The following is a 72,089-nucleotide window of genomic DNA, read 5'->3' on the forward strand; positions in this document are numbered from 1 at the left end:
CGTGTTTGCCAACACTGCCACTGGATCGAGGCCCACAGGCCCGACCACTAAGTCCCACGGTCCTCTGGGACTTCCTCACCACACGACTGTGTCCTTGGTCACTACCCCAGAGGACTGCTCCTCTTCCTTTCCACAGTCTAGGCCTTTGGGACGACATTTCGGAACACCGTGGCCTTACGCGAGCCACCTAGGTACTCTCCCCACCTATCGCCTTTAGGTGCTCTAGCCATGGGCTTAGAGCAAGGTTCCGTTGAGCCACGCCTGGTATCCAAGTAGGTAGTGCCGCCCACACTTGGACTGGGAGCATCGGCCAGTCGATCTCCCGGGGGAACTAGAGCCGGCTCTTGAACACTTCACCAAGCTACCCCGCTTGTCGGTCCGTATTCACTCTAGTCTTGGACTTCCCAGTGGTCAGTTCATCACCCAACACTGGGTCTGGCCTTCCTGGGCCAAACTGGCCTTTCCTGGCCAAACTGGCTCCACTGCAGTCCTCCCCCTTACTATACTTTTGGAGCTCACCAAACCCCCCAGGGTCTGGGAGACGAACGCTTTGGGCTTTCACCCTCTCAGGCTTCGGACTCGGACTCGGACTCAGACTCGGACTCGGACTCGGACTCGGATTCGGACTCGGACTCGGACTCGGGCTCGGGCTCGGTCTCGGCCTCGGCCTCGGTCTCGGTCTCGGTCCCGATCTCAGTCTCGGTCTCGGTCTCGGTCCCGGTCTCGGTCCCGGTCTCGGTCTCGACTTCGGACTCCATCTCGGACTCCATCTCGGGTCCATCTCGGGTCCATCTCGGACTCCATCTCAGACTCCATCTCGGGTCCATCTCGGACTCCACTTCGGACTCCAACTCGGGTCCATCTCGGGTCCACCTCGGACTCCATCTCGGACTCCATCTCGGACTCCATCTCGGGTCCATCTCGGACTCCACTTCGGACTCCAACTCGGGTCCATCTCGGGTCCACCTCGGACTCCATCTCGGACTCCATCTCGGGTCCATCTCGGACTCCACTTCGGACTCCAACTCGGACTCCATCTCGCTTCGGCCACTACCATGTGGCGCCCTTCCGGCTCCACTTTGGGGCCTAGGGATTTTGTGTCTCACAACTCCACCACCCATAGACGAAGTTCGATGTCCTCATCGAACGGTAAACCCTTTCATAAGGTAACACCCACACGTGTTACCATTTCCATCCTTGGCACCTAGCCAATCTTTGTCTATGGTTTGACATCAAAGGCTCACCATGCCTTGTCCATCCTTTAAGGAGCGTAGTCTCTCCAACTTAGAGACTGATTGGACCACATGTAATGGTTCTCCCCTTTTATTGGTTTAGTTCTTACTAAACCTCTTAGAGACCCTTCTCTATGTCAATCCCACTACTCCTTCTCGAGTAGTCTCAATTTCCATCTATATAATGTTTGCACCTTGGAACTTTTACTCTTTTGACTTTTTGGGAGTCAATTTCCTAGGTGTCTCCAACACCTTGCATTGCACAGATTGTGCAACTCCACTTCCCTATCCTAGGAAGTTCATTACTTGAGGGCACCATCATCCTCTCTTCTATTTCGTGCCACCTTGGGCACTAAGTTCCATTTATCATACTTTGTGCTAGGGCTGTCCATGGCCCTATCATTTGGCTACCTTACCGCTCCCTCACTTGGAGCCTTTACTTCGCCAAATTGGAGCACTTAGGAATCCGTCCTTGAAAGTCCGCTTCCTTTCCCACAAGCTGTTAGCATCGAACACATTAGTGTTCCTTGGGTAACTTTGCTATTTGGATCCCCTCCATTAAATTCCATGGCCCAAACTTTGGCCACTAGTCCTTTGCTCCTATCCGTTGATTGTTGCACCAAGCAACATCGAATCTCTACCTCCCTCCTTGAGGTATTGTTTTGGTTCCATAGCAAAGACTCTTCTTTGCCAAGTCAGGAGGACGTTCACCCCTAGTACGTCTCTTTAGCATCTTCTGCTATGGGCTCTATCCACGGCTCAACTTCGTGACCCTCCCATGGGTCTTTTATAGAGACTACTTTCCTCGAACTCACTATGCCATCGCACGGACATAGTTTATTTCCCTTAGGTGCTCTTCCCACTTGGTTATCACGACCAAGCCACACCACCTTAAACAGTTCAATTTCAACATTTTGAACCAGGAACTTCATTCCTTAGCCAACCAAGGACCTTGTCCTTATCTGGCCATAAGATCACCTAGTGATCTCACCTTGGCACCTTAACAGAGTTGCCAAGAGGTACTTGGTTTTCTAGACCTCCAAGTTGTTGACTATAACCCCGGGGGCATCCCCCACACTTGGCGGTGCACCCAAGCTAGCCCTTACGGCCAAGGGTTCATAGCAACTGAGATTAGGTGTCCCCATCTCACTCACCACGACCTTGGTGCCACTTGCACCAAAGTGTTCAAGTTAGATATGCTAAGCTTTCACACTAAGCAATCTAACCGTGCATCACGACTCCGAGGCATCCCTCGCTTGGCGGTGTGCCCAAACCAGTCTCCCCACTGAGAGTCCATGACCACCGAAATATGAGTGTCCTCATATTCCAAACCATCACCACGCCCTAGTGATTTGGGACTCGAACCCAAGCACTAGAGGGTCGGGACTCGAACCCAACCTCCGTATATGCATCTACGGACGGCATCACACTAGATGCCTGGCGTGACTCCCCACGCCGGTGCACCAACCTATTTTTAAAGCGCGCTACAGATCACAGCTTAGGAACCTAGTTCCTCCACACTGCCAAGTCCTCTCACTTGACATGTCTGTGATCATGCATGGACTCCTCCATGCTCGGCCCCATGGCCCACCCTTTTTGAAGTTATCACCTTCAACTAGGGTATTTGTTCCCCCGACGTGCCAATCTCGCTTGGCAAGTCCTCCGCCCATTGTAACATGGTTCCTGCATAAGCGTGAAAGTCCTTGACCATCGACTTTCGTTCAAAGCCCTCTCTTTAAACACTCGGGAACTACTTCCCTAACCTTGATAACCTTGCCTCATGGCAAGCTTCAAGACCACGCTTCTGCTGCGCCACTCTGATTTCGCGCGTTCCATGAACCATTTACACTTGGCCCTTTTAGGTACTACGCTACCTAGAATCGTCTTTGGGAACCTTGAAGGAACTCTGTCCCTCAGCTTGCTAAGGCCTCCCCTTTCGCAAGCTTTATAGTTGCCATATAGTCTAACATGGACAATTCCATATTTTAGACTCTCCATGGCATCACGGTTGCTAGCAACAACATCCTCGAGCACCCTCTTGATTCTCCACTCCCAACTTTCATAACCACTGTTGGATATGCCCTTTGATTTCTATGGTTCAGTTCCATCCCAACACTACTTGCCTTTGGCTTCACACCTTTCCTTCGGTCATTCTCCTCCAGACCAGGAGGATAGCTTTGCACTTTCTATCATGCCTTAGCAAGTATTCTTAGGGATGAACCTACCCAATAGCCCAGGGAGTGGTTCCTCAATCCGGGTATGCTCAGCTTATAATCCCACACACTGGGGTTACATTGTTGCTTATGGGCCTTTACATGCCCATCACTAGCCTTGCCAAAATTCCATTTTTGGCTTTGTCCAACTCGGGTAGACAGTCCTCTCCTGTCTCCGCAACCTTGGACATTTGGATAGCACCTTCTATCCATCATTCGCTAGGGACTTAGTCCCTTGGGCTTTCTCCATTGCCCTCGCGACATCAAACACCACCTTCTGGTGTTCTAGAGTGTTCAGGTGTCCCAATGATGGCTTTCTTGACAATGAGTATTTCCTTTTATGACATTGACTTACTATATCGCAACATAAGCAACTTATCCCCCGTAAGGGTATATCCGACTTCCCTATACTAGAAGTCTTGGGTAGCTACCTTCTACCCATTTAACCAGTTATTTTGCACCTCTTGCTTAGTTGCCTCATAGTTGTCAAGTCCTACAACTCATTGCTTGGTGCTTTCACACCTCCATCACTATCTGGGTCACCACACTCCAACTGCATGCTCTGCAGCTTAGGCTATGCCATTCCCATTTCCATTGGGATTCCTTTGGCAAAGGGTTCTCATGAACCCACCAACATAGCCTCAAGGTATCACACCTTGGCACATTTGGTGTCTCCACACCATCGGCTCCACGAGCCTACCTCTATGACATTTCCCTTTGTGTCTAAGTCTTTGCCAAGACCAACACCGCTCTTTCTCATGCCAACCATCTGTTAGCACTGCCCCATAGAGGTCACACACAACTTTATGTCAAAGTTGTTTTCTTTTGGGAACACCTTTCCCATAACTTTAGCATGGCACATTTTGCCATTGATGAGATACTCTCTGTTCTCATCCTTGGATCCTATGATCCCCCCCCATCCTTTGTGGGGTACAACGCACCTCAGTCCAAATGCTTCATTCAGTCCTTTTTAGGACCATCCCTTGACTCTACTTGAGTCGTCTAGCAGTTTTGGACTTGGTTAATCCACCGACCCGTAAGGTCCTACTTGTGAGGCACTAGCTCACTGGAATACACATCTTGCATTCCGGTCCTACTCAAAAGGACTATTTTCACAAGTGTTACTCCGATACTTGATTTTGTTCTCTAGGGGCCAACTTTGCCCCTTAGGACTACTTGTCCATGTGATGAGAATACCAACTCATCCACTTAATACACCCCCAACTCCTTGGGTTGTTCCAGCATTTATTAGAGGTAGCCCCGGCTACCATTTCAAGGACTTGAGTCCTCTTCCGTATTTGACCTTCCACGGTCATTACCTTTGGTCTCACATTCATGAGCACCAACCTCAACTATATGAGGAAAATCTTGTGACTCCTTTATTGCTTTGGAGTCTTTATCTTTCCCGTGATCCCAACTGTAGTTGTTTACCGCAACTACATTAGCCAGTTTGCTAAGTGAAACGCTCATCTGGATCACATCCTCAACTCTTTGAGGAAAACCATATACTGTTCCCAAGATCCCAAAGTCGTTCCATTATTGGCCCTTTTCTATCCACCACCTCGTCTACAAGTTCACACATGAACTGTAATGGAGAGCCATGTCTTCCCGACTTGCTACTCCTCAAGGATAGGCCCACTCCTCGGACCTTCCGATGCCAACACTAGTGGTGATATACTTGAGCACCAATAAAAGTCGGACTAAGGAACAGCTTCGATACCAAGTTGTAAGCGACTAATTTTTCCATTCTACTTTAGTCACTTAACCACACCTCCGACCACTTGGAGGAGTCTCATTCACAACCTCCATTAGTCCAATTCAGGACTTGGGACTTGCTAGCCCCAAGAATGGCATCCATGCCACTCAACACTTGCACCTGGTCCAAGTGCTCCACGTGTCCGGTCCTGAGACCGACACTCAAAGGTACCACTGACATCTCGGCCCGTTACGCTAAGGCCATGTCCATTCACCTTTGCTGCACTAGTGGTTCAACACCACTTGCATCACCACCTCGTCTCTCCAAGACTTGGCCATGTGTCCACGAGTGGTCATCCTAGATCCACTCCTTAGCATCCTTAGGATGCCCACAGACCTAGGGAATTGCCTTCCCCAAAGTCCCTTTGTCAGTTCCTACCAAGTCCCTTTCTGCCCCTGGCCGTGTTTGCCAACACTGCCACTGGATCGAGGCCCACAGGCCCGACCACTAAGTCCCACGGTCCTCTGGGACTTCCTCACCACACGACTGTGTCCTTGGTCACTACCCCAGAGGACTGCTCCTCTTCCTTTCCACAGTCTGGGCCTTTGGGACGACATTTCGGAACACCGTGGCCTTACGCGAGCCACCTGGGTACTCTCCCCACCTATCGCCTTTAGGTGCTCTAGCCATGGGCTTAGAGCAAGGTTCCGTTGAGCCACGCCTGGTATCCAAGTAGGTAGTGCCGCCCACACTTGGACTGGGAGCATCGGCCAGTCGATCTCCCGGGGGAACTAGAGCCGGCTCTTGAACACTTCACCAAGCTACCCCGCTTGTCGGTCCGTATTCACTCTAGTCTTGGACTTCCCAGTGGTCAGTTCATCACCCAACACTGGGTCTGGCCTTCCTAGGCCAAACTGGCCTTTCCTGGCCAAACTGGCTCCACTGCAGTCCTCCCCCTTACTATACTTTTGGAGCTCACCAAACCCCCCAGGGTCTGGGAGACGAACGCTTTGGGCTTTCACCCTCTCAGGCTCCGGACTCGGACTCGGACTCGGACTCAGATTCGGACTCGGACTCGGACTCGGGCTCGGGCTCGGTCTCGGCCTCGGCCTCGGTCTCGGTCTCGGTCCCGATCTCAGTCTTGGTCTCGGTCTCGGTCCCGGTCTCGGTCCCGGTCTCGGTCTTGACTTCGGACTCCATCTCGGACTCCATCTCGGGTCCATCTCGGGTCCATCTCGGACTCCATCTCAGACTCCATCTCGGGTCCATCTCGGACTCCACTTCGGACTCCAACTCGGGTCCATCTCGGGTCCACCTCGGACTCCATCTCGGACTCCATCTCGGACTCCATCTCGGGTCCATCTCGGACTCCACTTCGGACTCCAACTCGGGTCCATCTTGGGTCCACCTCGGACTCCATCTCGGACTCCATCTCGGACTCCATCTCGGGTCCATCTCGGACTCCACTTCGGACTCCAACTCGGACTCCATCTCGCTTCGGCCACTACCATGTGGCGCCCTTCCGGCTCCACTTTGGGGCCTAGGGATTTTGTGTCTCACACCGTATTCACTCTAGTCTTGGACTTCCCAGTGGTCAGTTCATCACCCAACACTGGGTCTGGCCTTCCTGGGCCAAACTGGCCTTTCCTGGCCAAACTGGCTCCACTGCAGTCCTCCCCCTACTATACTTTTGGAGCTCACCAAACCCCCCAGGGTCTGGGAGACGAACGCTTTGGGCTTTCACCCTCTCAGGCTCCGGACTCGGACTCGGACTCGGACTCGGATTCGGATTCGGACTCGGACTCGGGCTCGGGCTCGGTCTTGGCCTCGGCCTCGGTCTCGGTCTCGGTCCCGATCTCGGTCTCGGTCTCGGTCCCGGTCTCGGTTCCGGTCTCGGTCTCGACTTCGGACTCCATCTCGGACTCCATCTCGGACTCCATCTCGGACTCCATCTCGGGTCCATCTCGGGTCCATCTCGGACTCCATCTCGGACTCCATCTCGGGTCCATCTCGGACTCCATTTCGGACTCCATCTCGGACTCCATCTCGGGTCCATCTCGGACTCCATCTCGGACTCCATCTCGAGTCCATCTCGGACACTCCCACGTGTCATGTGTTGGTCCTTTTGGGTCTCTTTTTGGAGCCTTGCCTTTTGCTCGCTTCGTGCTCGTTCCTCGAGCACTTCGTTAGGAGTTCCACTCCCGCTCTTGACTTTTCAAGTCGGAGCTTTTGGTCCAAACGTGTTACGCTCGTTTGGCTCTCGCTTCGGCCACTACCATGTGGCGCCCTTCCGGCTCCAATTTGGGGCCTAGGGATTTTGTGTCTCACATAAGCGTCCTTGGGTTTGAATAGTACTGGGATAGATGACCTTCTAGAAAGTCTATATTCAAAAGCTTACATTTAGTATTAGAATGGTTTCAAGTTCGACTCTATTAGTTGGCTTAAGGAAATCGCACCACTTGTTAATTGACATCTGGCTGGGCTCGACCCGAGGGGTCGATAGGGTGTCACCTTCTAAAAAGTCTATATTCAAAAGCTTACATTTAATATTGGAGTGGTCTCAAGTTCGACTCTGTTAGTTGGCTTAAGGGAATCGCACCACTTGTTAATTGACATCTGGCTGGGCTCGACCCGAGGGGTCGATAGGGTGTCAAGAGAAGAGAGCTGGGCTCTCAGGAGAGCTATAGCTCTTAACTTCCATTCACGAGGGTGTGAACTTGCAGGGAAGCAAACTAAAACTTGCATGGTGGATTGTAAGCAATCAAAGAGAACAACTTGAGAGACGGTCCATGGGGTTCAATATAAAGGGAAAGGGCCCATCGGTTAAGGGATACTTGGGGTTAAGCATCTTTAAGTTTAAATAGTACTGGGCTAGGTGACCTCCCAAAAAGTTTAAATTCATAAGCTTACAGTCATATAGAAAATGAAGAATAGAATAATTTTTAAGTGTATAACCCAAAGAGTAAAAGGACAAAATGATAAAATGACATAGTCTTAAAGCATCCAACATCCTAATGCCAAGACCAACATGCAAAATAGAGTTAAATAAAATTTAATACTATTTTAACATAGCAATGGTGTGATGTGAGGATATGGGTACTCCAAACTAGCATGGTATGAAGCTTAAGGTTAAACCTAAACTGAATAGATAAGCATATAACTAGGGAACTAAACTATGCCTCAGGTTAATCAAGAGTTACTCATAGTATTGCTCAATTGATGATTAAATCATAGTGATATTTAATCATATCCATATAACTGTAAGCATTGTATTTGGATCACAAAGGATTCTTTGCTGGATTCTAGAATTCTTGGCAGCAAACCCTCGATTTTGGATTTTATAAAGTTGCTTGATCAAATGATAAACCCCAAAATTATTGATAGTGAAGCTATTGTATTTACATGTAGTAACATTATAGTAACTTTGATTGAATTTTCAAGAATGATCTATTATGCTAATTTTGGTTCCGTGAGGGTTTGCTTATTAAGGTTTAGGGAAAATTTATAACATTTGTTTGCTATAGCTTATCGGTTACGATTAGCATTTGGAGTAAATTGTTAGATGGCAAAGGTATGTAATTGAGGCATTGATATTACTAACATTTGTTAATGAAAGTGGCATTGTTATGTCAAGTGATGAGAAGTTTTCCTTATAGCTTAAATTTTGATATTATTTTTTCTTTTAGTGTTTCATATTAGATCTTGAAAGTGATTGAAAAAAAATGTAAGTGTAGTACAGATATCCAAAGATATGGTCTCTATTATTTAGTTTTGGGTATTCGTTAGCATTTGTGGATGCTATGCCAAAATATATGGGCATATTGTTAAATGCTTAGGCATATTTTTAGGTCATAAGAATTTGTGTTTATGTGAACTTGTAGATAGAAGGAAATTGATTGAGTCTTAAGTTTTTTTGTTTTTGAATAGAGAGTTATTCTTTCTTTAAAATGGAAAACTTTTCTTAAACTTTTCCAATATCTAATTTATTAATATTTTTGCCTAAAAACCATTCTACTTTCATAAGCCATTGAAAGGGTTAAAGTTGACTTTAATTAATTTAGATCTTATTATATAATACAGCTTCAAAAAGATACAAACTTCTAGGGTTAAAGCAATTGAGTTGGATAGAGTTTGGAACTGATGTGGAAAAGTAGCTAATGCACTTTTCTAGAAAATGACTCTTATACCTTTCTTTTATAGCATTAGGTTTAGTGGTAGATGGCACTTTATATTTTATTTGACTCTATAAGAGTTATAAGCTCTTATTAATCTTGATTTTGTTTTGGTGGCTTAACACCTTGGCTGAAGAAGGTGTCTAGTTTAGTTGTTTGAGGTTTAGGTATTAGTATCTAAATGATAACTTTTCTTGTTAGTAGGTTGTGTACAAAATGAGTCCATCTCATAGATATATATATTAGTGAGCTTATCAAGGTTAGATTGCATTTAAGTAGTTATTTTGTTCATACTTGTCCATGTTCCTATGTGTTGTACTTGGCATGTTACTCTATTGTTGGACAAATATATAACTTAATGATATGAGTTTCGTACTTAGGTCTTATGAAGATGAGTTGTAAAGTGATTGATAGTTCTTTTGCAACTAATGATTGCTTGTAAAATTTATTGAGGATTAATAACACTTGTTTTTCTATGATATTTAATAGTGATAGGTTTCTTTATTAAATTGTATTGTGAAGGATTGTATCATTAACCTTGTATAGTTTTTCTATGGTAGCATTTTGATCTATCTCTGTCGATATTGTCTTGTTGTGTTTAGTATGTAGTGTTGGATTACATTGATCCAACACTAATATACTAAATTAATATCAAACTCTATTTAACTTTGTTTTGCATGTTAATTATGACATTGGGGAGTCTATATTCTAGTTCCTTCACTTCTTAGGTGTATGCCTAGTATGAAACGAACAAGAGAGTGAACCCTAGGCCAACCTCCCAACCCTTAAGGCGTTACGGCCTTAAATCCCACCGGCCATGGAATATTCTCGGAATATTCCCGTGGTTCGTGTCATTCTCCCCTCCCTCATGACCCAGCCACATACGGTAGCCTTGAGAAGCTAAACGAGCCTCAAATGAAGGGAGTCCAAGGCAATACGGCCATGGAGAAAATATGTGCAAATGGCAACACCAACGTCGCAACAAATGGTCACGAAAGAAAGAAAGCAATACGGCTTTCTCACATGACAATACGGTCATGGAAAACAAGAGAATGAGAATAAAACAAATGGCTCAAATCATATAGCAATACGGCTATAGAACTCAATTCTCCCCTTCCTCAGGAATGTTATCCAAGTCATAACTAGAACTCGGAAACACTCTTTTCACGTCATCCTTCCCCATGTAGCTTCGTCCATGGAATAACCATTCCACTAAACTAACAACTCCCTAGTTGTTTTCCGGCATGTTTTCACCAATCTTTGAGCAAGAATATTGGCCGGACCAGCCTTCTCTGCATCAATCTCTAGAACTTGGATGATGGACTGATCCACGATATCACCAGAGTGCAAACACGCTTTAAGCTTGCTCACATGGAACATTGGATGAATCTTCGAACTAACTGGCAAGTCCAAAGTGTATGCAAGATCCCCTACACGCTGTAAAATTGTCCAAGGTCCACAATACCGTGGAGACAACTTAGCACTGCCACCTCCTTTTAGAGACCGTTGTGCATTTGACAGCTTAAGGAAAACCTTCTCACCAACTTTGTACTCTTGATGACGACGATGCTCATCAGCCAATCTTTTGTCTCATTCTTGAGCTTGCCTCATGTTCAATTTTGCCAACTCAAGCTTATCCTGCATATCCTCAAGGAAATCACAAGCATGAGAAACCCGAACCAAAGCCAAATTCAAAGTCACAGGAGACCTAGGCTCATAGCCATACATCGCCATAAAAGGAGACATGCCAATAGCTGATTGATGAGTGCTATTGTGAGCAAACTGAAGTAAAGGCAAGTATTTCTCCCATACTCCTTGTCGAGTCAAGTTTCCCACAAAAGACCGTAGCATATCTTCTAATAGATGATTCATGCGCTCTGTCTGCCCATCAGATTGTGGATGCTCACCACTACTCATGCTCAGTTTAGTCTCTAGTTTCTCAAAGACCGTTTGCCAAAACTTGGACGTGAACTTAGGATGCCGATCACTCACAATATCACCCAGCAAACCATAAAGACTGAATAACCGGTCTACAAACAACTGAGCAAGTTCAGAAGCTTTTATCGTTGTCTTCACAGGGAAGAAGTGAGCCATCTTCGTCAAACGATCCACAATAACCCAAATAGCATCATTTCCTCGAAAGGTTTTGGGCAAACCAGTGATAAAGTCCATCAAGATGCTATCCCACTTATTCTCGGGTACACGTAAAAGATGATAGAGGCCAGTGAGCTTCTGATGATCAACTTTGACCGCCTAGCAGGTCAAACAACCATGTATGTACTTCTCAACATCTGACTTCATCCCAGGCCAAAAGAAATGCCTCTTCACCAATATATACGTTCTCAATACCCCCGGATGCCCAACACTTGGCACATCATGACACTCAACCAAAATCTGTTTGATGAGTTTGTCAACAGAAGGAACCATTACACGTCCCTTCTTCACCAGAATTCCATCTCGTATTTCGAATGACGCAAACTTGTCACCCTTCAAATCCGTAGAGGCGTCCCTCAACAAAACCTTCGCGCGAATATCAGTGATGAAGGAGTCGAAGTCATCAAACTCCTTAAGCTCATTCAAGAGATCGCTGGATAGCTTCACAAACGAGATGGAATTTACCATCCTGGATAACGCATCAGCCACCTTATTGTCACCTCCATGCTTGTACCGGATCTTAACAGACATTTCCTGCAGGAACTCTTGCCAACAAGCAAGACGGCCTCAAAGATCCACATCTGGAGAGACTGATGATCTGAATCTACATAGAAGTCCGATCTATATAGATAATATTGCCATTCTCGAGTAGGTCAATGCTGCTGTGTGACATCAAACTTGTGGCTCATGAAGGCAAGAGAATGCCTAACTTGAAGCAATACGGCCTCAAAAGCACTATTACTCACATCATTGCCTATAATTTCCACCACAGTCACCTTATCATTCATTGACCCCTTCAGAACAATCCTTGCTCTGATGTCCAGCTCTATGGCAACGAAAACAATTGCCCTCCGCCTTGTCTTTCTCTCGCTGGTCCAAACGAAGTTTCTTAGCTTCACTGCCATCTTCATGCTTCAAGCCACAACGGAATAACGACTGTTTCTTCCCCGAATATGAAGAATTAGCAAGTTGGTCATCACGTTGACTACTCCGTGGACTATCTTGTTGACCAGAGTTGACCAAGTTGACTGACGGTTCGGGTGAAAAGATCTGAGCCTTAGTGATAGCATCAGTCAATGTTGCTGGAAAATCCTTCTTGACCTTCTGCTGCACATCCACCGAGCTCAATCCTTTGATAAAACATTGCACCTTTAGCAGTTTATTATAGGTGCCCATGAGACTAAGGCAAAGATCACGGAACTTGCGGGCATACACATCCAAAGACAAAGTCCCTTGCCGGATCTCTAACAACTAATTCACGAAATCAACCTCTTCAAACTTCTTGACAAACGAAGCGCGAAAAACCTTTGTCAAAGCAGTCCAAGAAGTCGGCTTCGGATTAGCTTTGATGTAGTTCTTCCACCACGAAGAAGCATGGCCCGTAAGCTTCGTCACAAAGAAATCTATCTTCACCTTATCCTCACAAGGATTGTGAAACCAACAACTTTCCCACAATTCCAACCAAAAATTAACCTTTTGACTATCACAAACATCCAGTGATGATTTCCATTCCATAATACCATAATCCTTGGCATGCTTGACGTACCAATAGTAATCACGGACATGAGATCGATTCAATCCTTGAGGGTCCATGCGAAGCAAGAAATCCTTAATTAGATTGACGGAATCCTTAACCTCCTTTATGTCGCTCTGAACCGCAGAAATCTGGCATCCTTGCCGTAGAACAATATCATCAAGAGTCTTTTCCGCATTGTCATGGCTATCATCACTAACGCCATACTCTTCATCAAGATCAATATCTTGCTCTCCCGCCATCCCCAAAAGAACGTGCTACTCCGATACCAATGAAACGAACAAGAGAGTGAACCCTAGGCCAACCTCCTAACCCTTAAGGCGTTACGGCCTTAAATCCCACCGGCCATGGAATATTCTCGAAATATTCCCATGGTTCGTGTTATAGTAGTTTGATTCTATCCTTTTATTCAGTGGCTCAAGGCCTTGAAACTTAAGTTTTACTCCACTGCCTTTAGCCTATATGCCTAAAGGTTTAGGTTTCGCATTATAGTTATTTTATAGTAAATCATCATAGGGTAAAAAGGGGAAACCATATACATTATAACCAATTGTTTGATCATGATCATCATTAGGGAATTTACTATTGACTCCATTGTTATTATTACCACTGTTAAACTCACTCTTAGAAGGATTATTCACTATAGTATTCTTAGTAGATTAAGTTTTCTTTATTTCTCAACATTTTTCACCATAAATGGTCATTAAAATATTAGATATTTTTGCTTTATAGATAGCTTGAAAGAAGATCTCTATCCTTTTTCCAGTAGGAAAATTTCATCAATCAGATTGTCTATATTTTAGTTTTATTTCCCTCTTAACAATTTATTTTTATAATCACATCTACTTTAGAAGAAAAGGATTTTCATATCCTCTTTGTCTATGATGAATTGTGCTAACTCAATTGTTCCAGACTAAGCTCATATAAACTTGTTCTTCCCTAGTAAGACTTTGTCTCCTGCTGTGAATGCATTGATAAAACATCAATTCTAAAATCTAAATTATACATACCTTATAATCATAAACCTTCTATCTTTCATGATCACATTCGAGTTATCTTTTTATGGATCATAAAAATTTCTCTCTCTAACATAAATGTGATATAACTTGTACTCAAAGTATGAATAGTGGTTAACTTAACATAAGTTATAATTGCTCCAAACTTTGTTAGAATTTATAAGTTTTATCAAAGCTTATAATCAATCCTAATAGTGTTCTATAATGCCTGGATTTATAATTGCAATCTACAATATATAAATTCACAAGTTCTTTAAATTTTATGACTTTTTACCATATTGTGTTGTAATTCTAATCTATTTACTCTAGATTCTTCCCTAATTCAAGCTATAAAACATATTAAACTAAATTGAGAGATATAATATCACACTAAAAGAAAATTTACCTCTTTTTTTGTCATTTTAAAAGTCATCTTATGTATGAAGCTCTTTAGGGAAAAATTCAATAATGGTTAAAATCATGGTCTATAATTAAGTATATATTCCTCTTTAAAATATTTTCATCTTGGTCACACACAAACACAAAGTATATCTTTTTACACACATCAAATATAGAGTGTATCTTTTTACTTCATTTTAGCTAAAGGTTGTCAACACAAAAAGCTAGTGTATAGATTTAAAATAACTATCTATATATGGAGTGTATCTAAAGAAAATAGATCTCACCAATCTAGACATTTTATACATCTCCCACACCTTAGCAAAAGTATTAACTGTTAGCAGTTTTAGGCTTTGCCTTCAACAAAGAGAAGGAGAAGATTATTATTTCCTTGGCATATAGCTCCATTTAGTGATGTAAAAGTAATGTTTGAAGCCTCTTTACCTTTAAAAGCACAGTTGTTTCAAAGTTATAAAGTAGTTTAAAAAGTATATACAAACTTCTAGTAATATTTGTGATTATTCAATACTCTTATAAACATAAATGTTAGTGCCAATAACCCTAAAAATAGAGTCTACAATCCCTAAAATATTGTAACTGTTTTTTATTATAGTCAATATATCCTCCTAGCATCAAGAAATGGATGTTAGTGATATCAAATGACTAATAAAGGAGAATCTAGAAGACACTAGGAATTTAGCCTTGTATGATTTAAATGTTTTCCCCAATGCAATCTCATGATTCTCTTTGATAATTTGACAAAATAGGAGGTATTTATTAAGTTTTTATATAGACACATGAAATGTTATGTTTTTGCTTTGTAGGTAAAGGAAAAATAGGATTTTAAGGTCTTATTTATGACTTTTTAAGAACATATTCTTACAAGAAGTAGCTTATTTAGAATTTCTTCTTCTTTTGGTAAAGAGACAATGAATCAAACTTTAATTACACAATGTGATTCAATTTTTCAATAAGATTTACTTTGACAACAAAATGATGAGATAAAAGTTCATTTGAGTTACCTAAAAGAAAAATGGCCAATAAATGTTACTAGTGTTATTGCAATGCCTAATTAAGCTTTTTGTATATGCTTTAGGATTCCCAATATTATTAAATGTTATTTGTTAGACTCATTCATTCATATTTATCAATTAATATACAAAATAATTATTTTAATATTTTTAAAATAGCATCTAACTATAACAAAAAGTACCAAGTTATTCTTTAAGAGTTAGTATTTATCATTTTGTCAATTTAATCCAATATTGAGAAACAACTAGGAAAATAAAATTGAGGATCATCATATTTCAACAAGTTTTACTATTGCTACATTATATGATGGCATCAATATAAAAAAATGGTTGATAAAAAAAATCACGTATGTCATAAGTTGAATATATTAAAAAAATTAAACTACTATTTTTAATAATTTGAATTTATGAATTTCTATCATTAAAAAACTCAAATACTTTCCAATTTTATCCAGAATTATCTGTAAGTTATTTTGATAATACTATATTAGTGTAAAATTAATGTTGAATTTCTAACATAGATGAATAAAACTTAAAGTATTTTTTTGGCTTAAAATAATATATAAATTCTTGTAAACTTGATATTTTGTTTTTCTTGAGTTTTCTTAAAATTAATTAAACTTAATCACATTAATAATTAAATTTACTCAAAAGTGAATGGACAATAAAATAAATACAAACAACTATTTTTTAAAAAATATGTATAAATCAGCATTATAGAAGCTTTGAAAATACATTTTTAAATTTAAAACACAAATATAAGTGAGTATTTTATATTTAATATGTTGGAGATAACAAAAAATTCTTTGGAGCATTATACTTCTCAGAAAATTTGAAAACTTCAATAGTAATTAATGAATTAATTTGATGTAATTTAAATGTGATGTTCATCAATAATTGAAACTACATACTAAATGTTTCAAAAGGAACAATGATCTTGCAGCAAGAACATTAGGCTCCACTACAAGATGATCTATGCAGCACACATTACATTAGAATCATCATCTAAGGCTTCAATCATCATTTTTTTATAGCACCTTCTATCAAGGACGCCAAAGCCCTAGACTCCAATTTCTCAAGATGCTTGAATGCTAAGCAATAAATCATCGGAATGCCTGAGAGAATCGCTGCTCCAGCTGCTCAAGCGATGCACCGCCGCGCGCGATCTAGCACAGGGCCGGCTCCTCCACTCCCAGATCGCATCCATCGGCCTGGAGCAGGACAAATACCTCGCCAATCTGCTGCTCCAGATGTATGGCAAATGCGGCAGCGTGTGCGATGCCGAGGAGCTCTTCTTCCGCAAAATTCATTCCAAGAACCGCTTCTCCTGGAGCATTATGATCTCGATCTACGCCCAGCAGCAGCAGCTCGATGATGCCAGGCACATCTTCGATGCAATGCCGGATGGAATCCGCGACGTCGTGCACTGGAACACGATCCTCACAGGCTACGCAAACAGCGCTTTCCTCTCGATGGCCGTCGCTAGGGCTCTATTCGATCGAATGCCCCAGTGGAGCGTGGTATCTTGGACTGCGCTCATCACAGTATATTCCCAGGGCGGGCATCTCGCGTCATCGAGGCACGCGTTCGATTCCATGCCAGAAAGAAACGTGGTATCGTGGACGGCGATTCTTGCGGCATATACCCATCATGGGCATCTAGAGCAGGCACGGGGAATATTTTCCAGAATGCCTCTGGTGGACCTCGTTGCGTGGAACTCTTTGCTTGCTGGATATTCCCAGGACGGGAATATTGCTGCCATGCTGGATTTGCTAAGCTCCATGCCCGAGAAAGATTCTTTTACGTGGAGTTCTCTATTGGCAGGATATGCTCGGGCAGGGAATCTTGAGAAGGCAAAGGAGATCTTTGCTAAAGTTCCCGATGTGACCTCTTGGACGGCTATGATCACCGCTCATGCCCAAGCATCGGAGATCAACGGTGCTAAAAACTATTTTGACAAGATGCCCCAGCGAACAAATGTCTCGTGGAATGCCATGTTAGCAGCATTTGCCGAGGTAGGGGATTTGGAAAGCGCAAAAGGTATATTCCACAAAATGCCAGATCTAAGCATAGTGTCTTGGAACACAATCCTTTCTGGATTTGCCGTCCAGGGCTGTTTAGAAGAATGTAAAGACATCTTTGAAAAGATGCCAGGGAATAATCTTGTGTCGTGGAACACTGTCTTAACCGCATTTTCTTGCAAAGGGTATTTGGAGGAAACGAGGCAATACTTCGGTGCATTGCCAGAACGAAACTTTATATCGTGGAACATTCTCTTGGGCGCCTTTGCGGAGAATGGCCATGCATTCCAAGCCTTGAACTTTCTCTCTGCGATGATCATGGAGGGATTTATCCCCGACGCGCTGACATTCATGAGCGTTTTGGGGGCTTGTATACACATTGGAGTCTTGATCCTGGCTCGGGATCACTTCGTATCCATGACGTACGATCACAGTATAGTTGCGGAGAGGGATCACTACGGCTGCATTGTGGATCTTCTCAGCCGCGCTGGGAAGCTTGACGAGGCGGAGGAGCTGATCAAAGCAATGCCCTTCTTGCCCGATGCCACGGAATGGGGAATTCTCCTTGGAGCTTGCAAGATCTACAGGGATGTCGATCGAGTGGAGCGATTAGTGAAATTCCTGCTCGAGTCTAATCCCGACAGGCATGGACCTTACGTCCTGGTATCGACGACGATTAGAAGCTCCATAGCCCTAATCTCCCGCGCCAAGAATTTAAATTCGAATTTAGCAAAAGATTCTAAGCCCAAAAGCTTTGACAGGATTAGGGTTCTTGCGCGGCAAAGCTATGGCGAGAGCGGCAACGAAGAGGGCTTTTGATGCAGGGCTGGAGGCCGCCATAACGGCTTACAAGTCTTCGGTGAAGAGAGGTGAGTACGGGCAGGGGCCTTTTACAGTAGCATCTGGAATCAGGGAGAACGTTTACAAGGAAATTCGATCGCGGGAAGAGGATCCATGGCGCTTGAGCTACAACAAGAGCACATCCCAGGTGTTCTTGTATGGCGATCCCAGCCGAGCGCACGAGAGAGCCAGTCGATGGTTTGATGCCAAGATCGGCGCGTATGCCATAGAGAATGGTCTGGAGGATGAATTAGCCCAGTCTGGGGCGGCGACGGTGGATCTTCCAGGCGTGATCAAGGAGCCGGATTTCAGTCTCTTGCTCGCTCGCGATCATCACTGCCCAGCACTGGTGGCCGAGGTGGCATGCCACAACGAGAGCATGGCAGCGCTGAGACGATCGCTCCACGACTGGACTTGCCCAGGATTTGCAGTCATGGCTCTTGGTGTGTCGATTTCTAGAGGATCTGGCCAGGAGAGGATCAAGACAGTGGTGCTCAAGAAGACATGTTGGTCGAGTCTTATTGAAGAGTTTGACATCGTTGATGATTCACCTGAGCTATCGATTGCTGTGGACTTGGCTAGCTTGGGAGATGGCAGCATTCCAGCGCTAGATGGGAAGGCTATTACGTTTGATCTTAAGTCTTTGCGGAAAACCATCCTTGCAGCAACCAATTAAAGAACAAGAGAGAACATAGTCCTAGATTAGAATACGTTGCGAATCATTTTTTACGTTTTGTCCCGACGAGCTTTAGCTTTTAACACGCAATTATGCTTCCAACTATCATTTCTCACAAATGTGGTAAATTCTTCCACCTTGGGTCATGTCAAGAGTGCAAAGTTTGATCCGAGCTTCATGGTCACTCACAGGATCAGCTCTTCAACAAAGAGGATGGTTACATCAAAGTCTTTATAGAAATGTGAGGAGGGTGATTCTGTTTCTGGCGTAATATAAGTATACCAAACGCTCTAGCGGAGGCAGGCCAAGGGCCTGCTACGTGACGGCCATGAAAGCATTCGGAACGGCTAGTGATGTTTCCCGTGCGGAGAAGGTCTTCCAGGAGCTGCTGGAGCTTCCCGAATCGCAAGCACAATCCATACGCTGCTATGGTCGATGTTTATGCGAGGGCCGGGTTGATGGACGAGGCGGAGAAACTCCTCAAGGACAAGGAGACAGGTTTTGGTGTTATGAGCCTCTCGTTGCGGGCTACCTTTTGAAAGGCGATGCAAAGAACGTGAAGAAGGGACCAACAAAGCTGGAGTACAAGTCCGTGATGGGTTTGCTAGCGGCTCTGGCCTTGAGGAGAGACGTGGACGAAGCCGAGAAGGTGATGGGTCACTACAGCTCCCTGTTTGGAGAGGCCCCTGTCTACAACTAGCTGCTCAAAGTCTACATTGCTGCGGGCAAAACTCCGAAAGAACTCAAGGAGAGAATGCAGAGAGGTTTGTGGAGCCCGGCGAGGAGACTGAGATGATGATAGACTGAGGAGTCGAGCTGACAAGAAGAGAGCCGAACGCATGAATCGAACACTTGTTGAGTCTGCTCGTGCGAGGGCGAGGATATTGTTACTCTAACGAAAGGTGAAACCGTGTGATGGAGCTCAAGATCCGTCATAGCATATATGGAATGGAAAATGTACATATGTGTGACATGGGCTCTTGGGATCCAATTTCTTGCGCATTCCATCAGGGATGTGTGCCCACGCTTCACACCCGAATATTCTCAGATGCGTAACTGTACTCCATGCTTCTTCAGGAGTGATGTCAGCAAGGGCAGAGGTGGGGAGCCGGTTCTGGAAATAGTTCGCCGTCAAGACAGCGTGAAACCAGAAGCTGCGAGGCAAACCACTGGAAAGTAGCATTGCCCGAGCACTCTCCACTAGTGTGCGATTCTTGCGCTCAGCTACGCCATTCTGTTGTGGAGTCTCTCGCGTTGTAAGTTCTCGCACAATCCCTCCTTGCTCACACAGCTGGTTGAAAGCATTGGAAGTGAATTCGCCTCCACCATCACTTCTCAATCGCTTAAGCATTTTCCCAGTTTGTGTTTCTCCCATATCCTTGAAAGTCTGGAAGTAGTGTAACGATTGGGATTTGCGAGCCATAGGGTAGTTCATAGTGCGACGACTGTAGTCATCAATGAAACTGATAAAGTATTGGATACCTCCCACTGCTGTGGTGGCCATCGGGCCACACACATCAGTGTGTACAAGTTCCATGAGCTCTGTAGCTCGAGATGCTCCAGTCTTGGGGAAAGGTTGGCGAGTAGATTTTCCTAGCTGACAGCCCTGGCAAAATGGAAGAACGGCTCTTGGGTCCAGGTCTAGACCTTCAACCATCTGCTCGCTTCCGAGCTGCTTGATTCTATCAGCACTAGGTTTAGGGTTTAGGCCTCCCATCCTGTGGTGATGTCCCAGAGGCCTCGTTCATCCATATAGGATTCGAATTTTGTCTTCCAGAAGCGCCAGTTCCTCCCATCAAATTTTGGTGGATTTGCGTCCACTGAAACGATATCCGCTGTAGGCACAGTCGAATTTGTGATGGGAGGGGAAATAGGTGGTGGATTTGGAGGCAGATTTGTAGGAACAGTGGCTGCCATGGGTGCTGACACCCAATCCCACCACTCGTTCAAGTCTAGGTCCAGGTTCTTAGTCGTCCAATGCCTCTTGCAAGGCCTGGAGCGCTTGGATTAGGGCACGCCTCTGTCTACGTAGACGGAGGCTCCGATTCACCCTAGCAAGTGTCGCCCTGATCCTACGGTTTCGTATTCTTCTCGCTCTCCCAGGCATTGCTCCGATACCATCTAACGAAAGGTGAAACCGTGTGATGGAGCCCAAGATCCGTCATAGCATATATGGAATGGAAAATGTACATATGTGTGACATGGTGAACCGGTGAAGACTCGTGTCTCTCCACGTGGACTAGCCACGTGGCACAGGGCCACTCACTGCTGCCTATCTACGCAATCGTCTTCCAACATCTACACTTTCCACTCCAGAAGAACTATGGACTTCTGTCGCACACCTTCGAGTATTGCTTATGCCAAGAACCTGGATCCACTGCCGACGCTTGCATCTCGCAGTATCAAGGGTGTGTTTGTCGGAAGGGCACAAAAGCATACAGAATTTTGTCCTTTCCAGTATTTTCCAGGTCTTTGAACATATATTTCCATGTAAAGAGACTTCTTGGCGACTCGTTGAAGACGTTCCAGTGCTTCCAGCCTCTGTGGGAGCAGCAAGAAAGCCTCCTCCTCCACCTCCTCCACCAATCAATCAGCCGCCTCTATCACCGGCTAAATCTTGAAGAACTTGAGAAACCTCGCTCTCACAGCGAACCTGTAGGATACTCTCGCTCTGGCCGGCCACTCTTTCCATCTCAACGTGCACGGGAAGCCAATGAGAGTCAGCAATATTTCCGGTCACAGTCCAGTCGTTTTTATTTTGCTGGTTCTAATGATGTTCTTGCGCCCAGAACGGTGTCTGAGGCGCTCACAGGTCCTCAGCGAGCCGCAATGGACTCCGAGTATCAATCCCTCATGCAAAATGACACCTGGATGCTCGTTCTAAAGCCAGCTGACAGACAAGTGGTGTCAACCAAATGGCTAATCAGGTCGTTCGGTTCAAAGCCAGGTATGTGGTCCGCGGATTTACACAGATCCCAGGCCTTGATTTTACTGAGACGTACTCACCTGTGGTATGTATGGCTTCTATGCCAGTCTTGCTAGCTTTAGCAGCTCAATATGATCTTGAGGTACATCAGACGGATGTACGCCCAGAGTTCTTGCATGGAGATCTCAATGAAGAAATCTTTGTCCAGCAACCAGAGGGTTATCAATGTCGCCTCAAGAAAGCTTTATATGGTCTCAAACAATCAGTTTCGGAACAGTTCAGGATGAAAGAGAATTCAAGGGAGAGGAACCCAATGAGAATGCAGAGCAGGAGAAGCTTGTGAGCCTATGCGGGATTCTCAACGCTAAGGCCGACACTTCGGAGGTAGGCAAGAATTGGATAGCCAATGGAAATGTGATGTCACGGGACGTTGCTGCTGGTTGGATTCTTCACTGCAGGCACAACGTCCAAGCTCTAAAAGTAAACATTGATTTTTCTATAATGTTTTTCCTTGGAATGTTTGAACTAACTGTTGTATTTTATGTTCTTTGGCAGTTCATGAACGTCGTGAGAGAAGAACGCCTGGTAGAAATGACCTCGAAGCTATACATGCAAGAGATCTCACAGCTATGTCTTCAACTGGGGCCATCAAAAGGCGAGGCTTTGTTCAGAAGCATGCCAGAGAGTTTGAGGACAGAGGAGGTAACCATGGCTTTTCTTACAGCTGTTGCGAAAGAGGACGACGGAGAGATTGATGGACGAGCTAAACGGCTCGTTCTCCGTCGACGCCTTGAACTCGTTTCTACACATGTATCTCAGCACGACAAGCTGCGGGATGCTTACTACAGGTTCAAGGGTTGAAGCCGGTCCTCTTTACGTACTGGCTGGTTCTCCAGTGCTGAGAAAGTTTTGAGAAGATTGAGATGGAGTTCGACGCGGAGCTGAAAAGAACTAACTTCGAAGAGGCACACGGCTACTCAATCTGATAATGCGTTCCTATGCACTCTTGGGAAAGCGGAAGATGGTGGACAGGATGTGGACGCTGCTCAAGAGCGAACAAGTTGCTGCTCCCGACTTAAACAGCTACATCTCCGCCATCAAGTCGTTTGGTTTGTTCGGGGACTTGGAAAAGGCATATGAGGTGCTGGAGGAAGTGCTGCAAAAGTTCGAACGGATTCCTCAAAATCCATACATCTGGATCGTGGAAATCTGCGTGAGGCTCAAGATGATCGACCAGGCGGAGAAGCTCATGGAGAAGCACATCGGCAAGAGCTGCTTTCTTCCCTACAACTTTCTGGTCACTGGCTACGTTGAAACTTCGCAGATCTCAAGCGCGCTCAAGAAGCTGGACGAAGCTTTCGAGATTCCTTTCAAGGACCGGAAGCTATTCTACAAGACAGTGATGGCTTTGCTCCCTGTGTTCGCCAAGAGGGGAGACATACACTCGGCCGAGAAGCTCATTTCCAACTACGGCTCCTGCGGTGACGTGAAAGTCTACAACGCACTGCCCAACGTCTAATTTCTACAAAGAGGATGCCAACCAACTTCCTTCACATAACATAACATTGAACCGAACGAAGAGACATGGAGGCTCATGGACACACTGGAATCATTCTGGGATCACAAGCCAGGACGCTGCACTATCTGGAGAGTCGCGAATGGGCGGAGGATATCTCGGGACCAGCAAATGGCTCACTTTGAGTTCTCCAGGGAAGGAAAAGATGTCAGGAACCGAATTCCAAAGAGCTACAAGTGGAGAAAATGGAGCGGACGATCGATCCAGACATCTGCTCGGGTTTCTCTACGGCAACCAAGAAATTAGCTCGCTAGCTCTTTGTTCTTTTCAAAGCTTCTCACTATAATGAACGTCATCGCGCAGGCTCTAGATGAGAAAGCTGGGAAGGCCCCTGTGGCTCAAGGCTCGACGAGGCCAGCAACATCAGGCATGGAGGTGATGCAAGGTCCCCAAGCCGCTCATCACTCATCCCAAGGACGTGATGGTCAAAGTCACTGCTTGCACTATTTGCTCCGGCTCTGACTGTCACGTCTACGCCGGAGAGATCCCCGACACCTCTGAAGGCCAGATTTTGGGACAATTAAGCCTTCGACCCGGGCGCAAAGAGAAAGACAAGATCTAGTCTATGGAAGACGCACATGGGATGGGCGCCATTGGATTCATGTTCATGCCACCAATGATTCGAAGCTCATGGAGCTCATCCACGGTCACAGGCACTCCGGAGCCTTTAGCTACGGAAACTTGGTTGGTGGCGTCCCGGGATCGCAGGCCGAGTTTGTCGACACCGCAGACATTCTCAACGAGTTGCTTCTGGCGACGAGGAAGTGGGGGCGGTCCGTGATCGCGGACTACGTTGGCTGATGCAATCACTTTGATGCTGATGATGAAGCACGATTAAAAACCCTAGAAAAGGGTTTTTAATCCTCTTCTAATTCTTCATTCTAGAAGCCCTAGAATGACACAAGAGGTTACTGAGATTGTGCGCTTGGGAGCGGGGAGCTTTGCCACAGTTTACGTATGGCAATCGCGGAACAACCTGGCGATCAAGTGCTTGGCAGATGCCAGCCGCTTTCCCGAGCTGCTCGATGAGTTTGAGAATCACCAAAAGATAAGTAAGGCATGCCAGGGCGCGCAGAATCTCCTCTTTCTTGTGCCCAAGCCCGTCGAATTCTTCCCTTCTTTCGCATCACTGGCGGAGCGCCTGCGAATGGATTCGTCGCTGCTGCCAAATATACCCGCCGCGTACACGATGCAGCGAGTCTGGCCAGTCCCCCCTGCTCTCGCGGATTCCATCAGGGCCAAGTTCTTCCCTGCACTCCACTCTAGCTACTCCAAGCCCTTCGTCGCACGGATCTACTTGGGTGCGAAACGCCAGCGCCTGGCGTCTCGATTCTTCAATGCCAATAACTTCCCGCTGGATGCCAATCGTTGCAAGGAGCTGGGGCTGCCGATCGAATTGCTGGCCCAAGAAATGGGTAGACTTCTCGCCAGGATCCACCACCTCGCAGGTGTTTTCAGCTTTGTACTGTTTCATTCGTGTGTTACTTTTGCACTTCTCTAATCCAGGACTGGATGGTCGCGACATCGAGTTCGTCGTGGGTGGTGACGAGCTGAGGACCTTCTCCGACCCCGGGTTTGCCTGCTTTGATTTCAACCAGTGCAAGCCTCACAACAACAATGTGGACGCGCTCGTCGACAGCTTCTTTGTCAATGATCCTTACTATCCCCGGCCTGGCATGGAGTTTTGGGACGAGTTCAAGGACGGGTACTTGCGGGAGGCCGACCGGACAGAGTCTGTGCGGCTGGCGAGGATGTTCTTGGACGTGGTTGAAGCCAAGGTGGCGGCCAAGGCCGCCCAAGAAGCTCCAGAAGGCAGGGGTAATGAGATGGCTCTCTTGGATAGCTGAAAGTAGACCACTCTTTGTTTGAACAAGTATGGCACTATAAAGAAGCTGTTGGTTCATCTTCCACAGGGAAGACTACTCCCACAAAGTGGGATCTTATAAAAATCCCAATTTGTGAGGTAATCTTTAAATTATGAGAAGTTGGTATTCCAGCCCACCTAAAAAGCACTAGCATTACTACTAATCCTTACCACACTCACTCAACCAAAGAGCAAGGACTTCTTGGAGTTCATTGATTTGCTCTTGAGCAGACATCAGGCGACCACTGCTAAAAGCCTTCCCATTCACAAGTGGATCTCGCGAGTAATCTCGATTTTTTTCATTTTGTATTTTTATTTCTTCGTCAGAATTAGGGCTGACGTAGATCAAAACCAAATTAGGGCACGACAGTTGGAAATGCGCGGGAGGATGAGCGATCGCTACGTCGCGCTGCTGAGGCGATGCATCCCAGGCAGGGATCTGGTGGGCGGACGGCCATTGCACGCGCAGATCGTCCGCTCAGGCTTGCACACTGATCTCTCTCGCCGTATGGTGCCTGCAGCGCCATGGCCGTCTTCCGTGCTTGATGAACCGTTCCGACCTCTCTTCATTGTACCCTAGCTAGCCCTAGTTCTTCAGAAGAAGAAGCTCCGAAAGGAAGAAGCATTGCACGCTCTTGCTTGTATCCTACATGGCAGCCACGCCATCAAAGTCTCCTACCCAACGTTTTTTCAGACGGCTGGGATGGCTGTTGATCAATGGTGCCGATTCGAAACCCTTACACCAGATATTCGACGGATATTCCTGCACTGAGAGATCTCGAGCCCCCTTGGAGCAGATCTGTGACGATCACCACCTCCATGCCACTGTGAATCGCTGTGCTGGGAGTCTATGAGCCTCGACCTTCTTTCTCATCAGTGTTCCATCCAAGAAAACAAAAGAGAGCGATAAAGAAAGATAAATTTCCATAAGATGGAGAGGTAAGCTTCTCTCCATCTTCATCTTCAAGTGCTAGGACAATATGTTGTAACATATTGGGGAAGAGACTCCTCATCCACCACCATGTTCCCGGCTCTAATGTGTTATAGCATATTCCTACAATAAAGAAAGATAAATTTCCATAAGATGGAGAGGTAAGCTTCTCTCCATCCTCATCTTCAAGTGCTAGGACAATATGTTGTAACATATTGGGGAAGAGACTCCTCATCCACCAGCATGTTCCCGGCTCTAATGTGTTATAGCATATTCCTACAATAAAGAAAGATAAATTTCCATAAGATGGAGAAGTAAGCTTCTCTCCATCCTCATCTTCAAGTGCTAGGACAATATGTTGTAACATATTGGGGAAGAGACTCCTCATCCACCACCATGTTCCCGGCTCTAATGTGTTATAGCATATTCCTACAGCAAATAACTAGCCTACCATGCCGCACAGCACACGGACTGTCATCTCCTGGAACTCGATGCTTGGCTTCTTTGCCGACAACGGTTGCCACCTTCACGTCCTTCCACACTCATATTCACACACACCCAAGGATGCCTAAAGCACATAAGACCTCAGCTCCAATCCAGGTATTCCTAGAATGCATTTATATAATTTTCATCAAGTTGGGGAGATTAGAGATGAGTGTTGAGGGATTAGCAATTGAAGAAGCAACAGCTGAGGAAATAGCAGATGTGGAGCTACTTGAAGATGATCCAATGTCAAGGCAGAATCGAGAACACAACTAAACTTCAGCTGAGACTCATGCTCTAATTGATCTTAAGAGGGAAGAATATCTTGCAAGGCAGAGCTGAGAGTTGTGAGAAGTGTCAACCAGCTCCAGCTTGCTGGACAACTATTGCAGCCAAGTCTGCAGAGAAGACTGGGTTTGTTAATATTTAAGTATAGAAGAAATATACATAAAAATTAAAGATTAAAAATTAATCACCTTTGACATCAACCCTTACCTTAATGAAATGGTTTGTGCAAATAAAATTATACTTAATTTGATTATCTAAGTATTTTCTTAATGCATGTGCGCAAATATAAATTCACTAAAACACTTAAGGTCCAATACTTCATAAATTTAAGGATAAAGGTTGGTGCAAAAGGGCTTTAAGTGACCTTAGAGAGTTCACTTAACTTTCTATGTAATTTCATAAATTTTAAGATTAATGGTAAGGATAAGGGAAATATGTGCGAATTAAGTCCTCCTTAAAAAAAAAAGATAAATTAAAAGGTAAGGGGGCTTTTAAATTAGTAAATTTAATGGTAATTCATTCACCCCAAACACTATTATATTAGATTTTGTAAACTCTGATTTAATTGTTAAATTTAATAGTAACTTGTTCACACCAGAAATTAATATTAAAGTAAGCTAATGTTACAATTAGCATTTTTTGAATGCCCTATATAATATTCATGGAATAATTTAATCCTAAGGTGTAGCATTAGGATTTATGAAAAAAATGCAAACTTGTGATGCTGCTGCAGCACTCGGGCCAGATTCAAGCTGGTCGTCAATCACAAGTTCAAGGCATCGGTAGCAGTGACACTGTTACAGGTGGAGATCATGTCGTTATTCAGCATGAGGTTAGACAAAAAGTGCAAGGAGCATGGCATGGAGCAGCCACATAAGAGAGGGGGGTATTGTATTATGCATTTCTCCCATCACCAACACACTGATGTGCTCACAGACAAGTGGTGCTGTTGCTGGGGACCATGGGGCAGATCTGCCCAGCAGATTGTTATGCTCGCAAGGGATTGTGGCCCATCCATGGAAACTTCCCCTTCTCACACAAGGTAAAACTCTCAATTCCTGGAAATTTTCATGATTTCTTGCTTATGGAATCCTTCCTCTTCCATAGAGATCTTTATTCTTTCAGTGCCAATGGCCACCACGGCTAAATCCTGCAATATTGATGTGAAAAGAATAACATTAAAATTTTAAATTAAGTTAAAATCTTCTAATGTAAAAATTCTAAGTTAATGGTGAGTGCCCTTAAGTATTGTTACTTAGCCTAAAGGTTTATGTGAAGCAAAATTTCCTTAAATTTCACCTTTAATTTTAAGAGTAAGTGTCACTGTGAAAAGGCTTCATTAGCTGTTCAGTTCTACAATCAGTCTACAATCAGTCACGCTCCTAGCTATTGCTATTGATTCCAGCTAGACTTCCTTCTCACAGTCTAGCAGGGTTCATTGCACAAGGGCTTGTCCATTTGGACATATGGATTTACATGTTTACTATAAGATTTCTATCTTATAGAAGTTAAAATGCACAAAATATGTTTCTACACTACAGCTTAGTTTATACTAAAATAAAATAAATATTTTTAATTATATATCACAATGGATCTCTACACTCTTTGTCATGCTCCTAGCTATTGCTATTGATTCCAGCTAGACTTCCTTCTCACAGTTTAGCAGGGTTCATTGCACAAGGGCTTGTGAGCATGGATTGTGGACGAGGAAGCACATGATCAATGTGCTGATATACTAGACTAGAGGTGCTTGGCAGGAGTTTAAGCTGTTGAATCTTTGTAAGAGTATGAAAAAGAGAGGACTTACAAATCTGTAGGACAAGGCCTGGAAGTATGCAGCCCTGTCTTTGCGCTTCCTCTTCGTGGATGAGGCCAAGAAACTATACGGCCCCAACCACAGCACTGCCAACCGAGAAAGCTTTGCTGCCGCTAGAGCATGCCTTTGAGAGCTACTTAGAGAGCGTTGTTATACATAGCCATGGCCTGCTCGTCTTTGCATGGCACTCAGAGAGACCCTAGACAAAGAAAAACAAGGTTTTGGTTTGTATCAAAAGTCCTGTGCTTGAGAGATAGAGAGCTCGAGCTGTAAATATCAAAATAAGAGCATGGGCAAAAATAAAATACTGGACCATGCTGGAATGACTAACCAAAGGACCCTTCTAGGCAATCTGTTACTTCTACAAACTGTGTTGAAAGATCAAACATTCAGAAACTTTCTGATGTCCATACCTTTCGTTGATCAAGCCTGGAACTGGCCGTGTGTGATGATTGGCTATGACTGTGCCCTGGGTACATGCACAACCATAGCCAATAATGCCATGATGAAGTGGCGCCATACTTGCACCATCGGGTATGGAAGTGGCTATGGTTGTGACCGCCATGGATATGAGTGTCACTCAAGCGGATTCCATGTCCTGTGGATGCCCAAGTACATCAAGGATCAAGCTGCAACCTACTTGGAGAGCCGCTGCACTCTTCTTTGGCGTGCACAAAAGCCCCTGGGCCATGAGGAGATTCCCAAGAGGAATGATATCTTTCTCGCCATGAGGCGATTCCCGAGAACTTCGCGCGTTGCCCTGTCCCTGTGTAGATGTCTCTGTCCAGGTCGACCAGTGCCACCGGATGCTTATCCTGCCAGCTCCGGATGCTTATATGCATGTCTCCAGATGGTGATGCAATTCTTGCGGCCCAGCATTTGCCCAGCCTCTTGAAAAAGAGTGTTAAGAAACAGAGGCTGACGGTACAACCTCCATAGGCAGTGGATTCCCTGCACTAGGGGTCCACTCCTCAGGGCCCTTCAGTTGAGCCCTCCTATGACAAGACTCATATCAATGAGAATCCTGCTCCCCTTTCAAGTCTGTCTAGTATCTTCACACGGGATGGTATTGGACTAACTTGTGATACAAGCAAAAAGGAGGTGTACACGGTGACAAAAGATGGCTCCCTTCTGATTCTTGCGAGTTGAAAGCCTTTACGTTCATGATGATAATATAGATAATGGAGATGGTGAAGACAATGAAGAGGATGCATAGACCACCTAGTTACCTATGACACATGATCAGTTAATTGCCAGTTAAATATGGGACGGTTGAGGTCATTTTAGATCGATGGCTTCGATTTAATTAATACAACAGCCCAGATTTTATACTCAGATTGTTCAGTGTTTTTTAATGCACGGTCTAGATCTTTTCAGCTGGTTCAACGGACGAAGCACTCTTGATGCAAATCTGGAAGCAAATATTGGAGCAAGGAGTGAGAAGAATGTAGATTTGCTTACCTTCAATGCATCGTGCTTCTCACAGCAACTTAGGCTCTCGTGCTCTCATGAGCTCGTTGTAAATTCCACCATCGGCAGTGAGAGATCCACAGTGCAACACGCAAAATGAGTTCTCTATAAGTAATTGTCTCACCTGATGAATGAGTTGCTACAGGAAACTAGCTTGGGATGTCTGGCATTGACAGTAGCTCGAACAACTGCAGGAGAGAATGGCGGTTAGTCACAAACTTCATGGAAAAAATGCAAACCTTATGCTAATTGTTTGGCCTTATAGAGCTGCCAAGACAAAGTGCTCATGTCTCCCAAGAGCTTTCCGCATTTATAAGTCATGGCTGCCACCTTGGGGATACCTGTGAGGCACAGCAAGAATTGCAGCTTGCAAGGAACCCCAAATGAACACCAAGGAGGATTTCCCTTTTAACGGTTTTTTGTGCCCGCAGTCCGGCACATCACCACACGACTGAATATACATTTAATATTAGAATTTATTTGAAATATGTGATGATAAATATAATGCATATTTTAGAATTTAGTAACATTAAAAGCATATTACTCTATAAATATTAAATTTATTTAAACTTTGACTGTCTTATGTACCATTGACAACTAGTGTTTTGGATGTTACATATATAGGTTTAGGCTATAAATGCCTTTGTTTGGTTATCTTGGTGGATTTGATTTTGTTTTCCAATGATTCTTTACTATTTAAGGATGACTCACAACTTTACATAACACATTTTTAGTGTTCAAGGTTTATTTGTTCTAGTTATAGCTCCTTCTTTGCTGGAGCTTAGGTCTTCTTCTTTATCAGCATACATTCTGGATTGGTCAGCCCTGCCATTTCTAGAGTGGTCCCTTCCTCTTTACCATGGCCACTCCAACCTTCTTCACATGGATGGGATTTGCCACCCCCAAATTCTTCAATTTAAAAAAATACTTCTTTATGTGCACCTCCAAATCATCTGTCTCCAAAGCCTTTGTCTCCAAAGACTTTGTCTCCAAAAGCTTTGTCTCCAAAGCCTTTGTTTTTTGATGCCAAAATCTTGTCTCCCAAGAATAAGTAATTTTTCAACAAGGCAAGGCCATCTCGTTACGTGATGAACATTTTTGGTACTGAATGTGTAGAGTGTGATTGTCTTCCAACATATATAATTTTGAGGTGACTACTATTATGAAGTTGATGTGGAAGAAGATGAAGATGAAGAATTAATGTAATATAAGAGTGGATTTTCATATGTATAGTGTGGGTTAGCTTTCAAGTTTCATTCTATAGTGTGGGTTTGCTTTCATTTAATATAAGTACTTCATAATGTTTGCTTTATAGTATTTAGAAATTTATTACTTTATATTAGTCAAAAGACATACATATGTTATTTTAAACAGAGTCCTCTAATGGATTTTCCTCTACCAATTTGAGGTTGAAAAACTGTTCCTTCTGTTGTGCCTTTATCACTTTCTTCCCCTTTAGTTGTGGCACTGGAGTTTCTTAATCTTCTAGCCATATTTTTTTTAATATAGCCTACAATTTCCTGATCTTGTTCCAATGATAGTACATAATGGCCATTGTTGGCAGCTGCAAGAAGGGCTCTCTTATGCCACTAAAAATGTCTAAAACAATCTCTTTTTTAGGTGTTGTGCAATGCATGAGAAAGTCAAGGAAGTTTGGATTTATCTCTAACCTTCTGACCATGTTGGTGTTATTGTCATAAAGTGGCTTTATATTTTCCTCAATAAATTCAAAGTAGTCGTCATTGAGGTCCCAAGATTCATTGTAGTGAATCTTGGAGGTGAGGCCTTTGGTCTTGCCAAAGACATTTTCATTGTTGATTTTTGCAATGATTTTTGTTAATATTGAGAGAACTTATGATTGTGTAAACCTTTGTTTTGCCAAGTCCATCAATTGTGTAGTTAAATGGAAAGTCATTCAGAATTGTGTATGATCAATGGATTTTTATATACCGCCAGTGACACTCTTTGTAAATTGTTGGCAGCCAGTTCTCACATAAAATATTGCAATCCATCTGTCATCATCCACTATCTTTTCTGCCATAGCTACTAAGTGGTTGATGAGGTCATATATGCACTTTTGCCCTCTATATTTTCTTTCTCATTATGAGGTAGCACACATAGTACAAGGTGTGCTCCATAGTTTTAGAGGTTGTTTTTCATAAATTTAGTCCTTATCATCTCAAGGAACTCCTTCATTGCTTCCCACTTTGTGTTGATCTTTTTTGATATCACTCTTTTTTTTTGTGTGGTCTTTGAGCCTTCCAAAATATCAATTCCCTTCTTCCTCAATACCTTTTTATTCCCCTTTGTTGTTACCTTTGCCAACATTTCCCTTATGTCCTTTACTTACCTTTAAGTCATATTTATCTACCCCTCTCTCGAAATCTATTTTTTCAAATTTTGGACACTCGTCTAAGGTGTAGTCAAGCCACTATGAACAACTTTGTTGAATTCAAATGGTGTTATTGTGAGAATAAATCTATAAGCGATTAAATTTTCCATTTTACTTTAGTCACTTAACCACACCTTTGACCATTTAAAGGAGTCTCACTCACAACTTCCATAAGTCTTATTTAGGACTTGGGGATATGTTAGCCCTATGGATGGCATCTATGCCATTTAGCTTTTGCATTTAGTCCAAGTGCTTCATATGTTCAATCCCATAACCAACACCCAAAGGTACCATCAATATATAATTTTGTTTTGGCCCTACTTATTCACCCTTGTCACATCAGTAGTCCAAGACCACTTGCATCACAATTTTATCTCTCAAAGATTGGGTCATCCATCTTTGAGTGGTCATCCCTTGACCACACCTTAACACCCTTAAGATGCCTAAAGACATGGGGAATACCCTTTCATAATGTCCTTTCTTCCATCCTCACCAAATCCCTCTTCATTCCCATGCTCATCAACGCTGCCACTAGGTCAAAGCCCAAGGCCTGACTAAATCCCATTGTCCTTTAAAACTTTCTCACCATATGACTGTATCCTTGGTCATTAGAGGATTACTCTTCTTCTTTTTTATAGTCTAGGATTTTGGGATGACATTTCGAAACACCATGGCCTTATGCGAACATCGTGGCCCTACACGAGCCTTGTGGGTACTCTCCCCACCTTCCACCTTTATGTGCCCTAGATATGTGGCTAGAGTGAGGTTCTGATAAGCCACACCAGGTATCCAAGTAGGTAGTGCCATTCACACTTGGATTGGGAGCATCGACTATTCGATCTTCTGGGGGAGCTAGAGTTAGCTCTTGAACACTTCACTAAGTTATCTTGTTTGTCCATATTCACTTTTGCCTTGGACTCCTTAATAGTTATATCATCACTCAACATGTGGGTATAACTGTCCTTGGTCATATTGGCCTTTCTGAGCTAAACTGGCTCCACTAGAGTCCTCCCCCTACTATACTTTTGGAGCTCACCAAACCCCTCAGGGTTTGGGAGACGAATGCTTTAGGCTTTCACCCCTAGACTTGAACTCGGACTCGGACTTGGTTTTGAACTTGGTCTTAGCCTTAGTCTTGGCCTCGGTCTTGGTCTCGGTTATGGTCTCAATCTCAGTCTTGACCTTGGACCCTATCTCAAGTCCATCTCAGACTCCATCTCATATCCATCTTATACTCCATCCCTTTTCAAACTCCATCTTGGACTCCATCTCGAGTCCATCTCAGACTCTATCTCGAGTCCCTCTCGAACTCTATTTTGAACTCCATCTTGGATCCATCTCAGACTCCATCTTGAGTCCATGTTGGACTCCATCTCATACTCCTTCTTGGGTCCATCTTGGACTCCTTTTTGGGTATATCTTAGACTTTACCTCAACATTTCCACATATCATGTGTTAGTCCTTTTGTATCCCTTTTCTAAAGACTCACTTATTGCTTGCTTCGTGCTCGTTCCTTAAACACTTTGTTGAGAGTTTCACTCCCACTCTTGACTATTGAAGTTGGAGCTTTTAGTCCAAACATGGCTTCTACTTTGGCTATTACTGTGAGACACAAAATCCCTAGGCCCCGAAGTGGAGCTGGAAAGGGTGCCACGTGGTAGTGGCCGAAGTGAAAGCCAAACGAGTGTAACACATTTGGACTAAAAGCTCTAACTTGGAAGGTCGAGAGCGGGAGTGGAACTCCCAACAAAGTGCTCAAGGAGCGAGCACAAAGCGAGCAATAAGCAAGGCTCCAAAAAGGGACCCAAAAAGGACCAACACATGACACGTGGATGTGTCCGAGATGGAGTCCGAGGTGGACCGAGACGGAGTCCGAGATGGACCCGAGATGGAGTCTGAGATGGAGTCCGAGATGGACCCGAGATGGAGTCCGAGGTGGAGTCCAAGGTGGACCGAGACGGAGTCCGAGATGGACCCGAGATGGAGTTTGAGATGGACCGAGACGGAGTCCGAGATGGAGTCCGAGATGGAGTCCGAGATGGAGTCTGAGATGGACCGAGATGGAGTCCGAGATAGAGTCCGAGATGGAGTCCGAGAAGGACCCGAGATGGAGTCCGAGGTCAAGACCGACATCGGGACCGAGACCGGGACCGGGACCGAGATCAAGACTGGGACCAAGACCGGGACCGGGACCGAGACCGAGGCCAAGGCTGAGACCGAGTTCGAGCCCGAGTTCGAGTTCGAGTCCGAGTTCGAGTCCAAGTCCGAGTCCGAGTCTGAGTCCGAGTTCGAGTCTGAGAGAGTGAAAGCCCAAAGTGTTCGTCTCCTAGACCCTAGGGGGTTTGGTGAGCTCCAAAAGTATAGTAAGGGGGAGGACTGCAGTGGAGCCAGTTTGGCCAGGAAAGGCCAGTTTGGCCCAGGGAGGCCAGACCCAGTGTTGGGTGATGAACTGACCACTGGGAAGTCCAAGACTAGAGTGAATACGGATCGACAAGCGGGGTAGCTTGGTGAAGTGTTCAAGAGCCGGCTCTAGTTCCCCTTGGAGATCGACTGGCCGATGCTCCCAGTCCAAGTGTGGGTGGCACTACCTACTTGGATACCAGACGTGGCTCAACGGAACCTCGCTCTAAGCCCATGGCTAGAGCACCTAATGGCGAAAGGCGGGGAGAGTACCCAGGTGGCTCGCATAAGGCCACGGTGTTCCGAAATGTTGTCCCAAAGGCCTAGACTGTGGAAAGGAAGAGGAGCAGTCCTCTGGGGTAGTGACCAAGGACACAGTCGTGTGGTGAGGAAGTCCCAGGGGATCATGGGACTTAGTGGTTGGGCTTGTGGGCCTCGATCCAGTGGCAGTGTTGGCAAACACGGCCAGGGGCAAAAAGGGACATAGTAGGAACTGACAAAGGGACTTTGGGTGGGAGGTCAAATACGGAAGAAGACGCTAGTCCTTGAAATGGTAGCCAGGGCTACCTTTAATAAATGCTGAACAACCCAAGGAGTTGGGGGGTGTACTTAGAGATGAGTTGGTATTCTCATCACATGGACAAGTAGTCCTAAGGGGCAAAGGTTGCCCCAAAGAATAAAATCAAGTGTCAGAGTAACATTTGTGAAAATAGTCCTTGTGAGTGAGGACATGAATGCAAGAAGTGTATTCCAGTGAGCTAGTGCCCGACAAGTAGGACCTTACGGGTCTATGGATTAACCAAGTCCAAAACTGCTGGATGACTCAAGTAGAGTCAAGGAATGGTCCTAAAGGACTGATGGAAGCATTTGGACTGAAGTGTGTGGTACCCCACGAAGGATAGGGGGGATCATAGGATCCAAGGATGAGAACAAAGGGTATCTCATCGATGGCAAAATGTGCCATGCTAAAGTCATGGGAAGGGTGTTCCCAAAAAGAAAACAACTTTGAAACAAAGTTGTGTGTGACCTCTATGGTGTAGTGTTGATGGATGGTTGGCATGAGAAAGAGCGGTATTGGTCTTGGCAAAGACTTAGACACAAAGAAGAAGTGTCATAGAGGTAGGCTCGTGGAGCCAATGGTGTGGAGACACCAAATGTGCCAAGGTGTGATACCTTGAGGCTATGTTGGTGGGTTCATGAGAACCCCTTGCCAAAGGAATCCCAATGGAAATAGGAATGGCATAGCCTAAGCTGCAGAGCATGCAGTTGGAGTGTGGTGACCCAGATAATGATGGAGGTGTGGAAGCACCAGCAATGAGTTGTAGGACTTGACAACTATGAGGCAACTAAGCAAGAGGTGCAAATAATTGGTTAAATGGGTAGAAGGTAACTACCCAAGCCTTCTTAATGGCATAAGGAAATTGGATATACCCTTATGGGGGATAAGTTGCTTATGTTGTGATATAGTAAGTCAATATCATGAAAGGAAATACTCATTGTCAAGGAAGCCGTCATTGGGACACCTAAACACTCTAGAACACTAGGAGGTGGTGTTTGATGTCGCAAGGGCAATAGATAAGGCCCAAGGGACTAAGTCCCTAGCGAATGATGGATAGAAGGTGCTATCCAAATGTCCAAGGTGGCAGAGACAGGAGAAGACTGTCTACTCGAATTGGACAAAGCCAAAAATGGAATTTTGGTAAGGCTAGCGATGGGCATGTAAAGGCCCATAAGTAACAACGTAATCTCGGTGTGTGGGATTATAGGGTGAGCATACCTGGATTGAGGAACCACTCCCTAGGCTATCGGGTAGGTTCATCCCTAAGAATACTTGCTAAGGCATGATAGAAAGTGCAAAGCTATCTTCTTGGTCTGGAGGAGAATGACCGAAGGAAAGGTGTGAAGCCAAAAGCAAGAAGTATGGGGGTAGAACCAAACCATAGGAATCGAAGGGCATAACCAAGGTTGGTTATGCCAGCTGGGAGTGGAGAATCAAGTGGAGGGTGTTGCCGCTAGCAACCGTGATGCCATGGAGAGTCTAAAATACGGAATTGTCCATGTTAGACTATATGGTAATTGGAAAGCTTGCAAAAAGGGAGGCCTTAGCAAGCTAAGGGACAGAGTTCCTTCAAGGTTCCCAAAGATGATTCTAGGTAGCTTAGTACCTAAAAAGGCCAAGTGTAAATGGTTCAAAGCACGCGCGAAATTAGAGTGGCACAGCAGAAGCGTGGTCTTGAAGCTTGCCATGAGGCAAGACTATCAAGGTTAGGGAAGTAGCTCCCGAGTGTTCAAAGAGAGGGCTTTGAACGAAAGTCGATGATCAAGGGCTTTCACGCTTGTGCAGGAACCATGTTACAGTGGTCGGAGGACTTGCCAAAGCGAGATTGGCAAGTCAGGGGAACAAATACCCTAGTTGAAGGTGATAACTTCAAAAAGGGTGGGCCATGGGGCCAAGCATGGAGGAGTCCATGCATGATCACAGACTTGTCAAGTGAGAGGACTTGGCAATGTGGGGGAATTAGGTTTCTAAGCTGTGATATATAGCGCGCTTTGAGTATAAGTTGGTGCACCGGCGTGGGGAGTCATGCCAGGCATCCTGGGTGATGCCGTCCGTAGATGCATATACGGAGGTTGGGTTCGAGTCTCGACCCTCTAGTGCTTGGGTTCGAGTCCCAACTCACTAGGGCGTGGTGATGGTTTGGAATATGAGGACACTCATTTTTCGGTGGTCATGGACTCTCAGTGGGGAGACTGGTTTGGGCACACCGCCAAGTGAGGGATGCCTCAGAGTCGTGATGCACAGTTAGATTGCTTAGAGTGAAAGCTCAGCATATCTAACTTGAACACTTTGGTGCAAAGGGCACCAAGGACGTGGTGAATGAGATGGGGACACCCAATCTCAGTTGCTATGGATCCTTGGCCGGAAGGGCTGGCTTGGGCGCACCGCCAAGTGTGGGGGATGCCCCCGGGGTCATAGTCAACAACTTAGAAGGGTCTAGAAGACTTAGTCCCTATTGATAGACCTATTAAGGGGTCAAGATAAGATCACTAGGTGATCTTGTGGCTAAACAAGGACAAAGTCTTTGTTTGGGTTAAGGAATATGATTCCTAGTTCAAAGTGTTGATTTGAATTATTGATAAAGGTGTGGCTTGGTTGAGGTGACCAAATGAGAAGAACACCTAAGGGAAATGAGCTATGTCAATGCTATGGCATAGTAAGTCCAAGGAAAGTAGTCTCTATAAAAGATCCAAGGGAGGGTCTCAAAAAGTTGGGCCGTGGATAGAGCCCACGACAGAAAATGTTAAAGAGACGTACTAGGGGTGAACACCCTCTGGACTTGGCAAAGCAAAGTGTTTGCCATGGAACTGAAAGGAAACCTCAAAAATGGAGGTAGCGATCCTATGTTGCTTGGTGCAACAATCCAAGGATAGGAGCAAAAGACAAGTGCCCAAGATAGGGCCGTGGAATCCATTGGAAAGAATCCAAGTGGCAAAGTTAGCCAAGGAACACTAATGTGTTTGATGCTAACGGATTGCGGAAAAAGAAGTGGACTTCCAAGGATGGATTCCCAAGTGCTCCAATTGGGCAAAGGAAAGGCTCCAAGTGAGGGAGCAACTAAGTAACCAAAAGATAGGGCCGTGGACAGCCCTAGCACAAATAATGATAAATGGAACGTAATGCCAATGGTGGCACAAAAATAGAAAAGAGGATGAGGGTGCCTTCGAGTAGAGAACTTCCTAGGAGGGGAAGTGGAGTTGCACAAAATGTGCAAGGCAAGGTGTCAGAAACACCTAGGAAATTGACTCCAAAAAAGTCAAGAGTAAACGTTCCAAAGTGCAAAGGTAGATCAATGGAATCTGTGACTACTCAAGAATGAGTAGTGGAATTGAGTTAGAGAGGGTGTCTCTAACGGGTTTAGCGAGAACTGAACCAATAAAAAGGAGCAAACCACCCTAGGTGGTCAAGTGAGTCTCTAAGTTGGAGAAACTATCCTCCTTTGAGGATGGGCAAGGCATGGTGAGCCTTTGGTGTCAAACCATTGACGAATATGGAGAAGGCATGGTGAGCCTTCAATGTCAAACCATTGACAAATATTGGCTAGGTGCCAAGGATGGAAATGGTAACACATGCGGGTGTTACTTTATAAAATGGTTTACCGTTCGATGAGGACATCGAACTTCATCTATGGGTGGTGGAGTTGTGAGACACAAAATCCCTAGGCCCCAAAGTGGAGCTGGAAAGGGTGCCACGTGGTAGTGGCCGAAGTGAAAGCCAAACGAGTGTAACACGTTTGGACTAAAAGCTCTGACTTGGAAGGTCGAGAGCGGGAGTGGAACTCCCAACAAAGTGCTCAAGGAGCGAGCACAAAGCGAGCAATAAGCAAGGCTCCAAAAAGGGACCCAAAAAGGACCAACACATGACACGAGGTGGAGTCCAAGGTGGACCGAGACGGAGTCCGAGATGGACCCGAGATGGAGTCTGAGATGGACCGAGACGGAGTCCGAGATGGAGTCCAAGATGGAGTCTGAGATGGACCGAGATGGAGTCCGAGATAAAGTCCGAGATGGAGTCCGAGAAGGACCCGAGATGGAGTCCGAGGTCAAGACCGAGACCGGGACCGAGACCGGGACCGGGACCGAGACCAAGACCGGGACCAAGACCGAGACCGAGACTGAGACCGAGGCCAAGGCTGAGACCGAGCCCGAGCCCGAGTTCGAGTCCGAGTCCGAGTTCGAGTCCGAGTCCGAGTTCGAGTCCGAGTCCGAGTTCGAGTCTGAGAGGGTGAAAGCCCAAAGCGTTCGTCTCCCAGACCCTGGGGGGTTTGGTGAGCTCCAAAAGTATAGTAAGGGGGAGGACTGCAGTGGAGCCATTTTGGCCAGGAAAGGCCAGTTTGGCCTAGGGAGGCCAGACCCAATGTTGGGTGATGAACTGACCACTGGGAAGTCCAAGACTAGAGTGAATACGGACCGACAAGCAGGGTAGCTTGGTGAAGTGTTCAAGAGCCGGCTCTAGTTCCCCCTGGAGATCGACTGGCCGATGCTCCCAGTCCAAGTGTGGGTGGCACTACCTACTTGGATACCAGACGTGGCTCAACGGAACCTCGCTCTAAGCCCATGGCTAGAGCACCTAATGGCGAAAGGCGGGGAGAGTACCCAGGTGGCTCGCATAAGGCCACGGTGTTCCGAAATGTTGTCCCAAAGGCCTAGACTGTGGAAAGGAAGAGGAGCAGTCCTCTGGGGTAGTGACCAAGGACACAGTCGTGTGGTGAGGAAGTCCCAGGGGATCATGGGACTTAGTGGTTGGGCCTGTGGGCCTCGATCCAGTGGCAGTGTTGGCAAACACGGCCAGGGGCAAAAAGGGACATAGTAGGAACTGACAAAGGGACTTTGGGGAAGGCGATTCCCCAGGTCTGTGGGCATCCTAAGGATGCTAAGGAGTGGATCTAGGATGACCACTCGTGGACAGATGGCCCAGTCTTGGAGAGACGGGATGGTGATGCAAGTGGTATTGGACCACTAGTGCACCAAAGGTGAATGGGCATGGCCTTAGTGTAACGGGTCGAGATGTCAGTGGTACCTTTGGGTGTCGATCTTGGGACCGGGCACGTGGAGCACTTGGACCAGGTGCAAGTGTTGGGTGGCATGGATGCCATTCTTGGGGCTAGCAAGTCCCAAGTCCTGAATTGGATTGATGGAGGTTGTGAATGAGACTCCTCCAAGTGGTCGGAGGTGTGGTTAAGTGACTAAAGTAGAATGGAAAATTTAGTCGCTTACAATTACCATGTGGCACCCTTTCAGCTCTATTTTGGGCCTTAGAGATTTGTGTCTCACAACTCCACCACCCATAGACAAAGTTTGATGTCCTCATCGAATAATAAATTATTTTATAAAGTAACACTATCAAGTATTACCATTTCCATCCTTAGCACCAAGCCAATATTCGTCGATGGTTCAACACCGAAGGCTCACCATGCCTTGCTTATCCTTTAAAGAATATAGTCTCTTCAACATAAAGACTCATTCGACCACTTGTGGTGGTTCTCTCCCTTTATTGATTTAGTTTTTATTAAACCTGTTAGAGACACTTTCTCTATTTCAATCTCACTACTCATTTTTGAGTAGTTTCAACTTCTATTGATATAACCATTGCACTTTTTGAGTTAATTTTGACTTTTCGAGTTAATTTTCTAGGTGTCTTCAACATCTTGCATTAGAAACTCCATTTCCCCATCTTAGGAAGTTCTCTACTTGAGGGCACCATTATCCTCTCTTCTATTTTGTGCCACGTTCGACATTAAATCCTAGTTATCATAATTTGTGCTAAGGTTGTCTATAGCCCTATTATTTGGTTATTTTGCCGCTTCCTCTCTTAGAGCTTTTACTTTTGTGAAATCGAAGCATTTGGGAATCCATCTTTGAAAATATATTGTCTTTCCCACAATCCATTAGCATCTAGCATATTAATGTTCCTTGCCTAACTTTATTTTTTGGATTCCTTTCAATGATTCCTATAGCCCTTTCTTGGCTATTAGTCCTTTGTTCTTATCCTTTGATTGTTGCACTAAGTAACATAGGATTATTACCTTCATTCTTGAGGTATAATTTTGGTTTTATAGCAAAGACTTTGCTTTGCGAAGTCCAGAGGGTGTTCCCCCTAGTAAGTCTCTTTAACATTTTTTATTGTAGGCTCTATCCACAACCCAATTTTGTGACCTTCCTATAAATTTTTCATAAAGATTACTTTTTTGGATTCACTATACTATTGTATTGACACCACTCATTTCCCTTAGGTGTCCTTTCCACTTGGTCATTGTAACCAAGTGACACTCTTACCAATAGTTCAAATTAACACTTTGAACTAGGAATTTCATTTTTTAACCAAACAAAAACCTTGTTTTTGTTTAGCCACAAGATCATCTAATGATTTCATCTTGACACTTTAACAGGTTTGCAAATAGAAATTAAATCTTCTAGACTTTTAAGTTGTTGACTATGGGGGCATCCCTTACACTTGGCAGTGCGCCCAAGTTAACCCTTCTGGCTAAAGATCTATAACAACTAAGATTGGGTTTCCCCATCTCATTCACCACGTCTTTGGTGCCACTTGCACCAAAGTGTTCAAGCTAAATATGCTAAGCTTTCATACTAAGCAATTTAACCATGCATCACGACTCTGGGCCACTTAGCAGTGTGCCCAAGTTAGTCTTCTTACTGAAAGTTTATGACCACTAAAAAATTAGTGTCCTCATATTCTAAACCATCACCACACCCTAGTGAGTTGGGACTCGAACCCAAACACTAGAGGGTTGGGACTCAAACCTAACCTCTATATATGCATCTACAGATGGCATCAACTAGGATGCCTAGCATGACTCCCCATGCTGGTGCACTAATTTATACCTAAAGTATACTATAAATCATAGTTTATGAACCTAGTTCTTTTGAACTACCAAATCTTCTCATTTGATAAGCCTGTGATCATATATGGACTCCTCCATGTTTAGCTCCATGGGCCATCCCTTTTGAAGTCAACACCTTCAACTAGGGTCTTTATTTCCTTGACTTGCCAATTTTGCTTAGCAAGTCACCCGACTAGCATAACATAGTTTCATGCATAATCGTGAAAGTCCTTAACCATCAACTTTCATTCAAAACCATATCTTTGAACACTTAGGAACTAGTTCTCTAACCATAATAGCCTCACCTTTTGGCAAGCTTCAAGATCACGCTTTTGCTATGCCACTTGAATTTTGTGTGTTCCTAAGAACCATTTACACTTGTTTTTCTAAATATTAACTTACTTAGAATTGTCCTTAAGAACTTTGAAAGGACTTTATCTTTTAGCTTGCTAAGGCTTCTCCTTTCAGAAGCTTTTTAATTGCCATATAGTTTAATATGGACAATTTCATACTTTAGACTCTTTGTGACATCGTGATCGTTAGTAGCAACACTTTTGAGCACTCACTTAATTCTCCACTCCCAATTTGTATAACCACTCTCGGTTATACTCTTCAATTGCTATAGTTCAGTTCCATCCCTTTATTTGCTTTTGGCCTCACATATTTACTTCAATTATTCTCCCTAGTCTAGGAGGATAATTTTGCACTTTCTACCATGCCTTAGCAAGTATTCTTAGGGATGAATTTATTTGATAGCCTAGAGAGTGGTTCCTTAATTTGGATATATTCACATTGTAATCTTCCACACTAGAATTAATGTTATTACCTATGGGCTTTTATATGCCTTTTACTAGTGTCGCGAATGTGACTTCGGGTATCGAAAGATACTTGTCGACCGGTCCTTATGGACACTCTTTCCTTACTGCCATGAAGGCAGGAGATTGGTACAGTTGGATCCCTTTAGTAGCCCCTCTTGTGCTAGTGGAGTTAACTGGGCATTTCGAGTGTACTTAGACCGGACGAGCATAAGGACGGAATTCCTACGTGTTATTAGCTAAGCATACTTAGCCCGGTAAGGAGTTCCCGTCTCATTTTGTCTTGCACTTGCTAGTGACAAGAACCCTCGCGTATTGAGACTAGTCCCTCAATATCATTGGATGATAGCTTACCATGTCTGCCAAACACCCTCGCTATCACGCCCTTTGTGTTGGTCTCATTTCGGTCCCAAATGCTATTTATGGAAAGTGTCTAGATCAGCTCATTTGGCATATCTACGGAATGTAGAGATCAGCTTGAACACAATGGTGTTCATCCCGTGTCCAAATTTGCAATCTAAGGACATTCCATACTTAGTAAGTTTCAAACTTGTCCCAGAGACTAACTCCTGGTACTAAAGGAGGCTTTGGGGGGGGGGGTAAAGCGTGTGGGGGGTTCCTCAAAGGGGTAGTAGGGATAGTGGTTGGAATGCATGTCCGACCACCTGAGACATTAGTTTGGCTTCTACTGGGCTGTGTCGCTCCTTGTTCTGCGTCCGGCTTGGGTCTAAGCCCAAGCTCCATGCTGCTCTAGTCGGTGGAGTACCCTCCTTCTCGCGTTAGGCCACCGGTATGCCAAAATTGTGCCAGACTCCGACTGACACCATTTTGCGTGCAGGTGCTGGATACGGGGAGCTGGTGCTCGTAGGATTGTACCGGACCCTCATTTCGTAGCGCAACGGGCTTGGAGTTTGGCTCCAAATTCAGGTGCGCTATATTTGGTATCAGAGAAATTGTCTTAGCGATTACTATCCAACTTTTGTCGGATTTTCTGACTCACGTTGCATACGCAAAGACTTTTCTAGTAGATTCGAAGCGACCTGTGTAGGATTAGTTAGATTGCACCATTTGGTAAGAATGTTGTATGCATGTTCAGTTACTGATAGAGGCATGCATGCAGCTAGCGGGATGGTGAAACGGAACCGTGCTGATGACGTTGAAACCTCTAGATGGGCGAATCGAGAGGAGGAAACTCCTGCTAGAGATGCTACGGAAGAGGCAAGGTTGAGTCAGAAGAGGAAGAGCCGGATGCTGCGGTGCTGCAACAAACGGCTCAGGAAGTCGAGATCGAGAATTTGCAAAAGGAGATTCGCAAATTGAAGAAGGAGAACAAGAAGAGGAAGAAAGAGGCTGAGGCAGCTAAACCAGCTAAGCCTAAGCAACCGGACTCCTCTTCGAGTTTTGAGGACGATGAAGTTCTGCAGCCGCCCCCGGTTGCACGAGTTTCAAAGTTCAAGCCCCCGAAACCACCCAACTTCAGAGGCATGCGGGACTATCAGGTTTTGGAAGACTGGGTCTACGATATGGAAAACTATTTCATAGCGGCAGACATAGATGATCGTACGAAAGTTGCGTGTGCGCAATCCTTTCTCACCGATCATGCCAAAACTTGGTGGCGCCAGGTGTGTGCTGAAAAAGGGCAGACTAGAAGTTGGACCAAGATGCGGTCTCGTATCCGTAAGGAATACTTGCCGGATGATCTTGGTCTGAGACTTCGCGTGGAGCTGCGGCGGTTAAAGCAGCGAGGGGATCTCATGCATTACGTTAATGCGTTTGCTCAGAAGCGCATTATGATTGCAAATATGAGTGACGAAGATGCTCGGAGTTATTTCCTGGAGGGTTTGAGTTCACTTTCTCATAATGAGATTCTAAAGTTTAAGCCAAAGACGTACCTAGAGTGTAAGGAGGCGGCGCAGCAAGTTGCCTTTAGTCACTCGCTCATGGAACAATATCAGCAACCGTATGCTGGTAACTCGGATAAGAATAAAAATTCTGGGAATAAACAAGGTGATCGGAAATAGAGGGTGGAAAGTAGGTTCCGCCCTGGAGGCTCACAAGCAACAGTTAACAAAGGTGGTGGTGGTTGGAGACCACCAGCAGCTTCTTCTGGTCCTAGGCCTTCTGTTCCTTCTCCTGGTGGGTACAAGCAGCAGCAACTTGCAAAACCTGCTCCTAGCGGAATGGGTAGTGTGGGTCATTGCTTCCATTATGGAGAGTCAGGACATAGGTCCTCGGAATGTCCCAACAAGCATAAGACAAGGTCTCGGGTTAATGTCATGAGAGAAGACGGTGGTGGTGAAGCTGAAGGGGTTAACGAGTTGGTCAATACAAACTATGAGGAAGAAGAGGTGAGTAACTTTCGTTGCTTTCCTCAAGCTTTTTTTGCAGTCAATGCAAACATTGATCCGTTGATGTATTGGTAGGCTTTGTCCATGGACACCGAATCCGAGTGATGATTGACATGAGACCTACGCACAGCGTGATATCCGAAGACTTAGTTAAGTTGTTAGGATTGAATGCTGAGCAAATCTTGCCTATGCACTTCCGGTTTGCGGAAGGTGGGCAAGTAGCCAGAAAGTTTGTGAGTGATGTTCCAATAAAGATATCCAAGTGGAAAGAAAGAGTGGACTTGGTAGTGTTGAAGATACCAAATTTTCAGATGGTGTTTGGTATGGATTTCTTCAACAAGTATATAAAAGGGATTTATGGTGCTGGATAAAGTCGTATCACGTTGAAGTCAGAAGGACGTTCTGATGTATCCTTTCAGCTGCAAAAGCGTTCTTCAAAGGATTGGGATGCGAAGTTCCTGACTGCAAGGGCCACTCAAAAAGCAGTTAAGAGGGGATGTCGGACCTTTTGGGTTCAAGTGATGGAAGCTGAGGGTGTGGGTGACTTAGTTCGAATTGGTGATGGGGTTGATCCTGTACCAAAGAAGATATTAGAGTTGTTGGCGATGAATCAGGATATCTTTCCGAAGGATTTGCCACTAGGGCTACCTCCTAGCCGTGAGGTTGATCATCGGATTGAGGTTATTCCGGGTTCTAAACCACCTACGAAAGCTCCATATCGGTTGAACATCAAGGAGATGGCTGAACTCAAGAAGCAACTCACGGAGCTTCTTGACAAAGGTCATATTCGACCAAGCAAGTCACCTTATGGAGCGCCGGTCCTTTTCGTTATGAAAAAGGATGGAACCATGAGGATGTGTATTGACTATCGGGCACTCAACAAGATCATGGTTAAAAACAGTTATCCTTTGCCTCGCATTGATGACTTGTTTGACCAACTCTTAAAGACTAAGTATTTTACGCGACTTGATTTGCGGTCTGGGTATCATCAGATACGGGTGGCGGATCAGGATGTGGAGAAGACAGCCTTTAAGACTCGGTATGGATCTTATGAGTTCCTTGTCATGCCGTTCGGGTTATGCAATGCTCCGGCAACGTTCAGCACTATGATGGATAGAATATTCAGAGATTATCTGGACACATTTGTTGTCCTATATATCGACGATGTTCTAGTCTTCAGCGAAACGTTGGAGGATCATTTGAAACACTTGGAGCTGGTGTTTCAAAAGTTGCACGAACACAAACTGCATGCTAAGGAAAGTAAATGCGCTTTTGGTCAATTGCGCGTAAACTTTCTCGGACATATAGTTGGTGGTGGCATGATTGAGGTCAATCCAAAGAAGGTGGAAGCGGTGAAGTCCTGGGAAGTCCCGACCACTGTATCAGATGTTCGATCCTTTCTCGGTTTAGCGGGATACTATCGCAAGTTTGTCCGCAATTTTGCAAGAATTGCTCTTCCGTTGACTGAGTTGACGAAGAGTAGTATTCTATTTCATTGGACACCAGCTTGTCAACGTGCTTTTGTATAGTTGAAGGAGATCTTGACTACGGTTCCTGTTCTCAGGATCCCAGATCTTGATAAACCCTTCGAAGTGCATTGTGATGCGTCTGGCTATGCTATCGGTGCTGTGTTGCAGCAAGATTGTGATAAAGCAGTTGGTGTTACACTAAGGCGACATGGTTTTCCCGTTGCATTTTACTCCAAGAAATTGGATGAAACTCAACAAAGATGGCCAATGCATGAGAAAGAGATGTTTGCTATAGTTTCGGCCCTGGAACACTGGAGACACTACTTGGGTGGACATACCAAGTTTATACGGATAGTAACACACTAAGCTACTTTGCTACGCAGCCTAAGCTTACGCCGAAGTAGGCTCGTTGGCAAGAGAAGCTTGCTAGATATAATATTGAAATCATATATAAACCTGGTAAAGACAATATTGTTCCAGATGCGTTGAGCCGTCAAGCTCAATTCCGGGCAATATCGGCAATTAGTTCAGACTGGTTGGAGGACGTTCGGGCTTCGTATGGAAGTGATCCATTGGCGAAGGCAATCTTATGCCGTGCGGGGTTGTTGAAGCAGAGCCCTGGTAGCGACGCAGTGAAAGTTGCTAGTCGCACTAATGCGAAGCATCACTTCTCAGTTCGGGATGGGCTTGCAAGAAAGATTGTATCTTCCTTCTAAGGATCTTCAGCAATTATTTCTGCGGGAACATCATGATGTTCCGGCAGCGGGACATGGTGGGAAGCGAAAGACTCTGGCTTCATTGAAAAAGGGATTTTTCTGGTCTAGTATGGAAGGTGATGTAGCAGATTATGTCTGTTCCTGCCCTATATGCCAGCAATGTAAGCGCAGAACTGAGAAACAGGCTGGAAAGATGCAGTGCATTCCAGCACCGACATGGCCATTTTAGAGTGTGACACTTGATTTCGTCACTTGCTTGCCGAAGTCTAAGGGTCATGATACTTTGATGGTGGTTGTGGATCGGTTGTCGAAGATTGCACACTTCATTCCAACTATGGGAACAGTGAATGCGAAACAAGCAGCAAAGCTCTTTTTCCATGAAGTAGTGCGAGTTCGTGGTCTTCCTGAAGAGATGATCTCGGATAGAGATTTGAGGTTTACGGGAAAGTTTTGGGGAACATTGTTCCAGCTATTCGGTACCAAGTTGAAGTTTAGTACGGCTTATCATCCTCAAACTGATGGGCAGACCGAACGCGTGAATGCTCAAGTTGAGGATTATCTGCAGTACTCTGTCGCGGCGGACCAACGCGACTGGGTTGAGCATTTGGATACAGCAGAAATTTGTTATAACAATACATTTCACAGCACTATAGGCTGTTCTCCATGGGAGATGCTGCAAGGGAATGCTCGTGGGGTTCCTCAACAAATCGTTATACCGAAACTAATGACCGAAGTGTTGGTCCCAGCCATTGAGACTTATGCAGAGCAGCTACGCCAAGGTTGGTCTAGAGCTACTGAGGCGATGGGCAAGGCTCAGGATAGGTATTGACGTGATAAGGATCAGCTCATCGGAATGTATCCTATCAAGTGGGAGATCAAGTGTGGCTATCTTCCCGGAACTTGAACATTAAGGGATCTTTGTCTCGGAAGCTGTTACCGAGATATGTTGGACCTTATCGGGTGTTGAAACGCATTGGTGATGGATCCTATCGATTGGATCTTCCTGCGGAGATGTCCCATGTTCATAATGTATTTCATGCCAATCTCTTGGCTCCTTACATTATGGATGTTGCGCAACATGGGAAGATTCGCCCGCCACCAGATGTTGTGGACGGTGAACCAGAATATGAAGTTGAAGCTATCTTGGATGCTCGGTCTCGAAGACAGGCTCATACGAAGAAATATCTAGTTAAGTGGAAAGGTTACCCGACTTGTGAATCAACTTGGGAACCTCTTAGCAATCTTACACATGCACGTGAGCTTGTCACGGAGTATGAGAATAGTAATAACAATAAAGCTTAGCTTTTATAAATTTTGTAATAAATCTTGCAAATTAATAAAGTAATATATTTCTATAAATCAAAATTGTCGTTTCTCTTGTTCGTTCGTACTTGGGTCAGTTTTGGCAGGCTGACTTCGGCACTTCGGTGCATGGGTCCAATCCATAACCATGGGGATAACTATTATAGACTGATCACAAGTCCCCGCCTCTCTCTCGATGACTCACTTTTGAAAAAGGGGCATGGTCGTGAAAACAACTTAATTTGCTAGTTTATAATAGTTGTCTAAATCTTCCCGACGGGGTTGATTTCTTGCTCAGGGGAAGTTGGGCCTCTGGCCTTCTCCCTATATCCCTGTGGGCAGGGATGTATCATTCCTTTGTAAGCCGAGTGGTACTCGGAGCAGCAAGGGTGGCTAACTCCGTTAGTCATTTCCTTGTCGGTGATGGCTGGAGGGTGTCTGAGTCTTAACATCTTTAGACGTAGAGGAGAGGTCGTTCCATCACTCATTTAAGTTGGTGTGTTTCCCACATAGTGTGCTTTCCGTTAACTTTCGGAGTTGTTTCCTTGACGGTTTGCTAGACTCGGGTATGCATCGACGAGGACGTCGATCTTCCCCAAGGGGGGGAGAGTGTCGCGAATGTGACTTCAAGTATCGAAAGATACTTGTCGACCGGTCCTTACGGACACTCTTTCCTTACTGCCATGACGGTAGGAGATTGGTATAGTTGGATCCCTTTAGTAGCCCCTCTTGTGCTAGTGGAGTTAACTGGGCATTTCGAGTGTACTTAGACCGGACGAGCATAAGGATGGAATTTCTACGTGCTATTAGCTAAGCATACTTAGCCCGGTAAGGAGTTCCCGTCTCGTTTTGTCTTGCACTTGCTAGTGACAAGAACCCTCGCGTATTGAGACTAGTCCCTCAATATCATTGGATGATAGCTTACCGTGTCTGCCAAACACCCTCGCTATCACGCCCTTTGTGTTGGTCTCATTTCGGTCCCAAATGCTATTTATGGAAAGTGTCTAGATCAGCTCATTTGGCATATCTACGGAATGTAGAGATCGGCTTGAACACAATGGTGTTCGTCCCGTGTCCAAATTCGCAATCTAAGGACATTCCATACTTAGTAAGTTTCAAGTTTGTCCCAGAGACTAACTCCTGGTACTAAAGGAGGCTTTGGGTGAAAGCCCAAAGCATGTGTTCCTCAAGGGGGGGGGGGGGGGGGGGGGGGAGCTATGGGGGGTTCCAAATGTATAGTAGGGATAGTGGTTGGAATGCATGTTCGAGACATTAGTTTGGCTTCCGCTGGGTTGTATCGCTCCTTGTTCTGCGTCCGGCTTGGGTCTAAGCCCAAGCTCCACGCTGCTCTAGTCGGTGGAGTACCCTCCTTTTCGCGTTAGGCCACCGGTATGCCAAAATCGTGCCAGACTCCATCTGACACCATTTTGCGTGCAGGTGCTGGATATGGGGAGCTGGTGCTCGTAGGATTGTACCAGACCCTCATTTCGTAGTGCAATGGGCTTGGAGTTTGGCTCCAAATTCAGGTGCGCTACAACTAGCCTTGCCAAAATTCCTTTTTAGCTTTGTTCAATTTAGACAGATGGACTTCTCCTTTCTCTCTTTATCCCCATAAAAAGTTATTGGGAAGTTAATTTTTAAAAATCTAATCAATTATGTTGCACCTTTTGCTTAGTTGCCTCATAGTTATCAAGTTCTACAACTCATTGTTAGTACTTCCACACCTCCATCATTATTTGGGTCACCACACTTTCATTGCATACTTTCAAGTTTAGGCTATACCATTCCCATTTCCATTGTAATTCCTTTGATAAGTGGTTTTTATGAACCCACTAACTTGACCTCAATGTATCACATTTTGACATATTTAGTGTCTATACACCATCGGCTTTACGAATTTACCTTTATAACACTTCCCACTTTTATCTTAGTCTTTGCCAAGATAATAGTAGTCGTTTCTTATATCAACTATTTATTAGTATTGTAACACAGTGTTCACACACAACTTCTTGCAAAAGTTGTTTTATTTTGTGAACACCTTTCTAGGACTTTAGTATGGCACATTCTGCTATTAATGAGATGCCCATGGTTTTTATACTTGGATCTCATGATCTTCTCCATCCATCATAAGATACAATACACCTTAATCCAAATGCTTCCACTAATCTTTTAGGATTATTTTTTAATTTCACTTGAATCATCTAGCTTTTTGGACTTTACTAATCTGATAACTTGTAAAATCCTAACCTCATGGCTATTTTTGATATTCTAATTTATTGGAATACAACCTCTTGTATTCATGCCCTCCTCATAATGACCACCTTAGGAAGTATTATTCTGACATTTGATTATTCTTTGTTCCATGTGGGTTACCTTTGCCTCTTAGTATTATTTATCCATCTGATGAGAAACCAACCCATACTCTAAGTATACCCCCAACTCCTTGGGTTGTTCTAGCATTTATTTAAAGTAGTCTCAGGTATCATTTCAAGGACTTGTGTCCTCATCCATATTTAACCTCCTAGAATATCTAACTCTAGTCTCAAATTCTTGAGTAACATCCTCAATTATATGAGGGTAACTTTATAACTCTTTTATCGTTTAAGAGTTTTCATCATTCCTGTTATCCCGATTGTAGTTGTTTACCATAACCACATTAAAAGGTTTGCTAAGTCAAACGCTTATATAGATCACATTCTTAACTCTCTAAAGAAAACCTTCTATTATTCCCAAGATCCCAAAGTCATTCCCTTATTGCTGTAAGCAACTAAATTTTCCATTCTATTTTAGTCACTTAACCACACCTCCAACCGCCTGGAGTCTCACTCACAACCTCCATAAGTCCTATTTCAAACTTGGGCTTGCTAGCCCCGAGAATGGCATCCCCGCCACTTAACCTTTGCACTTGATCCAAGTGCTCCACGTGTTCGATCTCATGACCGACACCCCAAGGTACCACCGACATATCAGCCCGTTACGCTAAAGCCATGCCCCATTTCCTTGGTCATACCGGTGGTCTAACACCACCTGCATCACAGTCCCATCTCTTAAGGACTGGGCCATCTGTCCATGAGTGATCATTCTAGATCCACTCCTTAGCATCCTTAAGATGCCCACAGACATGGGGAATAGCCTTCCCCAATACCCCTTTTCCGGTCTTCACCAAGTCCCATTCTGCCCATGGCCATGTTCGCCAACACTGCCACTGGATCGAGGCCCACAGGCCCGACCACTAAGTCCCATGGTCCTCTGGGACTTCCTCACCACTCGACTGTATCCTTGGTCACTACACCGGAGGACTACTCCTCTTCCTTTACACAGTCTGGGCCTTTGGGACAACATTTCGGAACACCGTGGCCCTACGCGGGCCTCATAGGTACTCTCCCCACCTTCCGCCTTTGGGTGCTCTAGCCATGGGCTTAGAGCGAGGTTCTGTTGAGCCATGCCTGGTATCCAAGTAGGTAGTGCCACCCACACTTGGACTGGGAGCATTGGCCAGTCGATCTCTCGGGGGAACTAGAGCCGGCTCTTGAACACTTCACTAAGCTACCCCGCTTGTCGGTCCGTATTCACTCTAGTCTTGGACTTCCCAGTGGTCAGTTCATCACCCAACATTGGGTATGGCCTTCCTGGGCCAAACTAGCCTTTCCTGACCAAACTGGCTCCACTGGGCTCCAACCCCCACACTCTCCCTACTATACTTTTGGAACCCCCCGCAGCCCCCCGCCCCCCTGGGGGACGATCGCTTTGGGCTTTCACCCAACTACCTGTATTAGTATTCGGACTCGGATTCGGACTCGGACTCGAACTCAGACTCGGTCTCGGTCCCGGTTTCGGACTCGGACTCGAACTCGATCTCGGTCTCGGTCCCGGTCTCGGTCTCGGTCTCGGTCTCAGTTCCATCTCAGACTCCATCTTGGGTTCCATCTCGGACTCCATCTCGGGTCCATCTCAGACTCCATCTTGGGTCCATCTCGGACTCCTTCTCGGGTCCATCTCAGAATCCTTCTCGGGTCCATCTCGGACTCCATCTCGGGTCCATCTCGGACTCCATCTCGGACTCCATCTCGGGCTCCACTTCGAACTCCATTTCAGATCCATCTTGAACTCCATCTCGGGTCCATCTCAGACTCCACTTCGGGTCCATCTCGGACTCCACCTCGGACTCCAACTCGGGTCCATCTTGGACTCCATCTCGGACACTTCCACGTGTCATGTGTTGGTCCTTTTGGGTCCCTTTTTGGAGCCTCGCTTATTGCTCGCTTCATGCTCGTTCCTTGAGCACTTCGTTGGGAGTTCCACTCCCGCTCTCAACCTCTCAAGTCGGAGCTTTTTAGTCCAAACGTGTTATGCTCGTTTGGCTTTTGCTTCGGCCACTACCACGTGGCACCCTTTCGGCTCCACTTTGGGGCTTAGGGATTTGTGTCTCACAACTCCACCACCCATAGACGAAGTTCGATGTCCTCATCGAACGGTAAACTCTTTTATAAAGTAACACCCACATGTATTACCATTTCCATCCTTGGCCCCCGGCCAATATTTATCTATGGTTTGACACCGAAGGCTCACTATGCCTTATCCATCCTCTAAGGAGCATAGTCTCTCTAAGTTAGAGACTCATTCGGCCACCTAGGGTGGTTTGCTCCCTTTTATTGGTTTAGTTCTCGCTAAACCCACTAGAGACATCGTCTCTAACTCAATTCCACTACTCATTCTCGAGTAGTCTCAAATTCTATCGACATAACCTTTGCACTTTGGAATGTTTACTTTTGACTTCTTGAAGTCAATTTCTTAGGTGTCTCCGACACCTTGCATTGCACATATTGTGCAAGTCCACTTCCCTATCCTAGGAAGTTCTCTACTTGAGGGCACCATCACCCTCTTTTCTATTTTGTGCCACCCTTGGCACGACATTCCAATTATCATCATTTGTGCCAGGGCTGTCCATAGCCCTATCCTTTGGCTACTTTGCCGCTCCTCACTTGGAGCTTTTACTTTGCCAAATTGGAGCACTTGAGAATCTAACCTTGGAAGTCCACTTCCTTTCCCGCAATCCGTTAGCATCAAACACATTAGTGTTCCTTGACTAACCTTGCCATTTGAATTCCTTCTATTAAATTCCATGGCCCAAACTTGGCCACTAGTCTTTTGCTCCTATCCATTGATTGTTGCATCAAGCAACAAAAGATCACTACCTCCCTCCTTGAAGTATTTTTTTGGTTCTATGGCAAAGCTCCACTTCGCCAAGTCCAGAGGGTGCTCACCCCTAGTAGGTCTCTTTAGCAACTTCTACTATGGGCCCCTTCCACGGCCCAACATTGTGACCTTCCCATAAGTTCTTTCTAGAGACTACTTTCTTAAACTCACAATACCATTGTATTGTTGTAGTTCATTTCCCTTAGGTGTCCTTCCCACTTGGTCACCTTGACCAAGCCACACCATTATCAATAGTTCAAATCAACGTTTTGAACTAGGAACTTTGTTCTTTAACCTCAAAAGGACCTCATCCTTGTTTAGCTATACGATCACCTAGTGATCTAATCTTGACACCTTAACAGGTTTGCCAATAGGTACTAGGTCTCCCAGACCTTTAACTTGTTGACCATGACCCCGGGGGCATCCCCCACCTTTCGGCCAAGGGTCCATAGCAACTGAGACTGGGTGTCCCCATCTCATTCACCACGTCCTTGGTGCCACTTGCACCAAAGTGTTCAAGTTAGATATGCCGAGCCACACTAAACATTCTAACCGTGTATCACGACTTCGGAGCATCCCCCACTTGGCGGTGTGCCCAAGCCAGTCTCCTCACTGAGAGTCCATGACCATCGAAATATGAGTGTCCTCATATTCCAAACCATCACCACGCCCTAGTGATTTGGGACTTGAACCCAAGCACTAGTGGGTCGGGACTCGAACCCAACCTCCGTATATGCATCTACGGATGGCATCACCCAAGATGCCTGGCATGACTCATCATGCCGGTGCACCAACTTATACTTAAAGCGCGCTACAGATCACAGGTTAAGAACTTAGTTCCTCTACACTACCAAGTCCTCTCACTTGACAAGTCTGTGATCATGCATGGACTCCTCCATATTTGGCCCCACGGCCCACCCTTTTTGAAGTTATCACCTTCAACTAGGGTACTTGTTCCCCCGATTTGCCAATCTCACTTGGCAAGTCCTCTGACCACTGTAACATAGTTCTTGCATAAGTATGAAAGTCTTTGACCATCGACTTTCGTTCAAAGCCCTCTCTTTGAACACTCGGGAACTACTTCCCTAACCTTGATAGTCTTGCCTCATGGCAAGCTTCAAGACCACGCTTCTGCTGCGCCACTCTGATTTTGCTTGTTCCATGAACCATTTACACTTGGCCTTTCTAGGTACTAAGCTACCTAGAATCGTCTTTGGGAACCTTGAAGGAACTCTGTCCCTTAGCTTGCTAAGGCCTCCCTTTTCGCAAGCTTTATAGCTACCATATAGTCTAACATGGACAATTCCATATTTTAGACTCTCCATGGCATCACGGTTGCTAGCAACAACATCCTCGAGCACCCTCTTGATTCTCCACTCCCAACTTGCATAACCACCGTTGGATATGCCCTTCAATTTCCATGGTTCAGTACCATCCCAATACTACTTGCCTTTTGGCCCCATATGTTTCCTTTGGTTATTCTCCTCCAGACTAGGAGGATAGCTTTGCACATTTTACTATGCCTTAGTAAGTATTCTTAGGGATGAACCTACCCGATAGCCTAGGGAGTGGTTCCTCAATCTTGGGCATGCTCACCTTATAATCCCACACATCGGGATTAACGTTGCTGCTTATAGGCCTTTACATGCACATCACTAGCCTTGCCAAAATTCCATTTTTGGCTTTGTCCAATTCGGGTAGACAGTCTTCTTCTGTCTCCACAACCTTGGACATTTGGATAGCACCTACTATCCATCATTCGCTAGGGACTTAGTCCCTTGAGCCTTGTCTATTGCCATTGCGACACGAAACACCACTTCCTGGTGTTCTAGAGTGTTTGGGTGTCCCAATGATAGGCTCCTGACAATGACCATTCCCGTTTACGACATTGACTTACTATATCGCAACATAAGCAATTTATCACTCGTAAGGGTATCTCTAACCTCCTTATGCCATTAAGAAGTCTTGGGTAGCTACCTTTTACCCATTTAACCAATTATCTTGCACCTCTTACTTAGTTGCCCCATAGTTGTTAAGTCCTACAACTTATTGCTTGGTGCTTCCACACCTCCATCATTATCTGGGCCACCACACTCCAACCGCATGCCTTCCAGCTTAGGCCATGCCATTCCCGCTTCCGTTAGGATTCCCTTGGCAAAGGGTTCTTATGAACTCACCATCATAACCTCAAGGTATCACACTTTGGCACATTTGATGTCTCCACACCATCGGCCCCACGAGCCTACCCTTATGATACTATTTATTAGTGTCTAGGTCTTTGCCAAGACCAATATAGTTGTTCCTCATGCTAACTATCTGTTAAAACTACACCATAGTGTTTGCACCTAACTCTGGGCCAAAGTTTCTTTCTTCTGGGAACATCTTTCCCACAACTTTAGTATGGCACATTCTGCCATTAATGAGATACCTACTATTCTCATACTTGGATCTTATGATCCTCCCCATACCTCATGGGGCACCATACACCTCAATCCAAATGCTCCAACCAATCCCTTAAGACCATTCCCTGACTCCGCTTGAGTCATCCAGCATTTTGGACTTTGCTAATCCAACAACCTGCAAGGTCTCAATCTTAGAGGTGCCAAATCACTGGAATACAACTTCTTGTATTCATGTCCTACTCACAAGGACTGTTACTCCGACACTTAATGATTTTCTTGGGGCTAACCTTTGCCCCTTAGGACTACTTGTCCATGTGATGAGAATAGCAACTCATCTTTAAGTACACCCCCAACTCCTTGGGTTGTTTCAGCATTTATTAGAGGTAGCCCCGGCTACCATTTCAAGGATTGGTGTCCTCTTCTGTATTTGACCTCCCACGGTCAACAATTTTGGTCTCAAATTTATAAGTACTAGCCTCAACCATATAAGGGTAATTTTGTGACTCCTTTATTGTTTTGGAGTCTGCATCTTTCCCGTGATCTCAACTATAGTTGTTTACCACAACTACATTAGCTTGTTTGTTGCGTCAAACGCTTATCTGGATCACATCCTCAGCTCTCTAAGGAAACCCTTACACTGTTCCCAAGATCCCAAAGTCGTTCCCTTACTGGCCCTTTTCCATCCACCATATTGTGCACAAGTTCATGCATGAACTTGAGTGGAGAGCTTTCGACACGCTACTCCTCGAGGATAGATCCATATCTAGGACCTTCTGATTCCAATACAAGCAGTGATACACTTGGCCACCAATAAGAGTCGGACTAAGGAACAGCTCCGATACCAAGTTGTAAGCGACTAAATTTTCCATTCTACTTTAGTCACTTAACCACACCTCCAACCGTCTGGAGGAGTCTCACTCACAACCTCCATAAGTCCTATTTCAGACTTGGGCTTGCTAGCCCCGAGAATGGCATCCCCGCCACTCAACCTTTGCACTTGATCCAAGTGCTCCACGTGTCCAATCTCATAACCGACACCCCAAGGTACCACCGACATATTAGCCCGTTACGCTAAAGCCATGCCCCTTTTCCTTGGTCACACCAGTGGTCTAACACCACCTGCATCATAGTCCCATCTCTCAAGGACTGGGCCATCTATCCATAAGTGATCATTCCAGATCCATTCCTTAGCATCCTTAAGATGCCCACAGACATGGGGAATAGCCTTCCCCAATACCCCTTTTCCGGTCTTCACCAAGTCTTGTTCTGCCCATGGCCATGTTCGCCAACACTGCCATTGGATCGAGGCCCACAGGCCCGACCACTAAGTCCCACGGTCCTCTGGGACTTCCTCACCACTCGACTGTATCCTTGGTCACTACACCGGAGGACTACTCCTCTTCCTTTCCACAGTCTGGGCCTTTGGGACAACATTTCGGAACACCGTGGCCCTACGCAGGCCTCATGGGTACTCTCCTTGCCTTCCGCCTTTGGGTGCTCTAGCCATGGGCTTAGAGCGAGGTTCTGTTGAGCCATGCCTGGTATCCAAGTAGGTAGTGCCACCCACACTTGGACTGGGAGCATCGGCCAGTCGATCTCCCGAGGGAACTAGAGCCGGCTCTTGAACACTTCACCAAGCTACCCCGCTTGTCGGTCCGTATTCACTCTAGTCTTGGACTTCCTAGTGGTCAGTTCATCACCCAACACTAGGTATGGCCTTCCTGGGCCAAACTAGCCTTTCCTGACCAAACGGTTAGTATTTGGACTCGGACTCAGACTCGAACTCGGACTCTGACTCGGTCTTGGTCCCAGTTTCAGACTTGGACTCGATCTCGGTCTCGGTCTCGGTCTCGGTCTCAATTCCATCTCGGACTCCATCTCGGGTTCCATCTCGGACTCCATCTCGGGTCCATCTCAGACTCCATCTCCGGTCCATCTCGGACTCCATCTCGGGTCCATCTCGGACTCCATCTCGGACTCCATCTTGGGTCCATCTCGAACTCCATCTCAGACTCCATCTCAGGCTCCACTTTGGACTCCATCTCGGATCCATCTCGGACTCCACTTCGGGTCCATCTCGGACTCCACTTTGGGTCCATCTCGGACTCCACCTCAGACTCCAACTCGGGTCCATCTCGGACACTTTCACGTGTCATGTGTTGGTCCTTTTGGGTCCCTTTTTGGAGCCTCTCTTATTGCTTGTTTCATGCTCATTCCTTGAGCACTTCGTTGGGAGTTCCACTCCCGCTCTCAACCTCTCAAGTCAGAGCTTTTTAGTCCAAACGTGTTACACTCGTTTGGCTTTTGCTTCGGCCACTACCACGTGGCACCCTTTCGGCTCCACTTTGGGGCTTAGGGATTTGTGTCTCACAATTGCCCCTTTCTATCTACCATATTGCCTACTAATTCACACATAAACTATAGTGGAGAGCTATGTCCTCTAACATGTTACTCCTTAAGTATAGCCCACTTTTGGGACCTTCCAATGTCATTATTAAATGGTGATATACTTGACCGCTAATAAAAGTTAAACTAAAGAACAACTTTGAAACCAAGTTATAAATGACTAATTTTTCCATTTTACTTTAGTTATTTAATCACACCTTTGACCATTTGGAGGAGTCTCACTCACAACTTCCATAAGTCCTATTCAGGACTTAGGGACATGTTAGCCCCATGAATGACATTTATGCCAGTTAGCCTTTACACTCCAACATATTAGCCTGCTATGTTAAGGCCATGCCCATTCACCTTTGTCACATCAGTAATCCAAAATCATCTACATCACAATCTCATCTCTCAATAACTAGGTTATCCGTCTCTGAGTGGTCATCCTTTGACCACACCTTAGCACCCCTAGGATGCCCAAAAACATGGGAAACACCATTCCCCAATGTCCCTTCTTCTGTCCCCACTAAGTCCCTCTTCATCCACGGCCGTGGTCATCCTTTGACCACACTTTAGCACTCCTAGGATGCCCAAAGACATAGGAAACATTATTCCCTAATGTCCCTTCTTCTGTCCCCACCAAGTCCCTTTTCATCCACAGCTGTGCTCACTAACACCACGATTGGGTCAAGGCCCAAAGGCCCAACCACTATGTCCCACTTGTAAGGAACCAACTCTCTGAGGTGTCGTAGGATAAAAGATCCCCAAAAGCACGACCGAAATGATAAAGAGTTCATCGGATGGGACCAAGTCTGAGATCAAGTTGAAGACTGACTCTAAGACCGAGTTCGAGATAGATTCTGGGATTGAGTCCAAGGCTAACTCTGAGACCTAGTTCAAGACCAAGTTCGAGACAGAGTTCGAGATCCGAGATCGGGTCCGAGACTGAGTTCGAGGTCGAGTCCGAGGTTGAGCCTAAGATCAGGTCCAAGGTCGAGTCCAAGATCGAGTCCGAGACCGAGTCCGAAGTCGAGTCCAAGATTGAGTCTGAGATCGAGATAGAGTCTGGGATCGAGTCCAAGGCCGACTCTGAGACCTAGTTCGAGACTGAGTTTGAGACCGAGTTCAAGACAGAGTTCGAGATCCGAGATCGTGTCTGAAACCGAGTCCGAGGTCGAGTCCAAGATCGGGTCTGAGGTTGAGTCTGAGATCGAGTTTGAGACCGAGTCCAAAGTCAGGTCCAAGATCGAGTCCGAGATCAAGTTCGAGACCAAGTCCAAGTACTAATACAGGTTGAGGGGTGAAAGCCCAAAGCGTGTGTCTCCCAGGGGGGGGGTGCTGCAGGGTTCTAAAAGTATAGTAGGGATAGTGAGGTCTAGGAACCAATATTGAAGGAACTCTCTAGTAGTGCTTCCAAACTAACTTGAGGTTGAAATTGGGACCGAGGGGCCTTGGGTGTGAGCATGGACTCGGGTGGTGCTGGAGGAGCCACCCAAGGAAGTGCTCAAGAGTAGCTCCCACTCCCAGAAGGGAAACTGACTGCGGTGCTCTCAGCTTATATGGAGTAGTGCCCCACTTGAGTACCTTGCGGCTCATTGGTCCTCGCTCTTCCTAGGGGCTTAGGCCTTCCCTTCGGGATGGAAGTGGGGGGGTAGAGGTACCCATACCGGGCCGTTAGGCCACAGTGTTTCACCCCAGCATCTTGAAGCAAGTGTTGCACCCAAGGCTTGGGATTTAGAGGGTCCCATGATCAAGTCTTGTTGTACCAAACGATGTTAGGAACCTAGAGGCTTGGTGTGTTTGGCTGCTTGTGCCTGCAGGGAGTGTAGCTGAACCTTAAGTCTAGTTTAACCTAGGGAAGGGGATTGGGAGAGATTTGGGAATCCGTGGATGGATGGCTAACGCTCTATTGCTCATGTAGTGAGTAGCTAAAACTAAGTAGGACCAAGTAGGAGCTGGTATAATAGGCGGGAACCTTGGCGAAGGAAGTTAGCTAAAGCCAAGGCAGTGTTGGTTAGATAAATAAGATAAATTGGCAAATTGGAAAGGAAAAATTTGTGGCTTACACTAGTGTCTTTTGGGATTTCCTTACCATATGATTGTATCCTTGGTCACTACACTAGAGGACTACTCCTCTTCTTTTTAACAGTCTAGAACTTTGGAATGACATTTTGAAACATCGTGGCCATATATGAGCCTTGTGGGTACTCTCTTCACCTTCTGCCTTTAGGTGCCCTAGCCAAGAGTGAGGTTCCAATGAGCCACGTTAGGTATCCAAGTAGGTAGTGCCACCCACACTTGGATTGAGAGCATCGACTAGTTGATCTCTCGGGGGAGTTAAAGTCGGCTTTTGAACATTTCACCAAGTTACCTCACTTATCTATCCATATTCACTTTAGCCTTAAACTCTTTAGTGATTATATCATCACCTAATATGTGGGTATAGCCTTCCTTGGTCACACTGGCCTTTTCAAGCTAGACTGGCTCCACTAGAGTCCTCCCCGTACCATACTTTTGAAGCTCACCAAACCCCCCAAGGTCTAGGAGATGAATACTTTGGGCTTTCACTCTCAGACTTGGACTTGGACTCGAACTCAGACTCGAACTCGGTTTTGGTTTTAGTTTTAGTCTTGGTCTCAACCTTAATCTTGGTCTCAATCTTGGTCTTGACCTCAGACTCCATCTCAAGTCCGTCTAGGACTCTATTTTGGGTCTATCTCGGACTCCATCTTATGTCCATCTCAAACTCCATCTTGGACACCATCTTAGGTCCATCTTAGACTTTATCTCAAATCCTTCTCAGACTCCATTTTGGACTTTATCTTGGGTCCATCTTGGACTCCATCTCAGGTCCATTTTGGACTCTATCTTGGGTCTATCTCGGATTCCATCTCGGGTCGTTCTCCGGCTCCATCTCGAATCCATCTTAGACTCCATCTTAAACTCCTTCTCAGGTCCATCTCGAGCTCCTTCTCAAATTTATCTTGGACTCCATTTCAACACTTCCACATATCATGTGTTAGTCCTTTTATGTCTCTTTTTTAGAGACTCACTTACTACTTGCTTCGTGGTTATTCCTCAAGGACTTTGCCACTCTCACTCTCGAATATCTAAGTCAAAGCTTTTAGTTCAAACATGTTACACTTGTTTGGCTTCTGCTTCGGCCACTGCCACGTAGCACCACTTTGGCTCCACTTTGGGGCTTAGGGATTTGTGTCTCACAGAAACACTCCTTGAACATTGTCCTATTTTCATCCTTATTATTCCAGAAGTTTGCAATTTTTGATAACCTATGAATCCATCCATCTGCTATAAGGTTTTTGAAGTACTTATAAAAATTTAAGTGTATAGTAGTCAGCATAAAAAAATTTACAAAAAATAAAGTTTAACTACTCTATAGGGTGGAGAGAGAAAATATTTAGGATCAGGTTATTTCTCTCTCTAGACCACAAGATTCTCTATTGTGGTGGTAGAGAGAAACCATTTGGTCCCAAATAATCTCTCTCTACATTATGGAGCATTGAACAAAAATTGCATTTAGAACTGAATGAAATGCATAAGAAAAAAAAACACATAAGAAAACAAATAAACAAAAAAAAGCCATACAATACATAAATCAGAACCAAATGCTACATAATTATATAAAACAAGGAGGATAAAAACATGATAGATAAAGAAGAAAAACCAAAAAAATGTAACTCAGTACCAAATGGTTATAAAGGATGGAAGCTTATATAAAAGCAAGTGGTTTGGAGGACCGATTCATGAATCTTGCATCCCAAGCACCATTGCTATTTGCCATTCCAAATATTTTGATCATATATTGACCCTTGATCTCTTTAAAGTACTCATGAACATTATCTAGGCTTGATGATATGTGATCTTTTAAAAAAAGACAATTTGGAAATACCTTTTTTTATCTCATTTGATGCAAACTCCAAAATCTTGGTGATTCAAGCTTGTTATTGCACCAAAGACAAAAGTTATTATCATCCTTTGGCACCCCCAATTTTTCCATTGGTTTGGCTACTCCAAGAAGTCCACCAACCATTTGTCATGTGCCACTTGAGGAAAATTTGCCTTCCATGTCTGTCAAGTCAAAAGTAGTCACCATCTTTGTCCAGTTCTTCCCAAGGTGCACTTGTTATCATGGAAAAACAGGTGTTACGGAGAAAAGAAGGAAACAAAGGGGAAAAGGGGTTGGAATGGTGAAATCGCGAAAAGGTTGGCTCAGTTGAGTATTTGGTTGCCAGTCGGATTACAAGTCCAATGAGAATAGAAAGAGAGGCTACACGATTGGCCGGTCGTACAACTCCTCGATCCGCACTAAGAACTTGGCTGTCAACAGAACTGAAGGTGGGTAAGGATGGCACAGGCCACAGAATCAACAAAAACCCAGAATAAGTGAATGCATTGGTACAACAGAAAGTAAAACTAAGTGAAAGCTAAATGCATCTTGGTGTCGATCCTGGAACACAGAGTAGGAAGTCAAATCTCACAAGCAGTTGATAAAGAAAAGTTTTATAGAGCTTTCCTTTGTGTAGAGTAGAGATGGGATAAAATTCTCACTCTCACAGCTAGCCTTTTTATACTAAGTCCTTGGCAACCGTGTCCGTGCTTGTTGCCATGGTCCTTTTGGGTTTGTGTCTGCAGTATAGATGTTGTCATCTGGCAACCGCTCCTGGTAACCGCTTCTGGGTCATTTGTACCTGTCCGGTGTTCGAGTCTGTTGTAGAGTTGCTGCTGTAGAGTGTCGAACCGAGATCGCTGAGAAACTGAAGTTGGAGTCGTTGGGTTGGAACTTGGGCAGTTGGACCTTGAGTCCAACTGTTTGGGACTTAGCGGCATTTTGATGTTTGAACTTGTGCTGCCAAATATTCCTTCTGTCCGACTTTTTCCTTTATCACGCTCCCAGACTTAAATGACACTCCGTCCTCGGAGTGTGTAGATTGCTTGATCGATGTGCCTTTGTTTTGTACTTTTTGTTCATTTTTATGTGAAGCAATTTTCTCATGTAAATAGTTTTCTTTATTTCTCTTAGGTTTGAGCAGAAAGGAACTTGATAGACTTGACAGAAGTGAGCTTGTACCGGGTGAATTCCCCCTCTCAGTGTCCCTTGGTGCGAACAGGAGGGCGCGGCATGTTGCTGAAAAACTGCTCATACCGTTCATTGGTCTCTCGGAGTTGGTGCAACTCCTCTTGCTCGTCTTCAGGCAGATCTGTGGTGGTAGGAAGGCGCTCCGACAGATTGGTGATGGCTGTGAGGAGCTGTTTGTGGTGTTCTTCGATGAACTTCTGTACTCCAATCAGATGCCCCTCGAACTGGGACACTTTCTCCTCCATCGTACGGAGTCTTCCTTCCAACTTTTGGCTGATCTCCTCTTCGTGGGCCAGTGTCAGGAAGATCTGCGCCGTGTCCTTGTGCTGTTGGTGACAAGAAGGTCGAGCTTCTTGGCGTGGTTCCTCTCGGCCATCACCACGGTGTTTGCGGTGTTCACCCTTGCCGTTGTGGGGTGGGGAATGTGCTCGCTTGCACGTCTCATCCTGCCAACTTGACGGGCGCTCCACCTCCATGGGTCACACGTCGGGTACAGCCTCCTGCTGTCCGTTCTCCGGCAGTGGTGCCGGTGGTACACGCTCCAACACCTGATGTCGTCCCATCTCCTCTTCGGCGTTTGGGGCGGTTGGATGGAGCAATACTTGGGCAGGCTGCAGTTCCGGTTCTTGAGCGAACCCACCCCATGGGTCCGCTGGAACTTCCTCCTCCTGTCTTTCCTGGTGGTGCTCTTGCTCCATATCTGTCACCTCCGTGGCTCTGACTACTGGTATCTCGAAAGGTGGTGCAGAACTCCGTAAGGGAGTTGGGGAGTTTGCAGAAGTGGGGTGGACAGGTATTACCTCAATGTGAGCTCCTCGGGGTGTAGCGGGCAGTCGTGCTGCTGCTGAACCGCCTGCTCCTCGGCCTCCTGCTTTCTTGGCCCTCGGCTCTGCTGGTGCTTTTCCCGTCCTTGCCCTGCAAACTGCTTGCGCACTTATAAGGAGTTGCCTTTCTTGATTTACTTGCTAACGTGGGCAATCCCAATCCATCAACACCGTTCTTGGAGTTGGCGTTGATGGGTTACCGTTTAGGGCTTGCTGCTGCTTACGTGTCATAATATCTGGATGATTTGACGTGGAATCGGACGCACAGCTGGTGGAGGGTATCCGGTCGTGGAACCGGATGTGTTCGAGCCGTCTTGTCGAAGTAGAGCTGAACTCCCTCCTTGGACGAGGTGTCGATGTACAGTCCACCCCATCCCGATCCTGCCGCTGGTCCATCTTCTTCACCTGCGTCTGTCTCTTCCTCTTCAATCCCTGTGACCACTCGGTCTGTGGGTTCCCCCGGCTTTAAAAGTTGGAACAGGCCATCCTCCTCCGTCTCCACACGATTGAAAAATGCCATAGTTGTCTGATGATCCGGGACGTTGGTCAGCATTCTGTAGGGCCGAAACTTGTAGTAGTCCCCAACCCTCAGATCAAGGAATGTAGACATGTGAGCCAGAAGGTAGAGGATGGTGTCGCCACCATTGTTCTTCATCATCAACTTCCTCGCCGTCTCGACTACTCGGAAAAACAACCCCCAAAAAATCATAGCCCAGTTCATGAACCGATTCCGATCTGCTGCGATGAACACCCACAGCACGTTGATGGGGACGCTCTTTGGGTTGTTCCTGCACCCCATGATCACACTAAGAGGGTGAAGTACTGCTACCACCTTGGCACAGAACTCGGATAGCTGCAGCCCCCTGGTCTTTGCTCTCCTTGTGAGATGTTCCTCCCAGGTCGTCCCCTCCTTCAGGTACGGCCTATACTCGTTGTAGATCTTCGACGGCGGTTCCTCCATCTCATACACCTCGTTAGGGAACTCGAACACCTTGCTGAAGAACTTGTTATTCAACAGGATCTCTTTACCGTAGAGCCAGATGGTTCCCCTGCTTGGATCCATCGCCATCATCATCTGCGAGTAAAACTGCTCTTCCTCCGGAGATGGTCCGATCAACCCTTCTCTGAGCAATTTGAAGTTACCTCCCAGTTCGCGGTCGTTGAACTAGGCACTGTCGGTGTTCTTCCCCTCGCACCTTGCCTTCTTCGCCTTGAGTGGTAGGAGAGAAGAACTTGTGATTGCCGTCATCCTGGTTGCATTTTCTCTGATGGTGAACACTGTCAAAAATGCAACCATCGGCTCCGACTTAGAAACCCTAATCGCGTTTTCCTCCGTCGGAACTTCTTTTGGCTTTTCCTCCCCTAAACGACGATTCATCCTGACCGTTACTTCCACATGCCACGGTTGAGGTCCTTCTTTGGTGCGAAAAATGGTTGCCCACAGAAAAATAATTGGGACTTAATATCTTGGCCACCGTGCAGCGAAATTAATCGTCTTAATTTGGGCTCCGTCGTAATAATAGTGTAGAGTAGGTGTCCCCACTGTGATTGGATTGGGATGCGTCCCCCGATATCTCTCGCTTCTTGCACCCGCTGCACTGCATTAACCATCGGCTTTAAAAGTATGCTCGCCCAATCAATAGGATATTCATTGTGGAAGTGGTGAAAGATCCACATCACTTCCAGTCTAACTCCTTGTAGTCCATCCTCATAATCAACGCGTGTGCCAGTGTGACTATCCGTCTTCGGAATCCAGGTGCCAATGCCTTCTTGCCGTAGGACAAACGGGTTGTACTCCCCAGATCCTTCGTCCGTAAATACGGTTCCAACCACTTGGTGTCAGTTGGAATTTCTCGTGTAGGATCGACTTCTCCTCCTACCTGAGGAATGTCGAACGCCTTTCGAATTTTCGCTTTGGTCACCGGTGTTTCTCTTGCTTCAAAACACAACATCTTTTTCTCCACGTTGAATCCTCTGATCGCATACTCCGTATCTCCTGATTGATGTTGACTTGATGTTGTGCATACTTGTGCAACGGTGTCCTCATGATCCAATGCTAATCGAACTCCTTTTCCGGTTTTCCATACGTATCCTGCAGTTTCATCTTAACTTCCATTTCGCCAGTGTCTTCATCGCTCAATTCCTCCCAATGTACTTCCGTACACCAGCCTTCTACTTCGGCTTCTTCCTCCTCTCGCTCCTTTTCTGACCGGACTCCTCTTCATCTATCGCTGGTAGAGGCTCTCCCAAACTTACCTGACCGTCCGTCTCGGGCGGTAAGAGCGGAGGGTTACGTCACAGCTTGGTCAGCTTGTTGATGTTGGTGCTATGTTGAGCATCAGGATCATTCGGTTCCTCAAGTAGTACATTGCCGTTGAGGTTAACCTCACGCACAACATACGGACCTTTCCACTTGGGCACAAACTTATGACCAATAGGTTTGATCTTACCCTGGTAGTGATATACCCAGTCACCAACACAGATAGGATCCCGTTGATGACTGCGCATTGCACGATCATGCCACGCCTTCTGCCTTGACTGCATAGCGCGGATGTGGTAGTACGCTTCCAAGCGCTTCTCGTCCAACTCCTCGAGTTGTTGGAGACGGTGCTGAAGAACTTCGACGTCTCCGAGTTGATGCTCCACGGCAATTTGAAGTGAGGGAACAATGAACTCGATGGGTGTAATTGCTTCCAGTCTGTATGTGAGTTGGAATGGTGTTTGTCCTGTAGCTGTTTTGTAAGAAGTACGGTAAGCCCACAAAGCAGAGGTTAGTTTGTCATCCCAGTCCCTCCTGGACTGGTTAACGATTTTGGCCAGAATGGTCTTCAGGATTTTGTTGGTGGCTTCCACTTGTCCATTCGCTTGAGGATAGTAGGGTGCTGATAACTTCTGTTTGATGTTGTACACCGTGAAGAGATGGTTGATCACCTTGTTCAAGAAGTGTGTACCCCGGTCACTGATGATTTCCAATGGTACACCATACCTTGTAACGATGTGTTGTTAGAGAAAGTTTGCCACTCGTCGTGCCTTACAGTCAGGTAATGTGACAGCTTCGGCCCACTTGGTAACATAGTCGGTGATGACCAGAATGTAGGAGTTACGGCGACTGCTTGGAGGGTTGATGGGTCCCATGAAATCCATGCCCCACTTCATAAATGACTCCAACAGCATCGTGGGTTGGAGTGGTCAAGCCTGTTGTGCAGGCGCTGCAACGTATCTCGTACAAATGTCACACTGACGACAATATTTGGTGACATCTTTGAACAAAGTTGGCCACCATAGTCCGGCTTGTAAAATCTTTTGTCCGGTTGTTTGCACAGCAAAGTGTCCTCCATGTGATCCTTCGTGTTCTTCCTCGATGATGAAGTTCGTTTCCTCGGGTGAAATGTACCGGCGTAGGACCATGTTCTTTCCTTGGCAATGGAGCGCTCCACCAACGATAGAGTAAGGTTGAGACTTAAGTAGGAAGGTCTTGCACTCATCCCGTGTTTGAATGTGGTTGGGCATCTGCCCAGTCTTGAGATAGTAGTGGATGTCGACGATCAAGTCTTCAGGATCCAGCTTGTATACCTGAACCTGAAACAATGAGGCGTCTGGAAACTCATCAGGTATTCCTGTTGGTGGTTCTCCTGTAGTAATCCTGCTGAGATGATCCACTTGCTCGTTCAATCGTCCTGGTCAATAGATGATCTCGAAGTCGAATTCTTGTAGGAGTAAGAACCACCGTGCCAACCTTCCTGTTGGATTTGGCTTGTTGAGAAGATGGAGTAGTGCCTGGTGATCAACTAAGAACTTAACGTGGTTGGCCAACAAATAGTGGCAGAACTTCTTGACGGCATATACCATTCCGAGGCACTCCTTCTCGGTGGTCGTGTAGTTGGACTCCGCTGGTGCCAACCTCTTGCTAGCGTAGTAGATTGGTTGGTCTTTGCCATCATCTTGAGTCTGTGTGAGCATGCATCCAATCGCAATGTGAGATGTGTCTACAAGAACGTTGAACTCGCGGTTCCACTTGGGTACTGCAAGAATTGGTGCTTTTGTGAGGGCGGTCTTTAGGAACTGGAAACTCTGCTAACACTTGTCAGTCCAGTCATATGGGTTATCCTTCTTGAGTAGTTCCATGAATGGTTTTGCTATCGTAGCATACCCTTTGATGAACCTGCGGTGATAACCCAACTTTCCGAGGAACCATTGGAGTTCTCCAATGTTGGTTGGAGGCTCCAAAGTCTGGATTACCTTAACTTTATCGTTGTTGATGAGGATGCCATCTTTGCAGACAACATGTCCTAGTAATACTCTGGACTTGACAAAGAAAGTGCACTTTTCTGGGTTAAGAGCGATGCGATGTTGTCAGCATCTCTCAAAACACTTGGTGAGATGCTCCAGGTGTTCCTGTTGTTTACTGTATACGCTGAAGTCGTCTAGGAAGACCTTCATGAATGTACTAAGATATTCGCGGAAGGTTTCCGAGACTAAACGTTGGAATGTGAATGGTGTGTTGCACAAACCAAACGGCATAGCTCGGTAGGCATATGCTCTCCATGAACTAATGAAAGCTGTTTTGTGTTGATCCTCTGGTGCAACCAAGACCTGGTTGTACCTGGAGAATCCATCCAAGAAGCTGTACATCTCATGTCCAGCGACAGAGTTGAGAATCTCCTCTGTAAAAGGGATTGGGTGGAAGTCCTTCACCATGTTGTCATTCAGCTTCTTGTAGTTGATGCAGATGTGCAGCTTGCCATTCTTTTTTGGTACGACGACAATGGGTGACAGCCACTGTGCATTTTCAATTGGGTAGATGAACCCAACTTGAAGAAGCTTGTTGACCTCCTCTTTTACCTTTGTCATAAAACTGGGATTCATTCAGTATGGTGCTTGACGTTTGGGTGTGCTGGTTGGAAGAAATTCGATCCGATGTGTACAGAGCTCTGGTGGAACTCCCTTGAGGTCGCCATAGTTCCATGTGAAAACATTCTTGTACTGTCGTAGTAGTCGGTACGCTTGCTCCTTAAATCCTCTTGGTAGAACTTTGGCGATCTTCAGTTTCTTGGGCTCTTCCGAGGGATCGGTCAAATCGATTTCCTCCAACTCTTCGTTCGTATGCATCGCCAATGTCTCATCTCGTTGCTCAATCAGTTTTTCCACTGATTCTTCTTGCACATTCTTTGCACTTGGTTTCACGAACTTCTCTGTAAGACCCAAGTTCTTCATGGTGTCCGTGGAATCCACCGTCGTCTGGTACAGATCCGCTTCTGCAATCTGCACAAGATCGGGATTACATTTTAACAGAGCGTCCTCATCCTCGTCGCTCAATCCGGACTGCCAGTCGTAATCCTCAATGTCGCGTGGGGTACTTGATTTTGGTAGTCACGTTTTTGAATTCAAGGATATCAGTAACCGCTGATCATTCTTTTGAATGGTTAAGGCATTCGCTTTCCAGTCATGTAGGACTCGTGCCTGACGTAACCAAGGTCGTCCGAGGAGTATTTGGTATGGGCATTTCATACTATTCATCCTCAACACAATTAGGTTGGTTGAATAGTGGAAACCTCCAACCTTCAGTTGTACCCCTCGGAGAACTTTGATCCGCCATTTGGACCAAAAAGGGTGCTGGATCCGCTGGTCCCAGCCCATATCGTCCGTACGCCTCTTCCTTGATAATGTTTACACCTGATCCACCATCAATTGGAACATTGTGGATCTCGTTCCTCCCGATGTTGAGGGTGATGCTGGGTACCTCCTCGTCCCAATCCGGTTCACAAAACTTCCAACTCCGCCAATCATCTAACTTGCCGACCTGGCATGTTGTACAGATGATCACGTAGGTAGGGTGCTACTGTGATCAATTCTCCAACAGTGAGCGTGACAGGTCTCTCCATGATGAGTTCCACCAGTCTTTCGCCCAGTTCTTCATTCGAAGGATCGCCTTGTTGTCGTGATTCCTCCAGTTGTGAACCACAGGTCATTGGTTCATCTTTGATCGTAATCAGTGTGTCCGACTTCTTTGGGGACAATCGCTGCATGACCTTTTCCTGCAGATTCCTCAATTCACAGATACCTTACGGACGGTAGCCTTCTCTTCTCCCAATCTCGATCCTCATCCACGGCTTGTCGTTTTCGAGCATGCGTGACTGCATATGCCTCGACCTTGATCCCATCCTCGCTCTCAATGTCAGACTGGACTTCCACCGCTCGCACCGCAAGTTGAGGTGCTTTACCTTTGTTTTGTTGCTCATTTGGGCAAGTGGTGGCATAGTGTCCTTTCTGTCCACACCGGTTGCACGTGATGTGGGCAGTCAAACCTGGTCCTGGTAGGAGCTTGGGTTGAGGTGGGGCTGGAAGTCGAAGTTGTTGATGATCTTGGTTCTGCTGTCGCTGAGGTTGCCAAGGGCGCTGTTCGAACTGCTGTTGTTGTTGTCGCTCGAACCATTGACATTGCCTCAGATGGTTCATCATGTGTGGGTAATCTTTTGGGAACGGTTGTTGCCGCTGACCTTGTTGCAGCCAGCAATCGCTCGGTTCCACTTGTGCAGCTGCTGGTTCGGGTCTTACGTAGTATCGACAGCTCCTTGCTCCATGTCCTGTTTGATTGCATATCTGACATCTGGGGATTTTGCACTCATTTGCATAGTGCCCTTCATTCTTGCAGATGGAGCAGAATATATCCTTTCTTCTGGGCTGTCGAATATCCAAATCTTTCAATTATCGTTCCATTTTCTTGACCAAGTCAGCTGACCAATCGACACCACCTTTCGTGCGAAGCTCCCTTCTGAGTGCATTGCTTGTTTTGCGCAGTATCTTGTCGACTTTCTCTGCAGCCGCACGAGCAGTGTCCAATGTGGTGGGTGCCTCTAGCCGCACTGGAGTCTGCATCTCAGACCGAAGTCCATTGAGAAACCAGTTCATAGCTAAAACATCCGGAACAGTGGTGGCATCACACCGGCCATAGATTTTGTTAAACATTCTGGCGTAGTCTTCTGCCAACTCCGTATCCCCTTGATAGATCTCTTGCAATCTCA

At 45.6% G+C, this 72,089-nt stretch overlaps 3 protein-coding genes across 3 annotated transcripts; all 3 read left to right on the forward strand.

The window, feature by feature from the left end:
• The first annotated feature begins 16,500 nt into the window (after window positions 1-16,500).
• LOC112345020 (pentatricopeptide repeat-containing protein At1g62260, mitochondrial-like) lies at window positions 16,501-19,068 on the forward strand. The gene has a single exon (XM_024670893.1). The coding sequence runs from the start codon at window positions 16,515-16,517 to the stop codon at window positions 18,264-18,266; it is 1,752 nt and encodes a 583-aa protein (XP_024526661.1). The 5' UTR covers window positions 16,501-16,514; the 3' UTR covers window positions 18,267-19,068.
• Window positions 19,069-22,200: 3,132 nt separating this feature from the next.
• Window positions 22,201-23,420, forward strand: LOC9634960 (pentatricopeptide repeat-containing protein At1g80270, mitochondrial). Its single transcript, XM_024670638.1, has 2 exons — window positions 22,201-22,369; window positions 22,445-23,420. The coding sequence occupies exon 2, from the start codon at window positions 22,878-22,880 to the stop codon at window positions 23,406-23,408; it is 531 nt and encodes a 176-aa protein (XP_024526406.1). The 5' UTR covers window positions 22,201-22,369; window positions 22,445-22,877; the 3' UTR covers window positions 23,409-23,420.
• Window positions 23,421-24,360: 940 nt separating this feature from the next.
• Window positions 24,361-25,312, forward strand: LOC112344998. The gene is made up of 2 exons (XM_024670771.1): window positions 24,361-24,880; window positions 24,972-25,312. The coding sequence occupies exons 1-2, from the start codon at window positions 24,361-24,363 to the stop codon at window positions 25,310-25,312; spliced, it is 861 nt and encodes a 286-aa protein (XP_024526539.1).
• The last annotated feature ends 46,777 nt before the right edge of the window (window positions 25,313-72,089 follow it).

This window comes from Selaginella moellendorffii, unplaced genomic scaffold (genome assembly GCF_000143415.4).
Source record: "Selaginella moellendorffii unplaced genomic scaffold, v1.0 SELMOscaffold_6, whole genome shotgun sequence".
NCBI classification, from domain to species: domain Eukaryota; kingdom Viridiplantae; phylum Streptophyta; class Lycopodiopsida; order Selaginellales; family Selaginellaceae; genus Selaginella; species Selaginella moellendorffii.

Excerpts from the sequence above, each read along its gene's own strand:
- LOC112345020 (XM_024670893.1), top strand. The coding sequence starts at position 16,515 with ATGCTAAGCAATAAATCATCGGAATGCCTGAGAGAATCGCTGCTCCAG.
- LOC9634960 (XM_024670638.1), top strand. The coding sequence starts at position 22,878 with ATGCGTTCCTATGCACTCTTGGGAAAGCGGAAGATGGTGGACAGGATG.
- LOC112344998 (XM_024670771.1), top strand. The coding sequence starts at position 24,361 with ATGACACAAGAGGTTACTGAGATTGTGCGCTTGGGAGCGGGGAGCTTT. Across the intron at positions 24,881-24,971 it reads ATTGCTGGCCCAAGAAATGG|GACTGGATGGTCGCGACATC; the intron begins GTAGACTTCTCG and ends TCTCTAATCCAG.